Raw genomic sequence first — 68,305 nt, 5'->3', positions numbered from 1 at the left:
GGAGAAGGTGACTAGATGAGAGAGCTGGCTAGCCCAGGCCAACAAGAAGGAAGCATCACTGCTTCTGGGGCACCAGCTCAGGAAGGTTGGAATAGCTGTGGAGCCAATCACCTGCTGCCTCAAATGATTGCCTCACCTTGGCTAATGGTATGTGTTAAGTTGTGGGTGAACATATCAGACGCCACAGCGATTCTTCAAGCAGCTCTTGTTTATTCAGAGGCCAGAACAGAACTGAGCTGAAGGGCTCAGTCAGCCTGCTTATATAGAGCTCCAGTACAATGTTACTGTAGCAACTTTCTAAAACTATCCAATCACTGAACGTCACTTTCGATCCATCATTTGCATAACTATCTACAGTATCCCCCTGCTGGCCCAGGGTGAGAACTTTAGTACATAACAGGATAACGTATCATTCAATGTGCATAAGATAACCTGGAACTTCATGTTGAAGACAACACATGGTACCAGGAATGAAATGTATTGTGGGAAAGTAATATGGAATAGTGGAGGGCTCTGCATGCTTTATCTCTCTCCCGTAGCATCTGAGAAATGGAAGAGGGAGAAGTTTAAAACTGCCATTTCCCCCCTTTCAGGCTTTTTTCTAGATAAGATAAGACTGGGTTAAATGTTTTGGCTGGCATTTTGATGCTGACAGTGCTGTACAGACCCTTCAAAAAAAATAAAGTGCATGCTCAAGGAGAGAGGATGGGGAAACAAGCCAGATGAGCAGGGTGTAATAATAATAATAATAATAATAATAATAATAATAATAGCAGCACCAATCCCACATTAAAGACCCATGTAGAAGCACTCTGTGAGGGACACGGGTGGCGCTGTGGGTTAAACCACAGAGCCTAGGACTTGCCAATCAGAAGGCCAGAAGTTCGAATCCCCACGATGGGGTGAGCTCCCGTTGCTCGGTCCCTGCTCCTGCCAACCTAGCAGTTCGAAAGCACGTCAAAGTGCAAGTAGATAAATAGGTACTGCTCCGACAGGAAGGTAAACGGCATTTCCATGTGCTGCTCTGATTCGCCAGAAGCGGCTTAGTCATGCTGGCCACATGACCCGGAAGCTGTACGCCGGCTCCCTCGGCCAATAAAGCGAGATGAGCGCCGCAACCCCAGAGTCAGTCACGACTGGACCTACTGGTCAGGGGTCCCTTTACCTTTACTGGAAGCACTCTGTATGTACCTTTAATACCAGCATAATTAGTTTCTGTTGTTTCGTAAAACTTCTGCTCTAAGAGAACTCCCCACTTCTTAAGTATAGCAGGGTCCTTAGGTGGGTTATTCATAAACACAGCCAGTTTTACTAACTACAGTGGTTCCCAAATCGCCCTTAGTAAATTCTGTCTGTGCGGCCTTTGATTGCTTTCCCATGTTTTAGTAAATAAATCTCTAGCTACATGCAAGACTTGCCCTTGTCTCTCATATGGAACACATTCCTTTATACAGTCTAGTAAACATCTCACTGGATCCAACAATATGTTAATCTGGACCACGTCTGTGATTACAGCTGTTACCTCCAGATTTAGTTGATTCTTGCTTTTCCTTCTGATACTTCCACCACGTGCCAAAAAATAAATAACCTTTCGTTTGACTACATATCCAACAATCCCCTTCCCCCTTTTAATGTATTTTAAATGTTTTCTACATTGCTATATGCCACCGAGTGGCCATTTGAACCATGTTTTTCTTACTGCCACCTTCCCCAACCATATATTTTGGACCACAGCTCGCATCAACCCCAGATACTACATGCATACCCCTCAACTGTCCCGGAACATTCCATTTTTTCTTGTGAGAGCACGGTGGACATTTTGGGTGCTGTGATCTCGCATGATTTCAAGCCGTGACCCCCCACTCCAAAAAAAATCACTTTTTCTGGGGCCATGGTTTTTTCAGGGGGAAATCAGAGTGTGAAATCACTCGAGATCACACCACCAAAAATAGCCACCATGCTCTCACAAGACAAAACAGGCAGATGGCATCCCAGAAGATGGTGTCCCAGTTTTTCTCTTTGATCTGTTGAAGGGTATACACATGCTGCCTTTAACTCATGGGAGTTGTAGTCAAAACCACCTGGAGGGCGTTAGGTTGGGGAAGACAGATTTACTGCCGTCACAAATTTAGACTTCTTAACAAATATATATTCCACATTTCCCGAGAGAGGTTTCACATTACAAAGTCTTTCACCACATCTTGATGTTACTTTCCTATCTTGTTTTGGCTGCCTAATCACGATTTAATTGTGCATCCTGAATTTGCCAGTGTGTGATTAAATCCCACCCAAACATAGTGACTTTCTGGGAGGGCCCCTGGAGACTGCAGTCTTCACTTTTAACTCCCCTGCTGCTGGTGGAGATGTTGCAACAGCTTTGCATGCGGCCCGGTTTCTTGCTTATGCTCATCTGCTCCTTTGCCTGTTTGAAGTGCCTGTAGTTGTAATTTGTTGGCAGCTTCCCAGAGTGGCTAGGGCAACCCACTCAGATGGGTGGCATAATAATAATAATAATTATTATTATTATTATTATTATTATTATTATTATTATTATTATTATTAATACATTTCTCAGAATAGGATCTCTGTGGTTGTAGGTGATGTCGTGCTTTTGCTGGTACAACCAACCCCTTCTTTATATATTTTTGACAACAAAGAGGAATATTGTTCCATCTTTGGTTGCAGGCGAGGTTACAACAACATGGGTCATGTTTAACAGCTTGACTAAGAAGCAGCTGTTTTTGGAATTTGAATGGAGAGAGGGAGCAGCGAGAGCTTCTAAGCAGCTGAAATAAGGGGGCATCAATTCATGCCACCTGTCTGACACCCATTCAGATCTGGAGGCCTCTTGCATTTTGACCAAGGAACAGAGTATGGGGTACTTGCTGTGACTGTTCCTTCCTAGTGGGGGAAGGTGCAGGAGGCTTCCAGGTCCCACTCAGTTCAGGTGGTAACTTTGCAAGATGCATACCTTGTTTCATGCCTTTTTGGAGGGAGTGTTTTCTTTTCCTTGCCCTCCGCCCTGCCCATTCTGATTCCATTCTGTAATTTTGCCACTTCATTGGTTTGGCTATTGTTGGAACTAAGGTTGGAGCTGACCATGTGTGACTCTAGCTAGCTCATGTGTCCTGGGGAACAGAAGGGATTAACTCATTGCTGTCCTGGATGTCTCCTGCATGAAGGGAAATTCATGGTAAGCAACCAGTCCTGATCTGCTGTCAGTGCTTAGGAGTCTTTCCGCATCACCAGCCCTAAGCTTGTAATTTTATAAATAAACCAAGTGTCAATAGACACCACAAGACTCTGGTGTTCTTTCTCATCCAAAGGAAACTAAACCCTGCAGCACCACCCCTGGAACTTATCATCGCTCAGAGATATGAGGCGTGTGCAACGTACAATATAAGCAAGACATAGAAAGGAGGTGCTTTGATCGAAACCAGATGAGGAAATAGCTTGAGGAGCAGATGTTCCTGAGCAGATGTTCTATGGGTTTAGAAATCAAGGAAGGGCAAGTGTCATTTCAGCGCTCCTTTCCCCTAATCTTGTTAACACGGCAAAACATTCCTTGTTAAAATGAATTGCTTGGCTGCTGAGTCTTATGCTGCACAAGGGAGACAAGTTTAAGCAGTGTTCAAAGGTGATGGTGGAAGGAATGGGACGATTTCCTTTCAAATTTGTCCAGACTCCATTTAGCCCGTGGGCCGCTGACTGTTTTTATATCCCTCTGAACTGCTTGTTAAGAAAGTTGAATTAGTACCTTCATATTTTGAAATTAGCCAGTTACAGTGGTACCTCGCAAGACGAATGCCTCGCAAGACAAAAAACTCGCAAGACGAAAGGGTTTTTTGTTTTTTGAGTTGCTTCGCAAGACGAATTTCCCTATGGGCTTGCTTCGCAAGACAGAAACGTCTTGCAAGTTTGTTTCCTTTTTCTTAACACCGTTAATACAGTTGCGACTTGACTTCGAGGAGCAACTCATAGAACGCGGTGTGGTAGCCTTTTTTGAGGTTTTTAAAGACTTTGGTGATTTTTGAAGCTTTTCCAAAACTTTTCCAACACCATGCTTTGCAAGACAAAAAAAATCGCAAGACGACAAAACTCGCGGAACAAATTAATTTCGTCTTGCGAGGCACCACTGTATTCTTACCATGAAAAGAACAGCACTACTGTAGGGGGCCTATTTCCACCTTCTAGCCCTGACCAGGTAATGGCAGTTGTGCAGCAAGCAGGCAAGCGCTTGGCTGGACAGCCACTTCCTTCCTTCCTTCCTTCCTTCCTTCCTTCCTTCCTTCCTTCCTTCCTTCCTTCCTTCCTTCCTTCCTCAACACAAACTCTATTGGGCTTGGGTTTTCAACTGATGAAGGTAACAAACAGCCATCCTTGCAAGTGCTTGCCCCTCTCAACAAGAGGCCCTGACCTGGATTGACTGACTTAAAAAACAAACCCAAAAAAACCAACACTGCATAACTCTGCTCTGTACAACATCCTGGGATTTTTTTGACGTCCATTGGCAAGTGGAATGGCTCAAGAACCATCTAAAAAAGAGCGAGATTGCATCCCATCTTGCCATACAACCCGCTTTGAGCCATGAGCACAAGCCATTCTTCCTTTTAGCAGGTGACATAAGAAGTGGATCTCCCATCCTCTGTAACTTGTAGTGCTGTAGAAGGAATGGGATGGAAAAGAGAAGCTAAAACAAGTGTTTGCTGTTAATCGTAGTGCTGTACTGAAAACATCTTACACTTTCTCACCAATCGAGCAAAGAAAACGCTTTTTAAAATGATCATACAGGAGAGGAAATTTTTGATGAAATTCTCAAGGTATTTCGAAACAAAAAGTGGAACACCTTCTGTTGCACTAACATTACATACAGTATACAGTAGTACCTTAGGTTAAGAACTTAATTCATTCTGGAGGTCCGTTCTTAACCTGAAACTGTTCTTAACCTGAGGTACCACTTTAGCCAATGGGGCCTCTTGCTGCTGCCACCACACCGCCAGAGCACGATTTCTGTTCTCATCCTGAAGCAAAGTTCTTAACCTGAGGTACTATTTCTGGGTTAGCGGAGTCTGTAACCTGAAGCGTCTGTAACCTGAAGCTTCTGTAACGTGAGGTACCACTGTAAATCAGCATGTACAATAGTTGTGCAAATCTCTCTCTTTTTGTAATGCAATAAAATGTTGCAGTATATCCTCCTTCCATCCTTACAGGAGTACTCCTGTTCCAGCCAGGGCATTTTACCCCCTCTGTTTTATGTTTGTTTTCAACAGGCTCACAACATTCTAGTCCTCACTGAGAAGGGTTTTGGGGGGATATTTTTTCTTGCCACCTTAGTTCTTTTTTAATTTAATAAAAAAATGGCTTGGGGTTTTGTTTTTGTTTTGGTACTTCTGCAAACCTTGGGGTTCTTCTGAGCATTCTGATACATTCTTCTTCATTCTCAGGGGGCCTGTTTTGTTTACCTTCCTGCGTTCATTATTACAAGGAGTTAGCCCACGTTTGAGATGATGCTTCCAGGTCTACAGCAGGTGAGCTTGCAATTTCAGCTGAAACTGAAGACCAGTCCTGTTCACTTCCATGCAGCTTCTAGGTGTGACAGTGAAAACCTAATTACTTATTTTGTAAAAATGTACTGCTCGTACTCCTGCTCCTTTAGGCTCAGTTGACTGACTTGCTGGCAGGTTTTGTGGCTTGGCTCAACCCCAGGTACACTCCACAATAAAATAAATTACTGTTGTTTAATCACTGAAGTAAATTACCCACAGAAAATTATTGTGTCACCATAATAGATTCTCTCCTTGAAGAATAGCACCTTAGAAGAATGCTTTCAATAATTCCCCCCACAAGTTATGGTGTGTCATAATTTAGCCATTATGGTTACAGAAGCGATAACAACAGCTTTAATATTTCACGGTGTTTTTACAGTGTCTTGAAGGATCCATTTAAAAACCTATTATGAATATTTTGTAAGCAGTTGTGGTATTTACTTTCCTCTGTCCCTAGCCCAGCAGGTACTTGTCTCAAATATGAGCCACGGAAACATCCAAAGCCATGCATCTTACAGGTCTGAAAACTGAGCACCACACATTTTCAGAAGGCCATATGGTTGAGGGAAGGTCCAGATGTGTACTTTTGGGTAACTAGGAAGGCTGATTAGGGAAAGTGGAAACAAGATTGACAAAAGGATATAGGCAGGAAGACCAGCTGCACAAATATAGGATGGGTGAATCGCTAGTTTGCCAGTAGTACATGTGGAAAGGATCTAGGGGTTGTAGTAGACCACAAGCTTAGCATGCCAACAGTGTGATGCAGCAGCAAAAAAAAGCTAATGCTATTCTAGGCTGTGTCAACAGAAGTATAGTGTCCAGATCAAGAGATGTAATAGTACCACTCTATTCTGCTTTGATCAGACCACACTTGGAGGACTGTGTCCATTTCTGGCTGCCACAAGTTAGGAAAGATGTTGAAAAGCTGGAACGTGTGCAGAGGAGGGCAACCAAGGTGATCAAGAGTCAGGAGACTAAGCCTTATGAGGAATGATTGAAGGAGCTGGGTATGTTTGGCCTAGAAAAGAGGGGATAGCCATCTTCAAGTATTTAAAGGTCTATCACATGGAAGATGGAGCAAGCTTGTTTTCTCCTGCTTTGGAGGGTAGGACTCAAACCAATTGCTTCAACTTTACAAGAGAAGAGATGTTGAAAAAACATCAGAAGAACTTTCTGGTGGTAAGAGCTGTTTGACAGTGGAACAGACTCCCATGAGAGACAGTAAGCTCTTTTAAGCAGAGGCTGGATGGCCACCTGTCATGGATGCTTTAGTTGAGATTCCTGCCTTGCAGGGGGTTGGACTAGATGACTCTTGGTGTCCCTTCCAACTCAAGAATTCTATGATTTTGGAAAGAGTACTATTTACCTTGCTCACACTAGGCAGGGCAGTTGCTGATCTTGTTGTTTCTGTTATCTATTGCTCAGTTCAGCTTGTGGTTGTCTCACTGACGACATTTGGGGGCAGGCTTGCTTTTTACAATTCTCACTAACTCTCAGTCTTGCAGGTGGTTTCTCAAGATGAAGATGGGCAGAATACTCTCACAGGAGTTGCGAAGGCTGCTGTGTGTGTCTCGGTTGAGCTATTTTGGACTGCATATCTGTCCCACACAAGGTAGGCATGGCTGTGCAGATAACACTGTCTGTATTACCTGCAGCAATCAAAATGTTCCTTTGGCCACATGTACTTTTCCACCAGCTGTTCTGTACTTCTCCCTATTCCACATCTCTGTTGAAGTCACCATATAAACACATCACTGGCCCACATCTGTGTCGAATAAACACAAAAGTTAATACTGCATTCACTCGACCCATATCTTAGTATCAAAAAGTGGTCAAGGTGTGACAGAGCTTCCAGTTTTGCAAAATGAAATGCTGGAGCATATGATTATTTTGATAGTCATTGTTCGAGCCTCTAGCATATATTTTATTACATCAACGAATGAAAGACTCATTTGCAAATCTGAAGTGGCTGTTTGTGTGAGATACTTCTAATTTGCACAGGGTTTCACTGCTGTCCCTCTGAATATTTCTAAGTGACAGTTTGTGTTGCCTATGATGTTGAGCCAGTTCAATTACAGTATATCTTTGGTTGTGGGTCTGTAATGAGGACATTAATTCAACTTTTGGTTTCCCTGGCTTACATGATGCTTTGCTGAATGAAGGACACAAAACTGCAAAATGCAGGTGTTCACAAGTGCTTTATTATTCAGTACCAACATATACAAAATAGGTGCATATCTTAGTCTAAATAAAGCGACAGATGCTTTGCAAGCATTTATACATTTCAACAATGTTCACTATTAACCTGCTACAATATATTTATCACAGCTGCTATGTTAACCAGAGGTAGGGTGAACTCTATTACGGAAGCTGTCTGGCCTTGTTTAGGATTATTAGTTATGTTCAAGCAACACCCTTTTCCAGCTGACATCGCTTTATAAATTGCTACTTCTACAGCATAAGCAAGGAAAGACATCTATGAGCCCTTTCGGATTTCTGCTGGAACCTTAGGAGAAGGCGATGCCCCAAAGGATGAGCGGGTGGTTGATGATGGTCTTGTTCCTTTGCAAATTAAAAATAAAACATTTTAGAAAACGTTGTGGGAGAAAAATCGTATTTTACTTCCTCTCTCTCTCTCTCCCCATAAAGCAAAACTCACATTCAAAAGTCGGATAATTAAAAACACAGTTGCATGCTGTAGAACATGGTGCGCAAGCCTAATCTGCAGCTCTTCCTTTGAAATCCTTATCAAAGATTTCTCCTGCCAGGAAATTAAACCTGCTCAGAGTTTTGCAGAAGCATTGCCAAAGTGTTCAATTAAAACCTGGACTCAGCTGAACTTCCAGGTCTCACGAGAAACCAAAATGAACATAAGCTCCAGTATTATTTATATCGTTTGACATATGAAGCCACAATCTGATCCTGGTTTATACACCTATGGGAGGCTGCAAAGGATTATGCTCACGTTGCATAATGTTATACATTGTGCCAATATAAGTAGCCTAAGACTGAGGCAAGATGTTTCAGCCAATGAGTGTAATCCAAGCACACAGTGATCGTCCCCGTGAAACAGTGCAAACACCAAGACCCAGTAAATGAAAATTGGCTCACTGTCTTGATTCATTTGGGGGGGGATTTTGTACAATAGGTCTAGTTATTGTTTTGTCTATTTGGCACATTGGAATCTGAGGAATTTATGTATAATATATACTGGTATTTAATGTGTGTATGCTGCACTGTGAGAAAATTAGACAAATTAACAGAGAACAGGTCTATCAACAGGCATTAGCCAAGATAGATAAAGAGAACATCCTGTATACAGGTATGGTGGAACACTGAATCTCAAGGCTCTTTAGCAAACAGCCCACCACATGGACCACACTCAGTGATCCTGAAAACCATTACTTCAACCTGCAGGTGTAGGGTTTCAAGTCAAGGAAGAAGATGGGCAAGAATACTTATTAGTAAGCTTTCTATGTGCAGGGAGTTTTTAAATAAAAGAATGCAGTAATGCAGTCCCCACTTGCAGCCAGAAATAACACAGTCCAGGAACAATTCTACCACATGATGTTCAACAGATGTTGGGCTGTAGCTCAGTGGTGGAGCTTTGCATGAGAAGGCCCCAAATTCAGTTTACCTGTCTCCAGGTAGGAATGGGAGAAACCTCTGTCAGAAACCTTAGAGAGCTACTGTCTGACTGACAGCTAGATGAACCAATGGTATGATTTAATGTAACACAGCTTCCTATATTGGTCTGATATGCTGGATGGAGTTCAGAACTTAGTGCAGGAACACAATGAATCAAGATTGGAAGCAAATGGACCTCAGCAGCAACCCAAAGGATGCTTCTTTCTTGTTTAAACAAGGGTTGTTAACTCAGGATAATGACCCTGAACAGACATCTATGATCTCTGAAGTCAATGCAACCAACCTCACATAGCTGACACAAAAATAGCAATCGAGAGAAGGGGTATAAATATTTCAACCATGAAACAAGCCTTGACCTTGAAGACAAGATCAAAATCCAGACCTAGGCATTACAAATGTGCATGCTAATCCAAGTACTTGAAAATTTAATTTGCTGCTTTAGAAACCTGGATGCAAACCCAGCCAGGGGTCATGGAGAGCAGAAAGTACAAGGACCTAATTCTGAAACAATGATGACAAAGACAGTATAAAAGGGCCCAAGATAATTTAGGTTTATCATACGATTAAATGAAACTCACTCCAGGCCCTTCTATGTTTATTCTCACTGTTCCACCATATTCTGAATGATCAGATGCCAAACTTGACTCTTTACAAGAAGCCAGAATCAGGTTCTTAAAAGGATTTAAGCAAAGTTATAGGGACCTCTGACCATTAAGTCCAGTCGTGACCGACTCTGGGGTTGCAGTGCTCATCTCGCTTTATTGGCCGAGGGAGCCGGCGTACAGCTTCCGGGTCATGTGGCCAGCATGACTAAGCCGCTTCTGGTGAACCAGAGCCACGCACGGAAACGCTGTTTACCTTCCCGCCGGAGCGGTACCTATTTATCTACTTGCACTTTGACATGCTTTTGAACTGCTAGGTTGGCAGGAGCAGGGACCGAGCAACGGGAGCTCACCCCGTCGCGGGGATTCGAACCGCTGACCTTCTGATCGGCAAGTCCTAGGCTCTGTGGTTTAACCCACAGTGACACCCGCATCCCTCAACAATGGTAAATCCCTAAAAGGATTTACCAAGGTATTAAAGGAAAAAAGGTGTGTTACATACACAGCAGTTTACCTATCGGGTCATCGGAGTGTCTTTCCTGCCCCTGCATCCTGCTCCAGATGGATACCAAGCAGAAGAACGGAACTGCTCTAGACCTCTTCCCTCTTCCCTCCTGAGAGAGAGCTGGGCTCTTCCACCGCCATAATTGGAGAGCAACATATGGTATTATGTTCCACTTGGCTGCAGCGAGGAAAAGGCTTGCTGACTAAGTGGCAGGCCCACCGTGTAGGAAGGGAGAGGGAATTAGCAGCTCGTTCCTTTTTACCTTTCTCACCCCTTTATGCCAGTTGCCAGGCACAGAGCAAAGGCTGGCTTCTGGCCAAGCTGAGGCAAGTGAAACCAAGAGCCTTTTTCTTGCTACACACCCCAAAAGTTTCCCTGAAGCAAGAGGCTGAACTTTCACGGAAGCAGCTAGGGACAGATTAAAACACTGAGTGGTTTATAGGCTGTGTACATACAATACCTCAAAGCACATTTTGTCCTGGGAACTGTGGTTCACACCCTCACGGAGCTACGACTCCCAGCACCCTTAACAAAAACGTTCCCAGGATTCTTTAGGAGTAAAGGTAAAGGGACCCCTGACCATTAGGTCCAGTTGCGGATGGCTTTGGGCCTGCTACACTCATCTTGCTTTACTGGCTGAGGGAGCCGGCGTACAGCTTCCGGGTCATGTGGCCAGCATGACTAAGCCACTTCTGGTGAACCAGAGCAGCGCACGGAAACGCCATTTACCTTCCTGCCAGAGTGGTGCCTATTTATCTACTTGCACTTTGATGTGCTTTTGAACTGCTAGGTTGGCAGGAGCAGGGACCGAGCAACGGGAGCTCACCCCGTCGCGGGGATTCGAACCACCGACCTTCTGATCAGCAAGCCCTAGGCTCTGTGGTTTAACCCACAGCGCCACCCGCGTCCCTTTCTTTAGGGGTAGTCGTGCACTTTAAATGTATAGTAGTATCTTTCAAGAAAAGTCCTATATAGTCTGTTTGGCTGGGGAGTTGATGATGCAAAGATAAATGGGGGTTTATTTCAATCTGTGCAAGCCAATCTTTCCATCTGGCGTGGGTATGCGATGGCCCGGTCACCTGAATCATACCACAAGCACAAATTGCTGGCAGGTCTCTCTGACGGTCGTTCTGAGAAAATCCCAAATGACTCGTTGCAGGAAGATTGTGGATTTAATTTGGTGTTGTGTTTTCTCTTTGCCCTGACCCAGCTCTAGTTTGCACAACAGCGAGTTGCCTCAGCTGGGAATTGCACGTCATCATCAAGAGTTACATGCAGCTGGTTCAATGGAAGACAGAACATCATTGCATGGCAGGTCTTCACACAACCTCCTTGCTCTCTCTCAAGGAATATATGAGAGGTGAATAGCACGGCGACGGAACATATATGCCCGTGCTGCCCAGGTGTGATGGCCTGGGATTCGGACTCAGAGGCTGAACCTGAGGAATCCCAGCCTACACAGGAGTCCCCGCCTCCAGAACCAGCTGAGCCAGGACTGGGGCTTGAGCCTGAAGGGTCCTCACCTGTGCTGGATCCTCAGGTGCAGGGACCAGCTGAGTCTGCTCTGGCTCCTGAGGTGATGGAGGACCCATTGGCTGCAGGTGCTCCACTCTCAGCCCCATTAGGGGAAGCTGAGGTTGCCTCTGGGTCCGGTAACCCTCCAGCCTCTCTGGAGCTGCAGAGGCTCAGGGCAGAGAGGCGGAGGGAACTAAGTTCCCTCAGGAGAAGTGCGCGCCTCCAGGCCAACGCCGTTTACCTTCCTGCCGGAGTGGTGCCTATTTATCTACTTGCACTTTGATGTACTTTCGAACTGCTAGGTTGGCAGGAGCAGGGACCGAGCAACGGGAGCTCACCCCATCGCGGGGATTCGAACCCCCGACCTTTTGATCGGCAAGTCCTAGGCTCTGTGGTTTAAGAGTTGTTAGGAGACCCCAATTCCCTTCCCAAAGATACAATTGCCAGAGTTCTCTGTGAAGAGGAATTGACTCTGAGAATTGTAGCTCTTCACTGCGAGTGCAGGACAACTGGTTAATGGGATAGGAGTTTACCTCTGGGTCCAAAGCGCTGAAGGTAGCAGTGGGTGCAGTAAGGTTTGTCGTCATGCTGTGAAAGTAGAACAGAAGAAAGATTAGTTCTCCCAGATTTGCTAAGGGCACTTACATGTCGCTAATGCCATGCAGGCTATTGTACAAGACACAGCCTGATGCGGAGGTTGCTGCCCCTCCCCCTTGATGGGAACTTGCTGGAAGGTGGTAGGATTCTGGTTCCCGGTTGTTGATGGCCACTGGCTGCTCAAACCCACCTGGGCTGGAAGAATGCTTTTAGTATTTGATTGCCAGCAACAGAGGGTCAAAGCAGCTCAAGACTGGGAACTGTTCCAGCAATATTGCTAAGCCGCAGGAAATTGTGGGATACTGGGGAGGTAGACTGATATGGTTGGGACTAATTATACCAGGGCACACGCGTGATTTGCGTCACCTTGGCCTGTACATTTGTGAATAAATAGCTAGTTATAAAAGGCACCATAACTCCTCACTAGACTGCAACAGGCTGCCCTTGCAACTTCCTATCGCATGGGTGGGAACCATTATGCAAAGTTGCCTAGGAATGGGCATACCAGCCTATTTCGAGCTTATGTCATTTTCCTATGTGTTGATTCATAAGTCTGTTCCATCCCGTTTCTGCATTAATCTGCACTTTTTAAAATAAAAAAAATCCACACTTAAATCCATATTTCATCTCAGTGTATGCATTTCTAAATGCATTTTATAGTAAAATATGCATTTTAATACCTTTTTTAAAAAAACTGCAAACAGCGTCACAAGATCTGGAGGGGTGCACAATCTGAAGGATAATTACATTCTGATCTGCACACTAGTCCAGGAGGTGCGGATCAGGTTAGTTCACACTGGAATTCACAGAAATTTAATTCCTCAGGCATCCCTAGATGTATCAGATGTGAAGGCAGGAGCGAAATTAACACAGAACAGGTGAATCCCTGGTGATTTAAGAAAGGCTTTATGAAAGATGTTGATTTAGAGCCGAGATTTAAAGCAGAGAGAGAAAAGATGTCAAGCTGAATGTTATCCGAAGTTCAGCAGTTTTCTGCATGGGAGCTTCTGACAGTGACAGTGATAATATAAAATGGAACTGTGTGTGTGCTTCTGCTGTCTTGAAGGATATCTTCAGGAGAAGGGAAAGGTAAGGAGGAAACCCTACTCAGATGGTGTCCCTAAGACGGTTGGATGGTGCTGTGTACACCTCCTTCCTGCAACTCCTGCAGCCAAGCTGGTGCCAATGTATTGCTCTGCTTTCCTTTGGACAACATCAGCGAAGCGGAGAGGGAAGTCTTACTGTCTTTGCAGCCCAGGACCTCCACACACATTGCCCAGGCTTGCACACCATGGAAGGTCACTTTGGAGCTGCTAACACAGTGGTTTGACTTCACCCCCGGAGGTGCACTCCATTGTCTCTCGAGATGGACAACATGCCTTTTACACCTGTCTCTAATTGGCAGATCCTTTCTGGTTTTGGTTTCTGTTTTACTAGAACCCTGGGATCTGACAAGCCTAAAGTCTGCTATAGACAAAATGGGCTGTGGCTCTGGTTCTGTTTTAGGCAACTCCCTACGTTCTTATAAATCAATTTAATTGAAAATGTTACATATAAGATACACATTGCATATGGAATTATTTCTCTCCCTTTCAATAACTCAATACCCGCTGAAAATTGCTTTGCAAGTTTGGATAGCCTGTTGCTACCCCAGAAATGTTTAAATCCAGCCAGGTCATTTTCTCCTTGAAGCCTAACTATTAACCTTAAGCCAGGTGCTAATAGAAAATTATTTATAGCGTCTGCACGAGGTATATGCAGTAGGACCCTTCTAACAGTCAATGAGTAGAAGAGACAGCCCCCTACCCTTTCATATTATTAATGCCCCCCCCCCGCCCCAATCATTCAAAACATACCTTGACTCTAAAGCTATTACAATGCATGTCATTATGCCTCCCCCAAATGTTCCTGTTAATGGGATTTAAACTCTGGCAAAGATGTGGGTGTGATCATGCAGAGTAAAACACATGGCTGTTACACAGGAGGGCAGGATGAGGGCTTAATGGCAGAATGGAGTGTGGGAAGCTCTCACAGCCTTCACTGAGAGATCATAGTTAATAACTTGCCATTATTCCATACTTCGCTTTGCTTTTTATTCAAAGAAGGGCTTGTTCTGCACCAGGGACAGGGAAGAAATGTGATACAGGTCACATTTAAAGGTTAACCTACAGACCCTCCAAGTCTTCCTATTTTCTCTAATTTAGAGAAGCCATCCCAGTTTCTGATTTGATCCTGGAATGTCCCGCTTTTCCTTAGGATGTCCCTATTTTCATTGGAGAAAAGTTGGAGGGTGTGGAGTTATCCAACCCCCGAGCCATCTGAAGCCAATCCTGTATAGGAAAGGTTTTTTTTAAATGTCTAATGTTTTATTGTGTTTTTATATTTGTTGGAAGCTGCCCAGAGTGGCTGGGGCAGCCCAGTAAAATGTGTGGGGTATAAATATCATTATGGAATGGGACGTCCCTAATTTCATCGGATAAATGTTGGAGGGCATGAACCTATTAAGTTTGCACTTGATAGGCATCCTTTGAAATTTGCACTTATCCAGATTTTGTGGTGCTGTTCTCCAGCCAGTGAAGGTTGCATATATTAGGGGGATGTGCACATGAAAATGAATATATCAGGGAAAGTTGCATTATGTTGCATTATATTAGGAGGAGTTGCTTGCAAAATTGCATTTATCAAAACTGCATACCAAAATGTTTTTTAGGAGAATATTGAAATGAAAATGCTGGTGAACTTCCATGATTTTTTTCTTAAATTGCAAATTGCTATGGAATTATGGCAAACTACAGTTGAGGGACGCGGGTGGCGCTGTGGGTAAAAGCCTCAGCGCCTAGGGCTTGCCGATCGAAAGGTCGGCGGTTCGAATCCCCGCGGTGGGGTGCGCTCCCGTCGTTCGGTCCCAGCGCCTGCCAACCTAGCAGTTTGAAAGCACCCCCGGGTGCAAGTAGATAAATAGGGACCGCTTACTGACGGGAAGGTAAACGGCGTTTCCGTGTGCTGCGCTGGCTCGCCAGATGCAGCTTTGTCACGCTGGCCACGTGACCCGGAAGTGTCTCCGGACAGCGCTGGCCCCTGGCCTCTTGAGTGAGATGGGCACACAACCCCAGAGTCTGTCAAGACTGGCCCGTACGGGCAGGGGTACCTTTACCTTTTACCTACAGTTGAGGTATGAAAAAATGAGAAACCGAGAGAACCAAGATTGACAGGTCCTTTCATCCCTAGTCTGCACTTAGCATGGCCAATGATGACATCAGAAATGCTCTTTGGGTGCCTGCAGAGCAACCCCACCCAGAGGTCAGCCTGTTCTCCAAAGCTGGAATGCCTTGGGGCAGCCTGACTTGGATGCTCATTGACATGTCACACTCTGTTCACTAGAATGCTACCTCCACCGGCAGCATGTAGAGGTTAATTTATAAATGGGGAATAGCCAGGACTGAAGCCCGACTTGAAGTAATAAGATCTGAGCAGCCTGCAAGCTTTGCCTCTTCATCCCAGATTATGTCTCAGATTTCCCACAATGGTGAGGAAGAGGCACTCTTCACATGCTCAACGGCACTATATAATTATGCAATATTCTACAAGGCTGAGTCAATTAAGACAGTCTCAAAGCCAGGTAAGGGAGGTGCTGGGTTTTGGGAAGGAGGTGTGAGGGCTTTAGGATCATGCAAGAGCATTGTGCCTCCTTCCCAAAAACCGGAGCCTCACTTAACAAGCTTTGGAAAGTCAACATGAGGATGGTGTGTGTGTGTGTGTGTGTGTGTGTGTGTGAGAGAGAGAGAGAGAGAGAGAGAGAGAGAGAAATTTTGGCCTTACTCTCCCCACCCTGTGAGACAAGGCATACGAGGATACGTTACATCAGACTGATGCAGACTCTTGTTATCTACTGTGACTGGCTCTCCAGGGCCTCAAACAAGGCTCTTTCCCTGCACTGACCTAAACCAGCCATGGTGTTAACCTTTGCAGTTTCCAGAACAATATGAGAACTGAAACACAGCTATGTATCTTTTAACATTTGCACTCATCCAAATTTTGCACTGCCATTCTGAAAGAACATGTCAGCTGCAGAACAGCCATCCTTTGAAATTTGCGCTCATCCAGATTTTGGGGTGCGATTCCCCAACCAGCGAAGGTTCACAAAAATGCATATACTGAGGGAAAAGGTGCATAAAAGTGAACATATTGGTGAAAAATAGCATACAAAAATGTGTTATATTGGGGGGAATTGCTTGCAAAAAAATGTGCACTTCCATCATAACAGCATATAAAATATATTTGTTAGGACAAATTCATGCAGATGGATTTTCATGAGGATTTTACAAATGAAAAATTCGCAAATTGCTGCAAAATGTGGAGAACAGAATTTAAGATAGGGAAAATGAGAAACTGAGAGAACCAAAATGATAGAACCTTCCATCCCTAATTGACACAAATGGTTTTTTGGGGGTGCGTGCTGATCATTAGTGGGATGTCGGCTGGAGGGCAGGGAAGTTCAACCCTCCCCTCCCCCTCCCCTTCTCTGAAAGTGTTTTTTGTTTTGGGAAGAAATCTTCCACTGGGTGCCCATAAGGGATTTCTTCTGGATACAAATAGCAGGTTGAAAGGAATAATTTCTCCCAAACAATTCACAAAGGTCAGCAACCAAGACAACACAAGAGGCTTCTGCAGTGGAAGCAAAATTAGTAAAATCCTGCAAACTTATTAACCTTCTTTGGGAATGGGCACGGACCTCTTTGAATCCTGGTCATTCCTTAAAGGTAAAGGTAAAGGACCCCTGAGTCCAGTCGCAGACTCCTCTGGGGTTGTGACGCTCATCTTGCTTTACTGGCTGAGGGAGCCGACATTTGTCTGCAGAATTTTTTTCCGGTCATGTGGCCAGCATGACTAAGCCACTTCTGGCGAAACCAGAACAGCGCATGGAAATGCTGTTTACCTTCCCACCACAGTGATACCTATTTATCTACTTGCACTTTTTGGGCGTGCTTTTGAACTGGTAGGTTGGCAGGAGCTGGGACAGAGCAACGGGAGCTCACCCCATCATGAGGATTCAAACCGCCAGCCTTCTGATCGGCAAGCCCAAGAGGCTCAGTGGTTTAGACCACAGCGCCACCTGCGTCCCTCTTGGACATTCCTTACCAAACCCCATACTGCCAACACCAGCATATTAAAAAGACTAATGTAAGAAACAATTGTAGTGAGGAGAACCATTTTGTGCACTTTGTGCATCCTCGGACCTCTCTAAACAAACTGATGCTTGTTAGATCATGTATAGTAGGCCTGTATTTTTTAAATCTAGAGTTCAATGCTGCAGGGGAAAAAACCGGGGGGGGGGGAGGGTATACAATCTCGGGAAATGATCCTGCAAATGTAAGTTTTTATGCTGCATGACTTGATTCCCCCAAGGATTTCAAATGTGGCTGAAAAGATGCTCAGTATTTCCCCCCTCATCCTATGGCACATGCTGTGCAAATATTAGTGCTGTTCCATATACAATGAATTTTTCATACATCCCCATGAAGATAACTTGATTTAATGCAACAAAACTGGATCAGACATTCTTCGGGAAACCACTCTGTAGCGATGGTAAGCTGAAATCTCTTGCTTTGGGCTTGCCCTGGAAGAACCGTATTAGAATCGATTCTCTTTTCCATTACCGAGCACAGGAAAGCCATTGCTTCGCAGGTCCCTTTCCCGAATCGGAATGAGAATGTTTCTTGGTCGTTATCTACCCTCCTGACTTCTAGTGATTTAGAGATAATACTTTACTGCTCGACTAAAATTTCTGCACAGATGTCTCCAAGTCAGCTGCGTCTGAACTACATAATGTTATCACTGACCCGTGTCTGCTCCAATGACTGCAGGAAGAGGTCCCAGGTTCAATCCGTAACATCCCCTGGTTGAGGTGGGTAAGTGTGCTGGTCCCGGGGGGGGGGGGGGTTACCGTGCGGCGTGGTCTAAGTCCGGTCCTAGGTCGAGGGTAAGGAGGCTGTCTGTCAGGGGCGAAGCGAGGTCCAAAGCGAGGAGTCGGGCGTGGTCAGGAACTCAGGAGAGCAGGTCAGGGTGCTGGCAGGAACAGGTTACCAGTGATGTTGCTACCGCAACCTGGGACTGGGCTGACTGGCCTTTATCTCCTCTGAGGCCTAGGGCGGTCCCAGCCCACAGGTGACTCGCCCCTCCTGGCCTTAAGGCAAGCACTCCTCCTAAGAGAACTTAGTTCCCTCCGCCTCTCTGCCCCAAGCCTCTGCAGCTCAGAAGAGGCTGGAGGGTTACTGGACCCAGAGGCAACCTCACCTTCCCCTGACAGGGCTGGGAGAGGAGCACCTGCAGGCAATGGGTCCTCCATCACCTCAGGAGCCAGAGCAGATTCAGCTGGTGTCTGCTCCTGAGGATCCGGCACCAGTGAGGGCCCTTCAGGTTCAAGCTCCTGCCCTGGCTCAGCCGGGGTAGGAGGCGGGGACTCCTGTGCAGACTGGGATTCCTACGATTCAGCCTCTGAATCAGATTCCCAGGCCATCACAGTAAGACTCCCTGTCTGAAACCCTGGAGAGCCACTGCCAGTCAGAGCTGACAATATTGAGCTAAATGGACCCATGACCAACTTGATGTAAGGTGGCTTCCCATGTTCCTCTGTCTATGCCTCCAACCCAACCGGGTAATTTAGAAAGAAGATACTAAGAGCAGCCATGGCCAACCTGGTGCCCTCTATATATTTTGCACTACACTTCCAATCACCCCGGACCATTGGCCATGCTGACCAGGACTGTCAAGTGTTGTAGACCAAAATATCTAGCACACATCAGGTTGAGGAACACTGGTTTAGGGCACAGCTGTCAATCGTCCCTTATTTGGTGGGAAAGTCCCTTATCCCAGCGCTGTGTCCCGCTGCTGTCCCTTATTGATGATGTCCCTTAAATTTCCCGGGTTTCAAAGGAAGCAGCTCCTCTCCCTCCCTCCCTGCTGGCCAGGGAGGAGGGAGGCTCCAACTGTGTTGCTTGGCTGCATTGCTCACCCAATAAGGAGTCTAAGAACAACGGGGGGGTGGAGATTGCATGCCTTGTGCCAATCAAATCGGCTGCGTTGCCAGGGGACTCGCCTTTGCTCAGCGCCTCCCAGCGGAGAGGTGACAGTGGTTTTCCTTGCTGCATCCCCTTTGCCGGGTTGCTGCGCTGTGGGAACCACCACTTGAGGCTTCGTTTGGCTGCTGGCTGGGCTTTCTGCCTTTGGCTCGGAGGGGCTCAGAAGCTGAACACACCTGTGCTTGGAAAATCCCTTATTTTGGCTGCTGATCCCTTATTTTCAAGGCTGCTGGTCCCTTATCTTCAAATCTGTAAGTTGACAGCTATGGTTTAGGGTTGTCTTGCAGGCAGCTTGTACTCATTGGAACTCAGTCTGTGCACCCTTTCTCTTTTCATTGATGCCATGGCCAATATGACATTTTTTCGAATTGTCATGGTGCTTGGAGATTCATCTTGGAATTGCTGAGGCCAAGGGTAGTTCCCTGTACCATACGCCACCCGTCAGACTTGGCAAGTCTTTTAGCTAGTCTCTGTGCAAGAAAGGGGCTTCCTGACTGAAATGATAAGATGGGGCTAAGCAGATGGGGGCAACCTCCAAACTCAACAGCTTCTTTTGTCTATGAGACAAAAGAAATAGGACACAATCTGGTGCATACTTAAGAGGGAACAACACTTTGGTCCCCCTCGCAGTACTGATGTCAGGATCCCACCCAACCAGAATAAACCCTAGGGAGACCTCTTCTGAACGTGTCATAGATCCCAGTGAAAACCTCAGTACTACTGCTATAGTCCTGAGGCACCTCATCTCATGAACTTCTCAAATGGCCCTCTTTCCCAATAACTTCTCTGACGACATCCCAAGTCCTGCCTCAGATCTCAAGTTCTCCTCTTTCACTCTCTGGACCTCAAGAATAAAGCCCTCAGTGGTCCAGGTAGAAAGTCCAGAGTTGGTACAGAAGTTCTTGTTTGGCTGCCAAAAAGCTTCCTTACCAGGGGTTCCCTTGAGGGAAGGAAGGGCAGGAAGGGAAGAAGTCAGAGAGCAATGATGAACAGGAAGCAGAGGGGCTGGCAGTGAAGGTATAAGCATCTTAATCTCTGTTTGCCTCTTGCTGGGATTACAGATCCCTGTTTGAGCTCCATGCCCATTTCCCTTTGAAACTTCCTTGCTTCCAATACTAGGCACCAGTCATGGCCAACTAGTGATGGGGGGGTCAAAGGGCAGACTTAGGTTTCACCCTGATGGGATCCCAGAGTCATCCTTTTCCTTTCTCCTATAAACTACAGTGGGAGGCAAAACCCACCTGCCATAATTGTATGGCCTGGGCCAAACCTGAAACTCTGTGGCTGCCTACATCATGACTTTGTGCAGAAGGTCCCAGAATCATCTACCAGGCAGGGGTGAGAGAGACCCCAATCTGAGATGGACTACAAGTCAGGCTCATTATGAGGCAGCTTCTTGTGCCCCTATGTACAGAGGTAAGGATGGGGGGAGAAGTTCCGTTTGGTCCACATTTTAATGCAAACCTACCTAATTAACAGTACCAAAAACAAAGTGCAAAATGAAGCGCAGCTGTCCTTCAAAATTCTCACCGATCCGAATTTTGCGATGGAGTTCGTCAAACAGGCATTTCCCTAGTTTCCAAGTAACCATAGCCTGTGCATCCTCCTTCCTGTCTCCCCAGCCATCACATTAAAGCACTTCTAAGCAGCCTTTGGTGGCAGCAACTAAATCCCAGGCAGGCCTTTGGAAGCGGAGCCCTCCGCCGGGAGAGACATATTGCTGTCAGGGTGTAGCAAGTCACTGAAGCAGACAGATGGGGTGATGGTTTGTTTCCTACCTCAGCGTGCTGGCCAGGGCTGAGCTGCCGTTTGCAATGGTAGCACTTCAGACAAAGGGGATGGTAGTCTTTGCCTAGAGAACGCTTCCGCTCAGCTGTTAAGAGAGGGAAAAGGTATGAGTAATTATACTCCAAGCACCTCATTAATGGAGGAGCATATGTGGAATGCAGCTTTGATCCACAGAATTACTTGCCAAAGTAATTTCAGAATGAAAGGAGTTGTAGAATCTTTTCATGCAGGAACAATTTGCCATTTCCCCCTCCTGTTTTAACACCTTAGTTTTTGCAACATGAATCTTTTTTGAAGTTTGCTCAAACTTTACATATTGGATATTTCATACCTTGCCAGGACAATAAAGGAGCTTTCATCTTCACTTCAATCGCGTGTTGTTTTCCTTTCATATTTTGCCATCTTTTGCACACACAAAAATAATAATATAGTTTACCCCAGGTCACAAACTGTTTAGTTTATATGATTTGTGTTTTCCAATTAGAGGGCGCATAAAGCCTTAGAGATGTTCAAGGAAATTCTTCTGAGTGCTCAAGCAAGGGCACCATTTTCTTTGTAGGCCCCAAACTTTGGTCTTTTTGGTATGGGAGGAAAGCAAAAATGAAAAGAGGATTGGCAGTTTTTTACCGTTTTGGTTTTTTTTTGTAGCGACACAAGTGTGTTTTATTTTTCTAGTTAGTTAAATTATTACATATACAGTGGTACCTCGGGATGCGGACGGGATCTGTTCCAGAGCCCCGTTTGCATCCTGAACGGAACGCAAGATGCGACAGCGCGCATGCACGTGCGCGGGCCGTGTTTTGCCACTCCTGCGCATGCGCGTGATGTCGTTTTGAGCGTCTGCACATGCGCGAGTGGCGAAACCCGGAAATAACGCACACCGTTACTTCCGGGCTGCCACAGAGCACATTCAACTCGAGGTATGACTGTACAGGGTGAGTCCTTTAAAAGAGGCCCCATGGCTACAGAGTACACATGTTCCATGGGGCCTCTTTTAAAAGACGCACCCTGCATAACCTACCTTTCCTCCAAAGTAGGCAAGATTATCCCCTTTTTTATTCTCACAACAACCCTGTGAGGTAGGTCGTGCTGAGAGAGAATGACCTGGTTGTGATTCAGCTGAGATATGCACAAACGTTTTGCTCATGCATGGATCCCATTCACTCCTCCACTTTCACATCCCACAGTTAGACCAGGGAGTGTCTAATTAACCATTGTTTCCCATTGTGTTCAGACTAGGATATTATGGCTCTCTGCTTCAGAACAAGCCATGCTCTGAATCCAACTTCATATCATACTTTAAGCTCCTGACTTGTACCAAAGCCGAGTCCAGAACCAAAAGCCAGTGCCATCGCCTTGTCTCCCACTTGGTGTAGCAGGATCCAGACAGGTTGGACACAAAGCACACTACAGTGGTACCTCAGTTTATGAACTGAATCCATTCCAGAAGTCTGTTCTTAAACCAAAACCGTTCTTAAACTGAGGCGCGCTTTCCCTAATGAGGCCTCCCGCTGCCGGTGCCCTTCCACCATTCGGATTCCGTTCTTAGACTGAGGTAAAGTTTGGAAGCCGGGACACTACTTACGGTTTTGCAGAGCTCGTAAACCGAATAGTTCGTAAACAAGGCTGTTCTTAAACCGAGGTACCACTTTATTAAGATCAGAAGCAGAACATGCGCAGGGATGCTGAAGCCATACTTCCACTCTGCATATCCTGATCATGCCACTGCTTATTTCTCCATCAACAATTGAACGCCTTAGGCTAAGGTTGCAATCCTAACCCTACTTACCTGGTTACAGGTAGGTAGCTGTGTTGGTCTGCCGTGGTCAAAACAAAATAAAAAAAATTCCTTCCAGTAGCACCTCAGAGACCAACTAAGTTTGTTATTGGTATGAGCTTTCGTGTGCATGCACACTTCTTCAGATACTTCTTCTCCAGGTCCAGTACAAAGACCATAAGAAGGGAGAGCAGGGACCTTGAAGTTCACAACAGTTGTTAAGCAAGCAAGCAAGTAAGCATACAGGTCACCTTTGTCACAGTCAGGATGCCTATGTCCTGACCAGGCCTGCACCCAATCTTGGTTTTGTATAATCGTGTTTGTCCTCAGTAACCAAAATTATATTATCAACAAACACAAGCAGAAAAGTTGTTTTCCTTCATTTGCAAGGAATCATACAAAACAAAGTGGCACTAATAAAGAAAAGTTCCAGGGTGGCAACAGAAAGCAAACTAAAAATGCTTTTGCAGCTCATCAAAACTATCCAACAATATCAAGTTATAGAAGAACTGGTGCTATTAACAGTAATCCTTCTAGTTGGTTAATTGGTATGGCAACTTCCATGCACATGACGTGTGATGCTAATTATTTCCCCCAAGAGTTAAGTGATAATGAATCAGAGGCAGCTACAGGAGAGCTATGAGATTCAGGTGAGGGTCAGATGCCTTGTCAATCCCAGCAGATATATAAGAGGACGCCCAGGCCTGCGGCCTGCCCAGGCACATCTGTAATCAATAATCCACAATGTTGTGGCCTTACTTGACCCCAAAGTATGTGTCTTGACTGGGGTGTGGTCAGAGATGGTGTAGCAGGGGTTGTGGTGCCTGGCCACGCAATTAGAATTGTGCTGTAAGCCATCCAAGGGTCTTAAAAAGCCAGAGTCACCCCTGATGTTTTGCATTCATCCAGGCACAGGGACCTGTGGTCTTTGAGATGCTGTTAGACTGCAGCTCCCATGAGCCTCAGCCAACATGGCCTATGGTCATGAATGATGGCAGTTGCAATGCAACCAGGGCCTTCTCAGTAGTGGCGCCCGCCCTGTGGAACACCCTCCCATCAGATGTCAAGGAAATAAACAGCTATCTGACTTTCAGAAGACACCTGAATGCAACCCTGTATAGGGAAGTTTTTAATGTTTGATGTCTTACTGTGTTTTTGTTGGAAGCCACCCAGAGTGGCTGGGGCAGCCCAGTCAGATGGGTGGCATATTGATATTATTGTTGTTGTTGTTGTTAGTCACAAGTTCCCCATCACAGCACAAGTCCATAACAAGCAACAAATCTTTACTAATAGAGACGTTCCGTCCTGACCCCTTCTGCTCACATGCTATCACTCTCAAAAAAAAGTGGAAGGAGATTTGTACTAACACGAACTCATCTAATTTCCTCTGACACAATATTTAAAAATTCATGTATGTAGCTGCAGGATGTGATGCTGCCGCGACAGAAATGTAGGTTAGGCATGGGGGTTGCAAAGGTTCACAATGAAACTCCCCACCTCTTTAAGCCAGGCAGGATCAGGTCTGAACTTCTGCTCCTAGAGCAGCACCCGCACCCCAATTCTCCTTTCAACTTTCATAGGTCTGTACCCCAAGGCAGAGGAAACCGGTGCAAGTTCACATTTTGCTTTTTGCTTCCTTGTAGTCATGAGCCAAACTAAGCACCTCTGCTTACATACAAAGGAGCCTCATATCGAAAACAGAAAGATCAGTGCTATTTCAGGTTTAGGAAGGGAATTGAGGGTAGGCAGGTTTAAAAGGAAAACATGATTATTATTCATTTAACCTTGCTATACATTTAAGAGGCAGACATTCAGGCTAAAACCTTAACTTAACTGGGAGTCTGTGTGAAGAGCTGACCAGATCATGGCAGGGAAGGGACTAAAAGACCATTTTGTACTAAAGGCAGTTAAGGAGTAGAGATAGAAATGTAATAAGTAAAGGAATATGGGAAAACTTCTAAATAATCAAATGTTCATCATGGTAGGACCTACACTTTGGAATTCCATTCCCATTGATAAGCTATACAGTGGTACTTCAGGTTACATACGCTTCAGGTTACAGACTCTGCTAACCCAGAAATAGTGCTTCAGGTTAAGAACTTTGCTTCAGGATGAGAACAGAAATTGGGCTCTGGCAGCGCGGCAGGAGCGGGAGGCCCCATTAGCTAAAGTGGTGCTTCAGGTTAAGAACAGTTTCAGGTTAAGTACAGACCTCTGGAACGAATTAAGTACTTAACCTGAGGTACCACTGTATTGTTTTCAGCCCAGCTAAAACGTATTTTGTTTAAGCAAGCCTAGTCATACATGTAAATTTGACGTGTTTTAATATGTAATTTCATTATATAATGCATGTTTTAAAACTGCTGTTTTCATTTTGAATTTTTTAAAAGGTGAGCTTGTTTTTAGCATCTGATTCTCTCAGTAAAGTTAATGTATATTTTATGGTTCATGTAAACCGCTTAAAAATTTTGATGATTACGCCATATGTAGAACCTTTAAAGTAAATAAAATTGCTAAAGATAGCATGGTGCTGATTCTTGAGGTTCACCAGTGTAAGGGGGAGAAGACGGATGCACAATACACTTGTGAGCTTTGTCTGCCTCAGCTATCAACGGGTTCTGCACATACTCTGGACCATAGCCAACATATTAAAATATATATTGGAAACCTGCTGCAAAATATAGGCAAGCTCTTATCCAAAATTACTTTTCATTTAACAGTTGAAAACTGAAAAAAAGAGAGAGAAAGGTAAAAGAAGCTCTATCGGTTCCCAATCCAGATTATTTTTATCTTTCATCTCATTCCTTCCCTTGGTATGTACCTTCTGTGATTAATAATGGAGCCATCTGATCCTGGAAAATAAATCTGTCAGCGGTTTTGTCCCATCACCTTCCAACAGGATGTGCTGGGACTTATTAAATGCACAACACATCAGTCACACTCTAAAAACACCACACTCCCCTTCGTTAAGCTCAATTGCCAGGGATGCTACCGAAGGCCTCCCCACTCAGCACAGTACGTCCTCGCCGCCTTAGGGAAAAGGCTGTTCTGGAACAAACTGACTGTTTCGCTGCCCTTGCTGAGGTGAAGCATTAGTAAGCAGGTGAACACATCCCTCAACAGAAGCCCATTCGCATCCAGAGTCTGTAGAGGGCTCCACTTCCTATCAAATACAAATCCGATGCCGAAAACAGTGCAGTGTCTCTGTTCAGCTGTGCCCACAAACTCCACTGTCTGCCTCGCTTCTCCCAAACCACCCTCAGGTCCAGTTCAAGGACATTTTGCAGCCGGGTGCGGGAAAAAACAAAGGGAATGCACACCCCCACACCCCTCTCCTCGCAAACAAGTCAAGTTGCCATAGTACCCAAGGCCAGCCGAGTTATTTTGGCACCCGAGGCAGAAAAAACCCCAACCGCCTCTCTTTCCAAGAGTACAAATACAAGGAGAATAAACAACATAGGTAACAATTTGCTGCTGTTTTCTGAACACCTAAAATCAGCCACCTGAGAATGCTCTGGCAAATGGTAGGGCCAGCAAAAAAAGCAAGACGTTGACCTGGGATCCTAACTGAATTTTCCAATTTGCTTCTAACCACAGGTTCTTGGTTGCCCCCAAGATGGGGGCAGGACGTCACACGTTGCGTGTGTGTCACATCGCGTGACGTCACACATGTCTTCCAATGTCATGCAGGCTGGACTGGCACGGCCTAGCAGAAAACTCTACCGGCCTGGCCTGCGCGGTGTCAAGAGATGCTGTGCAGGCCAGTGTAACCTCATGGCAGGCCATGCCAGTCCCTCAGCATCTCCCAGCCCCTCGCAGGCCAGGCCAGCTTTCTGTCGATGCCATGCCACACTTTGCTTGGCGGTTTGGCGTCTTCTGCTCCCTCACTAATTCTTAGCAGGGGGCTCAGTCCCCTGAATATTGAGGGGGATGGTGACACCTCTGCCCCCTAGAGTTGGCGCACCTGCTTCCGACCTGTTGAAGAAGAAGAAGAAGTGGTGTAACATTGCAACTGAAGCAATTTTTGAAGCAGAATAGGGATGCGGGTGGCGCTGTGGGTTAAACCACAGAGCCTAGGACTTGCTGATCAGAAGGTCGGCGGTTCAAATCCCTGCAACAGAGTGAGCTCCCATTGCTCGGTCCCTGCTCCGGCCAACCTAGCAGTTCGAAAGCACGTCAGAGTGCAAGTAGATAAATAGGTACCACTCCAGCGGGAAGGTAAACTGTGTTTCTGTGCGCTGCTCTGGTTCGCCAAAAGCGGCTTAGTCATACTGGACACATGACCCGGAATCTGTACGCCGACTCCCTTGGCCAATAAAGCGAGATGAGCGCCGCAACCCCAGAGTTGGCCACGATTGGACCTAATGGTCAGGGGTCCCTTTACCCCTTACCTTTAACAGTGCTTAGGTAACAGAAGAGCCGGGAGCCAATGAGACACAGTCAGTTTGGACAGACAGCACAAATGGATGAGTTTGATTGAACATTTTTGTGGCCTTCAAGCAAGGCAACACTTTTCTCTACTTCAAGGATGAAGAACATGGGACCCTTCAGATACTGTTGGACTTTGACAACTTCCATCAGCCCCAACTGGCATGGCCAATGGCTGGAAATGATGGCAGTTGTAACTCAGCAACACCTGGAGGACTGCAGATTCCACATCCCTGCACCAATAAAAAAATGCATAGCTGGGGCAATGTGTCCTGTTTTGTTGCCTGATGAGAAACAGGAAGTGCCACCCTACTCTGCCCTACTGCCCACCCTGCCTCTGCTGGCATTGCCTCCCTGCCATCCACAGCCACTGGTGGAGAAGCGGCTCAGGCATTGGCCACTGATTTCTAGTGAGATCTCACTAGAGATGGGTGGGAAACCTCGGAGGCTTTTGCTGCCTGAGGCAGCTGCTTCACTCTGTCTCATGGGTAGGTCGGCCCTGTGAATAGCTACTAAACATAGCTCCTTGATGTGTACTAATAGCTTGGAGATGTTTCCTCAATGACTTTTGAGGGCTGGCACGCTCATCTGCTCTAGTGGGGAGCTTGAGCAGGGAGAGTTTAACAAGTGGTGCTCTGTGAACCCCAGAGTCGGCCACGACTGGACCTAATGGTCAGGGGTCCCTTTACCTTTACCTATGTTGGTTGGGGCACAGAATCAGGACTCAGTTTCCCTTTCTGTATCACTGACTGGTGAGATTCCACATTGTTTTGCCCAGCAAATGTGTGCAGTCACAGGGTTCACAGTTAACTGGACTGGGGTTGATACTGCATGACTTAGGAGGCCAGCACATCAAACTGGTACTTCTTCGCATGCTCCTAAAATGATGACATCTGTATTCATTGACTTCTATTCAACACCAGAATTTACAAATCTACTCAGGGCCTAAGAAGTGTGCCTGCTAGCAGCAACTCACGAAGGTAGTAGAGGACCACATTAGATTGTATGGCTGGATCTCTCAACACCTTTTTCTTTTGCCTGAAAAATCTGCGTGGAACTGCTCATTAAAGCAATGCACCATGTTTTCTTGCCCCCAACAACAACTGCAACATGGGATCTGAGAAGTGCACCTCAAAATCCCTTCTGACATTGCAAGGGATCTTGGGGTGCAGTTTGGATCACTTGCTGCTTCATCCTCTTGCTACATTGAAAGCTAACGCCACCGAAAGCTCAGTGTATGGGTTACACAGTCAGGTTGGCCCCATAGCTGATTTTAATGTTAGCAGGTCAGATTTCCTGGGTAAATGTGCATAGGATTGCTCTGTAAGCAATCTTGCCAGTGTTCTCCATGCCTTCCCACTACACTTTGGGTAGAATATAGGGTGACTTACTTCAGGGGTCAGGACGCTGGTGGCGCTGTGAGTTAAACCACAGAGCCTAGGACTTGCCGATCAGAAGGTCAGCGGTTCGAATCCCCACGACGGGGTGAGCTCCCCTTCCTCGGTCCCTGCTCCTGCCAACCTAGCAGTTCGAAAGCACATCAAAGTGCAAGTAGATAAATAGGTGCCGCTCCGGCAGGAAGGTAAACAGCGTTTCCATGCGCTGCTCTGGTTCACCAGAAGCGGCTTAGTCCTGCTGGCCACACGACCCAGAAGCTGTACGCCGGCTCCTTCAGCCAATAAAGTGAGATGAGCGCCACAACACCAGAGTCGGTCACGACTGGACCTAATGGTCAGGGGTCCCTTTACCTTTATCTACTTCAGGGGTCACTACCACGGCACACAGAAGAATAATACCTGCAGGCACTGAGATGGTAAACGCTAAGCAGATTCTGCAGCTGAAATGACAGAGCAGTGCAGAGCAGTTACTGGTGCTAGAAGGGTCCACTCCCTTACACTCTAATTTGGAAGGATGTTTAGGGAATGAGAATTGGCAGGGACGACTGCCCCATTGGCGTCACTCCAGCTTGCTTGTTTGTATCCTGCCAGCCATGTGGTGCTGGTGTCAGGCACTTGCTTCATGCTGTGAAGGGACTTCCCTCACCTGCTATGTCTGGATGGGGCAGAAATGAGCAAAAAGGAGCACCCCATTAATTCAGCTGGTTGTTTGTTGCCTGCCAGCCATGTGGAGCTGAAGGCGAGTCCTTATTTTGCTCATGGAATGGCTTTTCTGAAGGTGAGTCGTGTGTGTGATTGGCAAAGAGGCAGATATATGTGTGGTGGAGGGGGCAGAGGTGTGAATATGTGATCTATGTGTATGTTTGGTCTGTGTGAGAGGGAGAGATGTGTGTTGTGGGGCTGATACTGCATGGGTGTTTGTGTGGTCTGCAAAAGCGAGAAAGAGATGCACTTCTGCAGAGAGGGAGAGATGTGCATGTGGTTTGCATGTGAAAAAGAGAGGGGGGAGGTTTCTGTGGTCTTTGTGGTTTCTGTGTGAGAGAGAGATACACTTGGGTAGAGAGAGGGGGCAGATGAATGTATGGCTGTATATATGCGAAGTGTGTTTGTATGAGTGAGTGTGAAAGAAATGTATGTGTGCCTGATCTGTTTGTGCAAGAGACAGAAGTGGCGTAGCTGCCATGTATTTTCCCCTAGTACTGGGGAAATATCCTTGTCATTCTATGTGGGCAGCAGGGAATCAATATTGTGAGATCTTCACAATTGGGACAGGTGACTTCCCAAGGCAAAGCAACAACAACAGCAGTACAGTGGTACCTCGGGTTAAGTACTTAATTCGTTCCGGAGGTCCGTTCTTAACCTGAAACTGTTCTTAACCTGAAGCACCATTTTAGCTAATGGGGCCTCCTGCTGCCGCCGCACTGCCAGAGAACGATTTCGGTTCTCAGCCTGAAGCAAAGTTCTTAACCCAAGGTACTATTTCTGGGTTGGCGGAGTCTGTAACCTGAAGCGTATGTAACCCGAGGTACCACTGTACTATCTCTAATGTGTTATGCCAGGACTCCATGGCAGCCATTTTGTGACCAGAACTCACACAGTACTTTCTCCAAATTTGAAATGTGCCCTCTGGTCCAAAAAGATTGGTAACTCTTGGTCTACCTTATAACGATTATTGAGAGATAATTTGCACAACATTCTGTGACCACTTGAAATGTGCCACATAAATGTTTGTCATCATTATCAAGAAAATTGACAAAATCACAGAAACACCCAAAACATGGATAATTGTATAAATTTATTCTTTAACAAAAGAAGACAACATGTAAAATAAGTATATAATGTCTCCCCTTTCACCCCACCAAAGTAACATCACAGCCTGTCCTCATAACCATTCAGGCAAAAGATTTGCTCATGTTCTCAATTTTGAATCATGTTAATTTTGAATCAGCTGCTTGTATCTTTAAATTTTAAATCTGGAAGTGGCCTTTGCAGTATATGTTGAGGCATGCTTTGCTAAAATTTTCAATAATGTAATATATTCCATTGCTCTGTTTTTCACTCACTGATCACTTTTTTTAATATTGCCAATTGAGTACCCTGTAAGAAAATAAAGCACCCAAGGACATACATAGAAAAGGCAAAGTAATAGAAGAAACCAATTTGGTTGTTACAAATGGGGTGTGGGAGAGAGAGAGCAGAGTATCCTAAGTGCATATATAGTAAAGGTAAAGGGGCCCCTGACCATTAGGTCCAGTCGTGGCCAACTCTGGGGTTGTGGTGCTCATCTCACTTTACTGGCGAAGGGAGCCGGCGTACAGCTTACGGGTCATGTGGCCAGCATAACTAAACCGCTTCTGGCAAACCAGAGCAGCGCACGGAAATGCCGTTTACCTTCCGGCCCGAATGGTAACTATTTATCTACTTGCACTTGGACGTGCTTTCGAACTGCTAGGTTGGCTGGAGCAGGGACCGAGCAACGGGAGCTCACCCCATCACGGGGATTCGAACCGCCGACCTTCTGATCAGTAAGTCCTAGGCTCTGTGGTTTAACTCACAGCGCCACCCACGTCCTTTAAGTGCATATATACCTGGGTTTAAATTGCTAATATCAATGGTCAGTTTAGTTCCTTTCTTCCTCTTTGTTCCTTTCTTCCTCTTGTCATCCTAAATATTCTCCTGTCACATTCCTCCTTGCAAAGTCAAAATACTGGCAAGCAAACAAGCTTTGTAAGGTCATGTTGTGCCCATAAGCATTCATTAACAGAAGGGATTTCACAGCCAGGACTCAGGCACACAGTCATTTCTGACAGCATTTAGAGTACCATTAGCATGCCACCAGTATTAATTACTCCTGATAGGAGTATTTACTTGACCAAACACCGCAGCAGTGGTAATAACTACTGTGGTAGTAGGGAACCTATGGCGATATGAAAATACTACCAGCGGTAACCATTTCCATAACCATCAAGACTTAATTACACCCATGATTTAGCAGGAGTGTAATTAATATGGGTGAAATTTGCAAATGAGTTAATTCTATCAGATATTATTCACCCCACCTGTAACAGTTTCAGGGTGTTGTTTTACTTTCACAGCTCTGACTTTGGCCTCATGACTCAGGTTGTAATCAAAGATGGAGAACTTTTGGCCCTCCAGCTATTGCTGAACTCTTACTCTCATCAGTTCCAACCAGCGTCGCCAATGCTCAGAGATGATAGGCGTTGTAGTCCAACAGCATATGGAGGCTTACAGGTGTGGTGTATCCACAGTGCTGTTTTTCTAGAAAAAGAGGTCTCCCTTGTATGCCTCCCTTGTTCTCTTGTAATGGTGCCCACCTGAGAGGTGCCGGAATTGAGTTCCGGAGAGTTCCAGCTGAAAAAAAAGCCCCATGTCTCAACCATATGAGGAACTGCTGAGTCTCCTCTCAGGAAGTGTACTGTTTAGTTTCAGTTCGGCATTAAAAGCAGCAAGGTTCCCCATCCCTCTTCTAAAACCATTAATGGAGATTGGGAATAATGGAAACAGGAAGAAGAGTGGATCACAATCTCTGAGGGCTCACCTATATTTCCACTTGCCCCATGCCTAGAAAGCATGGGTCTGAGCGGTGTTTTGCTTGTCCTGTACCTTCTAGAGACAGGTCTGAGCCGTTTTGCCTTTGCCTTTGCTCTCAGAAAACCAGCTCTTTGGCACGAAATTGGAACAAACGGCAAGGCACAGAAACCCTGAATGGTGTTTGTTCTGATTCAGTGCTAAACCACAGTTTTTCCCAGGGGAAAGCAGCGGGGGAAATGGAAGAGCAGATGAGCCCTAAAGTGGCCACCACACTATCCTCCTTTCTATCTATTCAGCTACATTCTGTGTTTACAGCATGTGTGATTCTGAAGGCTGTGTTCAACCACAGAGAGACAGTGTGTGTGATTCTACTAAATCAACCCGACACAGCTGTTACCTGTGAGAAAATTGCACTAATATTTATCTTATCACTTTTGGGGAGAGTTTAGAGAGAGCGGGAAGGAGAGAGAGAGAGAAATAGTAAGTCTTGAGAAGCCAAGAGCTGCCACCAGAAAGCCAATTGGCCAGTTTATTTTTACTGGAAATCTACAACCTGGAAAGTTTCTGAAGTAGAATGAGAGCACACAAAAGCTAGTTACGAAAAGCATCCTGCCAAGTGCCTTGTGACAGTGCCAGCCTTGAGTCAGCCATTTCCCCAGTCTGGCAAAAACAAGAGCATTGAAACAGTGCTCTTAAGTGCTCAAAGCACCACACATACCTTATCTCAATGATTTTTACAAGAACTCTGAAGATTAGCTCTGTGGCCCCCATATGACAAATGCAAATTGGGAAGAAAGGGTGGGGGAGATGTTGGATGAGATTCATGAAGTTTGAACCAGGTGTTAACTCATTCTTACAAACCAAGACTGTGCAAACGTTACAAAGTTTACTTGAGTAATATAATGCCCAAGAAGGTGAACAGGAAGCTTCCTGTTCAAATCTTGGCTCTGCCATGAACTTATTCATTGTCCCTATAGGCTCTTCCCCATCTTCAATATGGAGATTATAATATTGACCTACCTTACAAAGTTTTTGTAAGGACCACTGAGCTACCAATTTGAAAGACTTTGAGCACACTCAAAAGCACCATACGAAGAGATGGTGATGACAGAAGAAGAACTTTGAACACCACAGAAGTTCAGAATAAAACAAATGCCTTTCAGACCAGAGAGGGAGTAAGACATTTGAAAGGATGGAGAATGGGAGGACACATAACCAATCCCATCCTCGTTGTTGTTGTTTAGTCATTTAGTCGTGTCCGACCAGAGCACGCCAGGCACTCCTGTCTTCCACTGCCTCCCGCAACTTGGTCAAACTCATGCTGGTAGCTTTGAGAACACCGTCCAACCATCTCGTCCTCTGTCATCACCTTCTCCTTGTGCCCTCCATCTTTCCCAACATCAGGGAGTCTTCTCTCCTCGTGAGGTGGCCAAAGTATCGGAGCCTCAGCTTCAGGATCTGTCCTTCCAGTGAGCACTCAGGGCTGATTTCCTTCAGAATGGAGAGGTTTGATCTTCTTGCAGTCCATGGGACTCTCAAGAGTCTCCTCCAGCACCATAATTCAAAAGCATCAATTCTTCGGCGATCAGCCTTCTTTATGGTCCAGCTCTCACTTCCATACATCCTCAGGCATCCCTAAATCGATGGTCAGACCTACATAATTCAAGTCACATAACATAAGAAGAGGCTGCTGGATCAGGCCAATGGCCCATCTAGTCCCTCATCCATTTTTCACAGTGGTTGACTAGATACTTATAGGAAACCAGCAAGCAAGACTTGGGCGCAACAACATTCTTCCCACCTGTGATTTCCAGCAACTGGTATTCAGAGGAATGGTGTCTCTGAAAGTGGAGGTTGACTATAGCCATCATGGCTACCAGCAGACAGAAACAGGTGCATGTACTCATCACCCCAGGTTTTCTGGAGCAATGCAACATGTCACCTGTTTATTCAACCATCTTGCATGCCCAAATGGGAAAGAGAAGGGCAAGGAGATGACAACTGGTTTTCTCATATTATTTATTAAGAGTATCAGTGGGAGTCTGATGGTGCGCTGCAGAGGTGGGGAACCTTTTTTTAACCTAAGGCTGGGCAACCATCTGCAGGCCATATGGTGCTAATGGGTTTAGCCAGATCCAAAAACTTGTCAGAGCAACTGGATGTGGCTCATTCTCCCTGGACCATGGGCTGCATCCCAGTCATGCAGGTACCAGATATTCCTACACCTCTGTCTACACACAGCTCCACCCACGTAAGCAAGAAGCAGTATTGCAGTTCAAGGACATATCCCAAGCAGGATATGTCAGCTGGTAGGGAGGAAGTCCAGAAAGGAGCAGCCTGGGGGGCCCGATAGAGAGTCCTGGAGGGCCACATTTGGCTCTGAGGGTCTGCATACCTCCTGTAGTGAAAGGAGCAACCACACACTGGTCAAAAGGTCTTTTGCTGCACAGCTATTGAGCCCCCAGGAACATCCACTGGCAACTCACTTGGTGAACTGGGGGCAGTGACTGCAGGTGTCTCACAGAAAATCGACATCAGATTGCACTCATTTTAGAGCTCTCCTTTTGCTTGCGCTCTGTGGTTTGTAAATGTTTGCCTCTCATTTCAGTGCTGCTGCTTCACATCTTCAGTGCTTCCTGTTTGTGACCTGCTCTTCCTGTTTCTGCTACACTCGCTACCTTCTGACTGCTGTGGCTTCCTGAATGCCCAGCCTTGCATTACTTCCATGCCATCAACACCTTGCCTGGTTTTCCCTCTGAGCAAAACAGGCTAGTCCAGGGGCTCCCAAACTGTGGCCTGTGGACCACCCGTGGCCCACAAGCTTCATGCCGGTGCTTCACGGCATGCTCTCCTTAACAGTCATATAGTTTTTTATTGCTCCTTTTATTTCTGATATTGTATTTAATTGCATTACAATGCTAATTCTGTGGAATTCAAACTGTAGGGCAATAAACTGCAATATAAGAAATGAAAGAAGCAATTAAAAATGCAATTAAAAATCACACATCATCTAGCACATATCACAATTTGCTATGACAGGGAGAAAAATCGTAAAATGGTCCACCAAGAACCTCAGCAATTTTCAAGTGGTCTGTGGTGGTGAGGGGGTACAACTTGGGAATCACTGGGCTAGTTTACAGAGGCCAGGAGTGTGTTTTGAGAAGGAGCTGAGGTGTTCTGAGTTCAAATGTATGTTCATCAGTGAACACAATAGATGGTTTTAGGCAAACAATACAGCTTCCAGCTTCCCTCCTCCATCTTATGACACAGGTGATAATACCAGCCTAGCTTAAGGGTAAGGTAAAGGGACCCCAGACCATTAGGTCCAGTCGTGGCCGACTCTGGGGTTGCGGCGCTCATCTCGCTTTATTGGCCAAGGGAGCCGGCGTACAGCTTCCGGGTCATGTGGCCAGCATGACTAAGCTGCTTCTGGCGAACCAGAGCAGCGCACGGAAATGCCGTTTACCTTCCTGCTGGAGCGGTACCTATTTATCTACTTGCACTTTGATGTGCTTTCGAACTGCTAGGTTGGCAGGAGCAGGGACTGAGCAATGGGAGCTCACCCCGTCGCGGGGATTCGAACCGCCGCCTTCTGATCGGCAAGTCCTAGGTTCTGTGGCCCACCAGCCTAGCTTACACAGTTGTAATAATGATTGATACAGCTGTGGAGATCTTTGGGTAGTTGGGAAGAGTGCAAAACTAATATCAAGTATTATTAAATAGTGGTGGGGGTGGGAGTTGACCATGGGGTACATGTAAAAAAGAAGATTAAAAATTAATAGACTGAAGAACAGAACAAAATAATCTTCTAGGACTGATGGTGTAAGGTGACTGAGGGAGCTTCATCTTTGTCTGGGGATTTGTATCCCAAGCCCAACCCTAGTCCATAACCACTCCAAATTCAGGAGTAGTGCTGAATTCCACTACAACTGGAGGCCAGGCCAGATTCCTGGGATTTAGAAGAGGCAACCCAATTTCTGGGTCAGCCATTTCTGAGAGGCCTTCCCTGAGAAGTCCTCCTAGCATGTTTGGGGGGCTGTGGTACTTTGTGGGTTGTAGGCTAGAAGCAGTTTGTCTCCAGGGTCTGCCAAAGCAAGCACTTTGAAGATTTCCTACCACCCACATCCAATAATTACCGTATTTTTCGCTCTATAAGACGCACCAGACCACAAGACGCACCTAGTTTTTGGAGGAGGAAAACAAGAAAAAAAATATTCTGAATCTCAGAAGCCAGAACAGCAAGAGGGATCGCTGCGCAGTGAAAGCAGCAATCCCTCTTGCTGTTCTGGCTTCTGGGATAGCTGCGCAGCCTGCATTCGCTCCATAAGACGCACACACATTTCCCCTTACTTTTTAGGAGCGAAAAAGTGAGTCTTATAGAGCAAAAAATACGGTAATTCCCAGCAAAAGTTTGGTTTCACCATCTGTGCTGTTGCTGAGAAGAGCCATAAAATGGGAAGAAGCAACATTTCCACGGAGGGCCCCTCCAGACGGGTGTTTTAGTGCAGGTACGTTCTTCAATATGCTGTTGACACAGCAATAGCGCATTAGTTGTGTGTTCATTCTTCTTTAGTTTGTTCCGGGATGCTTCCCCTGCACCACCACATTGTGCTGTCTGGAGGGGCTACAGCATAACCAAAGCAGAGCAAAAACTAAACCGGAACAGCTATGCTCTAAAAAGTTGTGGGGTTTCAGGAGGAAGTTGTAGGATATGCACTGCTTGGAAATGAAGTGTTGTGACCACTCCACAACCTTTGCAGACCCAAAGAGAATTGAAAGTAGGATTGTGTGTGACCACTCTTGAGCACAAATGATCATAACTGTGCAAATAAAATGGATTTCTGTAGCCACCCTGCAAGTGACCCACAGATTTGCTTTTCTGCTTGCTTCATGCCCTCTTCACATCCCATACGGTAGGTCCCTGTTGAAGCAACTACAGAATTTTGCAGAGTAAGAGAATGCGACTCAGCCAATTTTGCTATTTTAGCTATTGGAGGCTTCCTGACTTTGCCTGGACAGAATTACAGAAGGAGCCCACGTTACAAGACCAGTCCTTTATCTTGCTCATGACTTCAAACCATATGCAGCTTATATTTCACGAGAAATGGGCATATTGTGCAACTATTCATTATTTTTTCTGGGCATGGGTGGAATAGTTCTGCATAGCACCCAAATTGTCTTCAGCACGGGAATTGCAGTTTTTACAGATACGAATCGTTCTCAGTGCCTTTGTGAGGTGGAGTTGAAGGAAGACTGATGTTGGCACAACAGAAGCCATACAGAGCACTTCAAATTTAGGATCAGATGTACACTCTTTATGGAAAAACAAAAGTGGAACGATTAGGCAGTTCAGTTGAAAAAGTCCAGAGCTCAGACAATGAGGCAGCCATGTAGGGTTTGTTCTTCTGTTCAGAACCCCCTCCCCCCCGCCCACTTCTTTTGTAGGCTGTGTTAAACTTCAAAGACCGGAAAGAGAATTGGCAAAGAGGTTGTGGCCACATAGCAGACAGAGAGCCCAGAAGCAAAAGGACAAGGTTTTCCTAATGTGAAAGAAGACATCCCAAATTTCTCCATATCCAACTCTTTCATGACAGAGAATTTGCACCGGAGTTATTAAAGGAGTATTGAAAGCTGCCTTATACTAATTAATCCATCTAACTCAGTATTGCCTCAGTGTTTTCCAGACTTGGGTCTCCAGCTGTTTTTGGACTACAATTCCCATCATCCCTGACCACTGGTTCTGCTAGCTAGGGATGATGGGTGTTGTAGTCCAAAAACAGCTGGCGACCTAAGTTTGGGAAACATTGGTCTACAGCAACTGGCAGTGGCTCTCCAGAATGTCAAGCAATCCTCCCTGGAGATTCTGGGAGTTGAACATGGAACATTCTGCATGTAAAACAGATGTTCTGCCACTGAGCTGTAGACCCTTTGTAGAACCTCCTCTTTTTCTTTTCTTTTCTTTTCTTTTCTTGATGGGGTAACCTCCTAGACCATAAAAAAGGCTGATCACTGAAGAATTGATGCTTTTGAATTATGGTGCTGGACGAGACTCTTGAGAGTCCCATGGACTGCAAGAAGATCAAACCTAGCAATTCTTGAGGAAATCAGCCCTGAGTGCTCACTGGAAGGACAGATCCTGAAGCTGAGGCTCCAAAATTCCTCATGAGAAGAGAAGACTCCCTGGAAAAGACCCTGATGTTGGGGAAGATGGAGGGCACAAGGAGAAGGGGACGACAGAGGACGAGATGGTTGGATAGTGTTCTCGAAGCGACCAGCATGAGTTTGACCAAACTGCGGGAGGCAGTGGAAGACAGGAGTGGCTGGCGTGCTGTGGTCCAGGGGGTCACAAAGAGTCAGACATGACTAAACACTAAACAACAACAACAATCTCCTAGAGCAGCAGATCTGGAGGCAAGTTAATATGAAACCTAATCTCTACACTTACCCATACAAAGACACTCCCCCCCCCCCCAGTCATCAGTCTTTTAACCATGAGCATTTCAGACTTACCATCCTCACCAGAGCCTCAAAGTACTGCCCTTAATTTCTAGCCTTATGAACTCATGAGAGAGCTGCAGTTTAAATACAGTGAGGAGAGAGAAATAAACTTACCAAAGTAGACTGGTTTTCCACACACGGGGCAATATGAAATCATCGTTTGTCTTCCTTCAGGCCCCTCTTGACGCTCATCAGCACCGTTTGAATCAACAGGAGTCTGTTCGCTTGGACTGACAGGAAAACCATGGCTGGGCCAGGGCGGTGAGCAATGTGCTCTGCACTTTCAGTCAGGATGTTGTGGTTATAAGTAAATGAGTGAGCACATTGTTGTGTTAGTGACAGGGCTGAGGAGAGGGAACCAACAAGTAACTTCTCATTTAAACAAAGGTATTGCCCTTTCGAGTCTGATTTTGCAACAGTAATCCATGCTTTAAGTCACATCACGTTTAGATTACTGTGATGCGCTCTTCATGGGGCTACCCTTGAAGAACATTCAGAAGATTCAGTTAGTGCACATAAACTAGATTAAGCGTATGTAACCTGAAGCGTATGTAACCCGAGGTACCACTGTATTACAATATTCAAAGATCTGTACTTCCCTTGGAAGAGGCATTGACTGTTAAACCGTTCTGCAAATTGTAGTTCTCTACGGGGAATATGGCCGTCTAATGACGCTTAGCACCATGCAGTTCCCAGCGTTCTTTTGGGGGTGCCATGACTGTTTAAAGTGGTATGATAGTGCTTTAAATGTCTAGCACAGAAGGGGCTTAACTCAGGGGTGGCTAACCTGTGGCCCTTTGGATACTGTTGAACTTCAACTCTAATCAACCTTGACTCTGCTGGCTGGGGCTGATCAAAGTTGGAGTCCAGCATTTGGACAGCCATAGGTTTCCCCACCCCTGTTCATAAATTCCTTCCCATTTTTTCCAAAATTCAAAAAACATTTATTCAAAAGTTACAATACAATACATGTTCAATCAATATAACCCTTCCACAGACACCTCAGTGATGATGATGGCATTAAAATATACTGTTCTTCTTCAATAAAAGAGAAAAAGGAAGACCAGATCGTGTCAAAGGTATCATTTTTTGGAAATTCCTTTGATTAGTCGCCAATAGTATGTGAGACGTTCTGATGCTATTAAACCCAAGCCTCTATTGGTGTTTTAGAAGTTTCCTTTCATTGTTGGGCAATAATTAGTCTAGCTGCTGTGAACAGGAAGGAAATTAATTCTTTAGATTTAAGGGTAGAATGTGGGGTCAAATCTAATGATAATAAGGCAAGTGACAAATTTTGGAGGTCAGGTTAAAAACTTTTCCCCAAAAGGCTTGGACCATGGTAAAAAGGTAAAGGGACCCCTGACCATTAGGTCCAGTCGTGGCCGACTCTGGGGTTGCAGTGCTCATCTCGCTTTATTGGCTGAGGGAGCCGGCGTACAGCTTCCGGGTCATGTGGCCAGCATGACTAAGCCACTTCTGGCGAACCAGAGCAGCACACGGAAACGCCGTTTACCTTCCCACTGGAGCGGTACCTATTTATCTAATTGCACTTTGCGCTTTCGAACTGCTAGGTTGGCAGAAGCTGGGACCTAACAACAGGAGCTCACCCCGTCGCCGGGATTCGAACCGCCAACCTTGTGATCGGCAAGTCCTAGGCTCTGTGGTTTAACCCACAGCGCCACCCACAGGAACCTCGATCTCCACAGCCTTCCCAACATAATGGTGAGCTTAAAGGATTTATATCTGCAAGGGGGTTCAATGCCGCCGAAAGATATTTTTAAGGGAAATTTCCTGGAGGTGAGCCGAAATTGTTTTTAAAGATGGATTTTGCCATATTGATTCCCATGCTTTTTCACTTACTGAAATTCCTATATCTGTTTCCCATCCCAGAGAGGAGGGTTTCATAACACAACAGAATCAACACCCATCTGGTTAACAATAGTATTATCCTCCCCGCTGTGTAACAGGACTTTACAGATAACCAGCTTTGAGTGTTGTTTACGTGTGTGCTCCGCTTGATAGATGGTGGAGTGTATTCACCCTACGTCGGAAGACTGGGCTGAGCAAAGGGTAAAACTGACAAATGGGGAGTTAGTGGGAGGCAGCAGGAGGCCGAGACAATAGTGAAACTGAGTCCATCAGTGTCTATTTGCGATTTGCATATGCTGCAGTGAAAGGAACGTAGCAGCTGGTGACAAAGCTAATGAGCCATAGTTATATAATGAAAATTAGTTTGCTCTCGCAGAGAGTATAGCTGGAGTCAGTCTAAACCTGCAACGTCTTAAAGGTGTGTGTGTTTCCTCCAATACATGGCCATGCAGCTATTCCCCCCTGGTATCAAGGCTGCCTGGAGGGCCAAATGAGATGATGCCTCAGAGTGATCTCTACTGGGTCGCCTTTTTTTCTTTTAAACAGCTGTCATAGGTGCAAGGGAATGGGATTAGGACTATGGCATTGAGGGAGAGGGGAATAATGTTTTCCTTCTGGACTGTGTAAATTTCCTATGTGCAAGCATGCCTGCATACACACGCTTTCCACATTCGGGAAAATATACAGCGCCTGTACGTCTTCCTTAACAGGAAAAATGGCGGCTTGTGAGGGGAATGAGATTATAGCTGTGTGCACACTGGTGGCTTGAAACACAGCAAAGCTAAACCCCCACCCCCACCCCCACCCCCCGCTGTGTTTCAAGTTGCATTTTTGCATTTTTACAATTGTTGTACACACCAGAGAGGGGCTTGCGTACCCTCCAACATTTTTCTGGTGAAGACAGAGGTGTCCTATTCAATACTGCTACTAATGCTACTACTGCTGCTGCTACTACTAATGTTATTATTTATACCCCGCCCATCTGACTGGGTTGCCCCAGCCACCATTAAACATGAAAAAACTTCCCTATACAGGGCTGCTTTCCGATGTCTTCTAAAGGTTGTATAGTTACTTATCTCCTTAGCTTGGGGGTCACATAACTCCACACCCTCCAACATTTCTCCAATGAAAATAGGGACGTCCTAAAGGAAAGTGAGTGGGAAACGGGTGGCACTGTGGGTTAAACCACAGAGCCTAGGACTTGCCGATCAGAAGGTCGGCGGTTCGAATCCCCGCGACGGGGTGAGCTCCCGTCGCTTGGTCCCTGCTCCTTCCAACCTAGCAGTTCAAAAGCACATCAAAGTGCAAGTAGATGAATAGGTAATGCTCTGGCAGGAAGGTAAATGGCGTTTCTGTGTGCTGCTCTGGTTCGCCAGAAGCGTCTTAGTCATGCTGGCCACATGACCCGGAAGCTGTACACCGGCTCCCTCGGCCAATAAAGCGAGATGAGCGCCGCAACCCCAGAGTCGGTCACGACTGGACCTGATGGTCAGGGGTTCCTTTTCCTTTTTAAGGGAAAGTGGGACATTCCAGGATCAAAACAGAAACAGGGGTGGCTTCTGTAAATACAGGACTGTCCCTGGAAAACGGGTACACTTGGAGGGTCTGGGTTTGGGATGTCTTCACCTGATGAGCATTACCTGATCTGTCTGCTATCCCCTTCAGCCCTCCAATCCACAGTTAAGCTGTTAACTGTGAATGTGCTGTCATCTGCACATGTGCAATGACTGTTTCAAAGGTACACACCTCCGCTTAGCTGTGGCTTACATTTTTGCACTGGAGGAAAGATGGTTTGAGGGGGGGAAGAGCCAGTCTGCTGATGAGGCAAGGTGAAGCACCCACCTCAGGTAGTGGAAGTGAAAGAGGTGGTGCCCCCAACTGCTTCCACCACTGCCGGAATGCCCCCCCCCTTGCTGGTGAGAGGAAGGGGGTCCTGTGCATAGCGCTGCATAAAAATGAATATGGTAATGAAAACATTAATATTACTACAAAATGCATTCTGTTAGGGAAAATGGCTTGCAAAAAAAGTGTACACCACTCAAACTGCATGCAGAATGTGTTTATTAGGTGAAATTGACCCTAAAATTCAGATTCATTTTGATGAGGGTTTTTAGAAATTGCTGCAAAAATCTGGAAAACTGAATTTAAGATAGGGAAAATGAGAAACTGAGAGAACTGACATTGACAGATCCTTCCAGCCCTAGTTGTAATATATATTTGTGGTATTTTACAAAGTTCTGGTGGCTTTTTTGCCAATAGACAGAACATCATGACCCAGATCTCCTCCACCCCCAGCTCTTAAACTAACCAGGAAAATTAATTGGATAGATCTTCCCCCTCCCCCAAAAAATGTCTTATTAATTCTTTCTAGTATATTTTTCTTCACTGTCTTAACAGCATACAGTACACATGCATTTGCCTGGTCTATGTTTTGGTCTCCTTTTGGTCTATGTTTTAAAGAAATGAGTTCTTCCCTCCCCTCCCCCCCCCCCAATCCATTATTTTATAGCTTTATCAAGATCCTTCCAGGTTCCAGCAGCCCTAGTCAGCATGGCCAATGGCCAGGGATGATGAGAGTTGTAGTCCAGTAATATCTAGAGGGCTACCGGATCCCTAGATCTTTTAAGGTCCTCAATGGTACCCTCAGCTCATACCACATGAATCCAATGTGACACTGTTCATTCATCAAAAGGGCCTTTCACACATTAAAAGGTAAAGGTACCCCTGCCCGTACAGGCCAGTCGTGTCCGACTCTAGGGTTGTGCGCCCATCTCACTTAAGAGGCCGGGGCCCAGCGCTGTCCAGAGAGACACTTCCGGGTCATGTGGCCAGCGTGACGAAGCTGCTCTGGCGAGCCAGCACCAGCGCAGCACACGGAAACGCCGTTTACCTTCCCGCTATAAAGCGGTACCTATTTATCTACTTGCACCCAGGGGTGCTTTCGAACTGCTAGGTGGGCAGGAGCTGGGACTGAACGGCGGGAGCTCACCCTGCCGCGGGGATTCGAACCGCCGACCATGCGATCAGCAAGTCCTAGGCACTTACACAAAGGTAAACTTTGATTTCCTCTCAAAGGGAAAGTTAGGCAGGGAGCTGTAGCTATCATGATACCTTGCAAACATGTGTTTGTTTGTTCAGGCTTGCTATAATTTAAGACATATCTCAAGAGCACAACTAAAAAATAATAATTACTTAGTGTCCCTGATACTTCTAAGGACAAGGCTCATCCTCTGCCCTTGCTTTTCTTCTGCTTCAGATATGCCAGGCTACATGAATGGGCAGAACCGGCCCAGTCCAGCCCGTCTCTTGCTCCCCCTACCTCTACCGCACGTCCGGCTTTGAGTACAGAGACACTGACTCAGACCCTCTGAGGGCTACAGATCAAAGGGGAAGGTGACATTTGAGCAGGTAAATATTTTGCCAGAGAGAAACATTGAATATACATGGGCTGCCCCTAGCTCCTACCCTCCTGGGATGCGGGCTTGATTGATGTATGCAGCTGAGCAGAAAAGGCTAATAGCCTATTGCTTCAGAATTTACGGTTGCCTAGAAACCTTCCCTTTGTTGTTTCTCCTTCCTGGCAGTGCTTAGCTCTAGGACTCTTGAGCAGCTTACCTGATACATGGCTCAGGCAAGAGCCTGCCAGCCTCTTAAGTGGCCCTCTTTATTTTCACAGCCCACCATTTCTGTAGCTCTGGTCTCCAGAGCTGGTGCATGGTTACCGTGGGAAGAGAATGCTAAGTAGATCCTTCCTCCTCCAAGCAGCAAACAGCACCAATGTATCTAGAGCTGACCACAATTTGCCCTCCGAAATATGTTTCCTCAGTTTGGGGTGGCTAATATTCTCTTGGATACATGCAGAATATTTTCTATTCCACGAGTCGGGCCCAAGACTGAGCATGAGAGGGATGCCGTTCCCAGGAAGCTCTCTCTGGAGACAGGGATGGAGGATAAATTTGGTTTGCTTTGCATTTTAATGCATTTTACCTCATTTGCACTTCCTGGAACGGCACACCAACCGAAATGCAACTCTGAAATGCGTACTTCTCTGAATATTGTCATGCTGTTCTCCGGTAATAAGAAAAGGCATGTCAATGCATAGGTTAAAAAAGGTAAAGGTACCCCTGCCCGTACGGGCCAGTCTTGACAGACTCTGGGGTTGTGCGCCCATCTCACTCAAGAGGCCGGGGGCCAGCGCTGTCCGGAGACACTTCCGGGTCACGTGGCCAGCGTGACATCGCTGCTCTGGCGAGCCAGAGCCGCACACGGAAACGCCGTTTACCTTCCCGCTAGTAAGCGGTCCCTATTTATCTACTTGCACCCGGGAGTGCTTTCGAACTGCTAGGTTGGCAGGCGCTGGGACCGAACAACGGGAGCGCACCCTGCCGCGGGGATTCGAACCGCCGACCTTTTGATCGGCAAGCCCTAGACGCTGAGGCTTTTACCCACAGCGCCACCCGCGTCCCTAATGCATAGGTTAGGGGCATCAAAATTAATATATTAGGGGAAACAGCTTGCAAAGAAATGTGTATAGAAAGAAACGTGCACCAAAGATCCGATGGATTTTCATGAGGTTCTTTTTCCTCAAAAATTTGCAAAGTTCTACAAAAATGAGGCAAACTGAAGGTAAGACTGGAGCTACAATACAACACACTAGGTGTTATGTACTGAGTTGAATAGGATTCAGAAGGCAGCAGTCTGATTGGTCCTAGAACAATAGGGTCCAGAATGCAGCAGTCTGATTGGTCCACAGGAGCCACCCAATCCAGCTCCAAGTGGAAGTGAATCCGCAACCAGATTGGCCTACAGGTGAATCCCGGAATTAGCCAATCACGTGGGGTCCATTGCATAAATAATGTATATAAAGCAGACATTCTGGGGGAGCTTCCATTCCTCCTCACCACTATGAGCTGAATAAAGAGCATGAAATCCACTCTCGACTCCGAGTATATTTCACTAGGAGAAAGCGAAATTGACAGATTCATCCATTCCCTGGGGTAGGTGATTTTCATCAGTTCCTTCTTCCCCCTGCTGCCCACTGTGTCTCATGAAAAGTTCCTCTGGAGGGCTTGGGACATGCCAAGGAATGTAGGACGTTGGAGCTGAAGGAGTATTGGCAAAAAGTGCCTCTGTTTCTGCCAGAGGAAGCCTCCACTTGGATGAGAGTCCCTTCCATGAACAGAAAGAGCCCTTCCATTTGTTGAAGGGCACATTGACATCTAATTGTATTTGAGAGTTGACAAGCAGTGGTACTTAGTTCTGATTGGATCAGATTGTTGACATGCAATGGTGTTTGGAGTCAGACAATACTTCTCAAAGCCACCAAGACTGGATATCCATTAAAACACTGGATACCACATCTTGGCGTCACAATTTTGCATTCAAAATACAAATTCCAGTTAGGAATTTTCAGAATAAAATCCTGAGTGGTGTAGTTTCAAATTTTGAATAGTTTTGAATATTTGTTTCAGCTTAAATATATCTGATGTTGCCAATACAGTGCATCAATGTAGAAAGAGAGAAATGCCATGCAGATTCTACTGGGCTTGGACTTGTAGCTCTAGCTTGCTCATTTAACAGTGTCCCCAGTAAAGGCATGACCCACTCCCATATTTGCCTATGTCCTTGACTAATATGTAATAAAAATAGACCTCTGCCCATGTCCAGACTGTCTTTCCATTCCTATAGAGCAGCCACAGCCTGCCCAGCCCACAGATTCACATACTTAGAATCAAATGTAAACTAAAGCATTCCATATTAATTTTAGATGAGAGGTTTTCTGCTGTATGTTACGCTCGCTTCCTTTTCTACAATAACTCACTACATTATTCAATTGGGCTCAATGCTGAGGCCTCCCAGGAGACAGCAAAATCTTTATTGACTTTGGGAGGCTTGCCAGTTACTTCAAAGGCAGGGTGTGGATCTTTATTTTGCTATATTCTCAAGGGTCCTCTGGTTTTGCATGCTAACCATACAGAGACAATGTCTGTATATCCATCTTCCCTGGATCCACTCCGTGCAAACTGTCTTGCTCCTTCCTTGCCTTGGTGAATTTCTAATTCACTCCAAAGCTGGGGGTGGGGGACTCCCCAGTCCTGAATGGGGTAACTGCGCCCCTAAAAGACCAGGTGCACAACCTAGGGGTCTTTTTGGACTCACAGCTGTCCATGGATGCACTGGTCAGCTCTGTGTCCAGGCTGGCTGGTGTGCTGGCTGAGACCCTGCCTTCCTGCCCACTGTCTTGCCAGAGTGGTACATTCTCTGATTATCTCTTGCTTGGACTACTGCAATGCGCTCTACAATGTGCTCTAGCTTTGAAGGGGACTCAGAAACTACAATTTATCCAGAATGCAGATGGGTGACTGGGAGCAGCCACCGGGACCATATAACACCAGTCCTGAAAGACCTACATTGGCTCCCAGTACGTTTCCGAGCACAATTCAAAGTGTTGGTGCTGACCTTTAAAGCCCTAAACGGCCTCAGACCAGTATACCTGAAGGAGTGTCTCCACCCCCATCGTTCTGCCCGGACACTGAGGTCCAACGCCGAGGGCCTTCTGGCGGTTCCCTCGCTACGAGAAGCAAAGCTACAGGGAACCAGGCAGAAGACCTTCTCAGCAGTGGCACCTGCCCTGTGGAATGCCCTCCCGTCAGATGTCAAAGAGAAAATGATGATATGACTTTTCGCAGACATCTGAAGGCAGCCCTGTTTCGGGCAGATTTTAATGTTTGATGTTTGAGTGTGTTCCTTTATATTCTGTTGGAAGCTACCCAAATTGGTTGGGGTATCCCCGTCCGATGGGCGAGGTACAAGATTATTATTATTATTATTAAGTTCCCACACCCAATATGAGCACTGTGTCACGCACACATGACTACATTAAGCTTTGCAAATCATTGCTTCAGAATGTTGTGATTAAGACAGTGGGGTCTCCTGGCTGTCAAATGGAATCAGCCATGACTAGGAATGGAGCAGAAATTCAATTCAGTATGAATTTAAGACTGAATCAATCCAAATTGCAGTTTTCAAAACAACACAGCTATTCTCTGAAATTTTGTGATGCACCAACCAATGTTTACCAAAAATGCATATATTAGGGGAAATTGCTTGCAAAAAAAAAGTGTACATTAGTCAAAACTGCATATAAAAATGTGTTTATCTGGATAAATTCACACTAAGATGCTGATGAATTTTCATGAGGATTTTTTTTAAGATTGCAGACTACTGTGAAATGGGCTAAATTTAAGACTGGAAAAGTAGGAAACTGAGAGAACTGAAATTGACAGATCCTTCAGTTTCTAGTCACAAGAGGTACAAATAGTGTCTTCACATTTAGAAGCAATGCCTAAGAATGAGACTTGAGAATGTGCAAAACCTTCATTATCATTTCTGCAGAAATTGGCCCTTCACTATAAATAAATGGCATCACAAGGTTGGGACATTTATCTGCTAAAAGGGGTGTGATTTTTATAGTGCATAATACTACTCTTGAAATGTTTCGTACCCAGACTGCCAAGTGTCCATCTCACATGGTTCTGAACAGGATTTTTGATCAGGGTTCTTTTTAACCTTCCCTGTTTAATACAATAATGGACTTCATTACACTGCTTTCTTCCTGTCTTCCTTCAGAGCCATAATTGTGCAAAAACTTTATTTGTTTGTTTGTTTGTTTGTTTAGGACACTCATCTCTATTAGAAATCATGGATTGTCACTGTATCTACAGTGTATCTTGGATCGGACAGTTGACTTTGGGCTGCCACTATCGTTTACTCCACTTAAATTTCTTTATCTTGCTTTGTAACCATCTCATCTGAGGCTTTTGCCTGGCCATGTTAGAGACAGAATACTGGTCTATATAGACCTGCCATGACAATTCTCATGATTACCCTGGAATCTTCTCTCTGCCTCTTCCATATTATAATTGTGTGGCAATAATAATAATAATAATAATAATAATAATAATAATAATAATAATAATAAAATAAAAAATAAAAATAAAAAAATTCTACCCATCTGGTTGGGTTTCCCCAGCCACTCTGGGCTGTGCCAACCTCATAAGGACTAATGTTCCGCCAAGGTAATACACAAAAATGTCCCAATGTGACTGTGGTACATGATGGTGCTAATGCTCAGTTGTTGCTGTCCAGCGATGGACTTTGGGGAGCACAGAAGACTTGATCTTCTGATTAAAAGGTAAAGGTAAAGGTACCCCTGCCCGTACGGGCCAGTCTTGACAGACTCTAGGGTTGTGCGCCCATCTCACTCAAGAGGCCGGGGGCCAGCGCTGTCCGGAGACACTTCCGGGTCACGTGGCCAGCGTGACATCGCTGCTCTGGCGAGCCAGAGCTGCACACGGAAACGCCGTTTACCTTCCCGCTAGTAAACGGTCCCTATTTATCTACTTGCACTCGGAGGTGCTTTCGAACTGCTAGGTTGGCAGGCGCTGGGACCGAGCAACGGGAGCGCACCCCGCCGTGGGGATTCGAACCGCCGACCTTTCGATCGGCAAGCCCTAGGCGCTGAGGCTTTTACCGACAGCGCCACCCGCGTCCCTCTGATCTTCTGGTTTACCTTCCATTATTCTGGATACTTGTTAGAAAACGTTGAGGACTATTGAAGGTGAAGAATCAGACCAAAGTAGTGTGACTTGACATTAAAACTCAGGTGAGATGTGTCTGTGGAAAACTCTGCCAAAACTGCATTGTTGGGACTCAAGCAATGTACACATTAGCAGCTTGAAGTGCAGAGAGGTCTCCCCCACCCGTTGCATTTCATAAAATTATAGAATTGTAGAGTTGGAAGCAGAGGCGCCATGTTCTGAAGAACATTGAAGGGGCCAGACGCGACATCCTGAAGTTGTACTATTTTGGACCTTAAGCTGCCTCTGTGCAGTGGCTGGAACTGGGAGCAACTTCCACTACGTGGGTATCTCACCTGAGATTCCCAACGATTTACACCAGTTTCATTTAGGATTATACTTATCCTATACTTGCTCTGCAACCATTTGCTGCCCTTTTATGACACCCATAATTGCTTGCCTGAGGCAGCTTCCTCGCTCTGCCGGGTGACAGGGCCGGCCCTTGCCAGAGAACAGATGTCACTAATGAAGATTCATGGCTGGGATTCCACCACCCCCGCTTCCTGAATGTTTGTACGTCTGCAATGTTGTACCTTGCTAAGTTGCCCTGAAGGCTCAGGAAGAAATCTTGCTTGTCTAGCATGCATTAAGCAAACAGCAGCGAGCGTTTGCAAGCAGAGAGGGAGGGGACTGAAGTGTGCCTTTTGTTTATTTTAAGGATGTATAGTTTGCAACTAATGCCACCATAAATAGAAGTAACAGCACAACACAATTTGCCAGGTTCCGTGAAAACGGTTCCCTCGCAGCATGTAGTCAGCAAAATATGCTTGTTAGCAAAGAGAAGGTTGGCTGTGTCAAACCTGTGTACCTTTAGGGAGGTTCTTTGCCTTTTCTGTTTCTTAGGGGTTGAGTATCCATAGGCTCCGTCTCCTACGTTACCAGGAAAAGGGGTGTGTGTTGAATTTTGTGAAGGATGACCTATAAATGAACTCTTTTCTCAAACCATTTAAATTAAGTAACAAGCATTAAAGTACATACCTCTCTTTCCATGATTTATTGAGTTACTCTGAATCTACACTGGCAAGCATTTTCTATATACTGTAATAGGTTGCTTAAAACTCATTGTGTTAATTTTCACAGGTACAACCATCTAGGGCACTGTTTCTCAAACCTGGGTCTCCGGCTGTTATTGGACTACAACTCCCATCATCCCTGACCACTGGTCCTGCAAGCTAGGGATGATGGGAGTTGTAGTCCAGCCACAGCTGGAGACCCAAGTTTGAGAAACACTGGGTTGTTCACTTACCATGTTTCTGTGGCATCAGGGCAGGGGTGGTACTAGACCCTCAATTACCCAGGAAGGAACATAGGAAGCTTCCTGATCCCAAGTCTGACCATTGGTCCATTGGGGATGTCTACACCCCTGGTCTTCAACAAGTGGGTCGGGATCTAGGAGTGGGCCATGGCATGATCCCAGGTGGGTCACAACAGGAACACTGCCACCATGCAAATATATGGTAACATGTTACGAAATGGGTCCCCAAATGCATGTTTGGGTTAAAAGGGGTTCCTGGGTCTGAAAAGGTTGGAGATACCTGGTCTACACCATAGAGAGGGTGTGGCAGGGGAGGGCTGTGTCCTGACGAGGGCCACGATTCAATAATAATAATAATTAATAATAATAAATTTTATTTATACCCATCCCTCCCTGGCCAGAGCTGGGCTCAGGGAACCTAACACCAATAAAATCACAGTAAAAAACATAATAGGGGGAAAGGAAAGGAGAAAAAAAACAATTTAAAATACAGGTTAAAATGCAATTTAAAATGCAGCCTCATTTTAAAAGTAGCCGATAAATCAAGACCTTAAGGAGAGGGAAAGATAAGGGTCAGACTGAGTCCAAACCAAAGGCCAGGCAGAACAGCTCTGTCTTGCAGGCCCTGCGGAAAGATGTCAAGTCCCTCAGGGCCCTGGTCTCTTGTGACAGAGCGTTCCACCAAGTCGGGGCCAATACTGAAAAGGCCCTGGCCCAAGTTGAGACCAGTCTAACCATCTTGTGACTTGGGACCTCCAAAATGTTGTCATTTGTGGACCTTAAGGTCCTCCGTGGAGTATACCAGGAGAGGCGGTCCCGTAGGTACGTGGGTCCTAGGCCTGAAGATCTGCCCCCAGGCCTGAAGTTCCCCATCCCTGCTCTTTAAAACAAGGCGCCTGCCGACTATGTTATTTTGCCCTTGCTTTTTCTTATTCACTTTTTCTGTGTTCATGATGCTATTAACATAACAAGCTGCGAAACAGTGCCTTTAAAAGTTAATATTTGAGGCCGGCCCTACTATTGGACAGAATGGTGCAGCTTGAAATGTTCTGATTTGAAATGCCACACCCTAGCAAGGTCAAATAAACTGCAGTCAGACTGATCAGCTCTTTCTGAGGGAGCGAGCGCATGGAGGGGTGAGATTTAAGCCATGCCCTGCTCCCTCTTCTGCCAAGCAGCTGATGGGCTTGATTTGCAGCTTATTGGACCTGGCCATCCAACTATTATTTAATTGAGTTGAAAGCACCAAGCATAGCAATTGCTTGTCCCTGTTAATTTACTTTACAATCCCAATTATAATTTTCATTGCCAGATAAATCAAAGATGGTTTATCCTGTATCTAAAATTATTTCAGTTCTTATAATGCTCTGTTTTGGAGGACGGCAGTGGGCGTGTAATGAGTTGTTCTCCAGGAACGTGAACTTTACATGCTAGTGGAAAGCGGTGCAATTTCAAGCAGGCTAATCAGCATGGTGAAAGAGAGAATTTAGACACAAAGCAAATATTTATATGATTTGAAGCCTTTATCCAAAGCTTAATAATTATCCTGTATGGTGCCTTGGTCTTCATGCTTATGCACTATAGACAAGATGCCTTTGTCCCCAGTTCCAAGATTTCTTGGGTTGGGGGTTAGGTTCAGACTTAATGGTGTTTAGAACAGACCCATTGAAATCAATGGGACTTAAGTTGACTAGCTGAAGTCCCGTTGGTTTTAACAGGTCTGTTCTAAGCATAGCTGTCAAGTGTCCCTTATTTGGCGGGACAGTCCCTTATCCCAGCACCATGTCCCGCTGCTGTCCCTTATTGATGAGGCTTCGTTTGGCTGCTGGCTGGGCTTTCTACCTTTGGCTCAGAGGGGCTGAGAAGTTGAACATACCTGTGCCCGGAAAATCCCTTATTTTGGCTGCTGATCCCTTATTTTCGAGGCTGCTGGTCCCTTATTTTCAAATCTGTAAGTTGACAGCTATGGTTCTAAGCACTGCTACATCTGGATCCAACTCTTGGAGGAGGGACACAAGAAGAGCAACATTATTTGGACAAGATAAGCAAGAACAGGAGCTTTCCCCCAGACCTTCTTGTCTCAGCTGCCTGACATATCCCCCAAAGCAGGGGAATATTTTGACCAGCTCAAAAGCTGGCATAAGAGGAAGGGTTGTAGCTCAGCAGCGAGACATCTGCTCTGCATGCAGAAGGTTCCAGGTTTATAACCCTGTAGGAGCAAACCATGTAGGCTTGGAAGCATCTCCATGAAGGGCTGGCGACTGAAATACTGGAGACTTGCTATCAGTCTGTGTAAACAGTTCCAGTGGTCCAACTCAGCGCAAGTCAGCTTCCTATGTAAATATCGCCCAGGAACCTCTCCTTCATTCTCACCTATTGATATGGAAACTGTTTTTAAAAAGTGGAGAGAGAAACCTCCACCTCACTTCAACATGCTGTTAGTGAGAACCCGGCAAGGCATGAGATATGTGGTTAATCAGTTGTTGGGTTTCACATGCACCCAGCACTTTGTTCTGTCTGAACCCCAGAACAAGAATAGTGATAATACCCTGAACTACAGTGGTACCTCAGGTTACATACGCTTCAGGTTATATACGCTTCAGGTTACAGACTCCGCTAACCTAGAAATAGTACCTCAGGTTAAGAACTTTGCTTCAGGATAAGAACAGAAATCGTGCTCCGGCAATGCGGCGGCAGCAGGAGGCCCCATTAGCTAAAGTGGTGCTTCAGGTTAAGAATAGTTTCAGGTTAAGAACAGACCTCCTGAAATAATTAAGTACTTAACCCGAGGTACCACTGTATAACTCCCACTCAGTGATGTAGTGTGGGAGGGCCAGGAGGGCTGGGAGGACTGTGGCCCAAGGCACAAATTTCTAAATAAGCCCAACCAGGTGCCCCCATGACAGGCTCACTGCAAGAGGCATGGGGAGGCAAGCTGCGGCCAGTCTGGGCTTTGGGGCTGGGGCAGCAGCGTCTCCTCCTCCTCCTCATGGCCTGCGGAGGGATGCCCACATACACCTCGCCCCTGGGCTGGCCAAGAGGGAGGGAGGGGAAGGGGGCCACAGCTACCACCCCCTGAGGAGAGAAGAAGGAAGAGGGAGGTGGGAAAGCACTGCTAGAGCCACATGCGTTGCACAAAGCACCTTGCTGCAAGGAGAGGGGAACGGGGTGACTCAACGGTGCTCCTGGCTTTGTGTTTATCTGCCTTATCCCTGCTCCCAGGTTGGGGCTAGTTTGCAAGTTGAGACTCCTTTGATTAGATGCTGCTCAGTGAAGACACTGACCACTGTGCGGTCCACCAAGGAGGACACAACACTTGCCCTGCCCTGGGCACCAGCAACCCATGCTATGCCCTTGCTCCCATCCTCTCTGCTCACTGGCCACACCAGCTGAGGCTAATGGGAATTAGAGTGAGTCCAGCAACGGGGGGGGGGGGGGGGGGAGAGAGAGCACGGGTTCTGCATCCCCTTCCCTGCCATAGTCATTATCTTCCCAGAGCAATTTGCCCTACTCAAAGGTATATTATGAGTATATTCCGGCTGAAGTGAGCCCTGAATGAAATGAGCCCTTATTGCTGTGCCCTGAATGACTTTCTCACAAAGCTTCACAAGACATCTCCTACTGCTGACCCTGTGACTCTCTGACTTCACTCTGCAGACACAAAACGCTTTGCATGTGCAGGATTGAGCAGCCCAGAGGGGTAGAAATGCAGCCCGGCTTCATTCTCAAATACTGCAGGTGAGGCAACCCTGTCAGGTTGAGTTGGAACACGTAGCAAATACGCTTAAAACAAACTGGCGCCCCACACTCATGAATAAAATGTGCCTTATCCATGCAAATAGTCATTTCAGTATTTATTCACATGGCTGAGCCTAACATTGACATTCACAGCTGTTGAGAATTTTGGAATCTGAATTAACAGGAGCATGGATTGAATGTGAAATGGACTGATTCAGTGTCCAGTGATTCCTTTACAGCAGTGGGGACAAAACCTGCCCTCCAGGGCTGGCTTACCCATAGGCGCTAGGGGTGTGGGGCACCCAGGTGCCGGTGTGATGGCCTGGGATTCGGACTCAGAGGCTGAACCTGAGGAATCCCAGCCTGCACAGGAGTCCCCGTCTCCAGAACCAGCTGAGCCAGGGCTGGGGCTTGAGCCTGAAGGGTCCTCACCTGTGCTGGATCCTCAGGTGCAGGCACCAGCTGAGTCTGCTCTGGCTCCTGAGGTGATGGAGGACCCATTGCCTGCAGGTGCTCCACTCTCAGCCCCGTCAGGGGAAGCTGAGGTTGCCTCTGGGTCCGGTAACCCTCCAGCCTCTCCTGAGCTGCAGAGGCTCAGGGCAGAGAGGCGGAGGGAACTAAGTTCCCTCAGGAGGAGTGCTCACCTCCAGGCCAGGAGAGGCGAGTCACCTGTGGACCGGGGCCGCCCTATGTCTCGGGGCAGATAAAAGCCGGCCAGCCCCAGTCCCAGGTTGCCGGAGCAACATTGTTGGTAACCTGTTCCTTCCTGCACCCTGTCCTGCTCTTCTGCCAGAGTTCCTGACCTCACCCGACTCCCTGCCTTGGACCCCGCTTCAGCTTTGACGGGCAGCCTCCATAGCACACCCTCGACCTCGGACTGGACTTGGACCTCGCTGCACAGTTAACCCTCGGGACCAGCACAGCTGGGCTCTCAGGGGCGCCAGGCTGAGAGTCCAGGGCCGAGATTTAGAGTTCAGGGATTGAAGAGCCAGAGCAGCCAACAGCCGCTGCTGAGCAGAGCGGAGCCTATCGGAGTGCCGCTGGCTTTCCTGCTGCGGGTGCTGAGGCAACTGGCGGCTCTGCCCTCCTGTACGCCCGGGATTGGCTGTCGAGATGCCCGCCCAGCACAGCACACGCACGCTTCCCTCCCAAGCCTCTGCAGGGATTGCTCAACAACTTTGGCCTGTTCCCCCATTGGGGGCGCTGGGCAGTTTTTTGCACCCCGGTGCCGCATATGCTAAAGGCGGCCCTGCTGCCCTCCCACCTCGTTTGGATCCCTTGAGATAAGGGGGGGGGTCAGTCAGTCAATCAGTGCCTCAAAAACAAGTAGCTCTGACTGTGAGGCAAGGCTAGAGGCAGCCAGGGGTGGGCTTGAGCAATATAGCGCCCTGCGCAAAGACAAGATTTGGCTCTCCCCCCCCCCCGCCACCAGCAATGGTGCTGCAAACCCGTAAGGAGCAGATTTGCTACTTTAAGGCTGAGAAAGAGCAAGCTCGGCTGAGGAAGACAAGAGCCAAGCCATCTCTCTCCCCCCAAACCATCCTATCCTAAAGGTAAAGGGACCCCTGACCATTAGGTCCAGTCGCGGATGACTCTGGGGTTGCGGTGCTCATCTCGCTTTATTGGTCGAGGGAGCCGGCGTACAGCTTCCGGGTCATGTGGCCAGCATGACTAAGCCGCTTCTGGCGAACCAGAGCAGCACACGGAAACGCCGTTTACCTTCCCGCCAGAGCGGTACCTATTTATCTACTTGCACTTGACGTGCTTTCGAACTGCTAGGTTGGCAGGAGCAGGGACCGAACAACGGGAGCTCACCCCATCACGGGAATTCGAACTGCTGACCTTCTGATCGGCAAGCCCTAGGCTCTGTGGTTTAACCCACAGCGCCACCCGCGTCCTACTGTCTCCTTTTCCCCAGCCTGGATTTTCTTCCCAGGCAAACAAACAAACAAAACCAAAAAACCGTGAGGTATCTTTCGGGATTCCCTCCCACTACCCTACCAGATGGGGGCTGGAAGCCCTGATTCCTCTCAAGGTGAGACTGGACCCTCTCCAATCAGCCCAGAAGTCGTTGTGCGGGGGGGGGGGCTCACCCTCTCTCCCTCCCTCCTTGCAATCTGCTGTTCAAAGGTTCCAAAGAAAGGGGACATTCCAAGGGAGGGTCCGGTCGGTGCGCTGTGCAGGAGAGCCCAGGGGCAAGCAGGAGGGCTGGCTGCTCACTGCTCCCCTCTCCTCCCCTCAGCGATGCTCCCTGTGATGGCCTGGGATTCCGAGTCTGAGAGCGATCCGGAGGAATCCCAGCCGGCACAGGAGTCCCCGCCTCCAGGGCCGGCTGAACTGGGGCAAGGCCTAGATGCTGAGGAAACTCAAGAGCAGGCACCAGGTGAAATCATTCAGGCCCCAGAGGTGCTGGAAGACTCAGTGGCTACAGGTGAGCCTCCCCCGGGGCCCAGTAACCCTTCGGCCTCTCCTGATCTGCAGAGGCTTAGGGCAGAGAGGCGAAGGGAACTGGTGTCTCCCAGGAGGAGTGCTCGCCTTAAGGCCAAGAGAGGCGGGGCTTCTGGGGGCCGGGACCGCCCCCGGCCTTAGAAGAAGATAAAGGTCAGGCAGCCCGGTCCCAGGTTGCGGGAGCAACGTCGTTGTGAAGTATCTGCTTTACCCAGTCCTTGTTCGGCACTCCCAGTGTGCCTGTTCCTCGCCCGGCTTCCTGTTTCTGACTCTCCGGTGTTCCTGTTCCTCGCCTGGATTCCTGCTTCTGCCTTACCAGTGTTCCTGTTCCTCGCCTGGACTCCTGCTTCTGCCCTACCAGTGTTCCTGTTCCTCGCCTGGCTTCCTGCTTCTGCCCTACCATCGTTCCTGCTACCCCGCCCGGCTCCCTGTTGATCTTGGCCTACGGTAATAGTACCTTATCCCCCCTGGGACCAGCACAGTTTGCTCCCGCCCCACCCGCACTCCCTCTTTGTTGGGGTGCGTTCGGGAAGAGTCAGAGGCCATGGCTGACCAAGCGGCTACATTGTTGGCAATAGCCCAGGAGAACCAGGCCTTGAGGCACACCGTGCAGCAGCTCAGTAACGTGGTTACGGCACTACAGCAGCGTTTGGACGCCCTACCAGCTCCTGGGGCCGACGCCCCGGCTTCTGGCAAGTACCCAGTAGCCTTGCCTGAGAAATTTGATGGGGCTCCGGCCAGCTTTCCCATGTTCCTTGCCCAGGCCAAGCTGTATATTCAGGGGCGCGCCCGGAACTTCCCTGACGACCGCACCAAGGTGCATTTTTTGATTAGTTTGTTAAAGGACCAGGCGGCCAAGTGGGCGTTGCCGCTGCTCAGGCAAGACTCCCCCTTGCTGGCAGACTACGGGGGGTTTTGCAATCTGTTGGAGGCCGCGTTCGGCAACCCTCAGAAGGGGAGTCAAGCCAACCGGGCGATTCGGCAGTTGAGACAGGGCAAGTCCACGGTGGCCGCATACACCACAGAATTCCGGCTGCTGGCACAGGACTTGACCTGGAACGACTCTGCTCTTCGGGACCAGTATCTCGAGGGGCTTTCAGATGAGATACTGGACCAGCTGGCCACAATGGAACGCCCCACCACGCTAGACGCCCTTATTCAGCGGAGTCTACAGATAGACGATCGGCTAGAGGACCGGCGTCAGGCTCGGGGCCGCCGGCACCTCCAGTTCTCGGCCCCAGTGTCTACCAGCAGCCCCACAGGCCCAGCTGAGTCATTGGAGGAACCCATGCAGCTTGGGGCAGTGCGGCCACGCCTCTCCCCCGCAGAGAAGTCGCGGCGTCGGGAGGGGAATCTATGTCTCTATTGTGGCGGAAGCGGACACTATGCACGGTCCTGTCCTGAGAAACCACCAACCCCAGTAGCTGATGGCCCTGGCTACCTGGGGTCCGAAACAGCACAGAATGGGGCCGCACCAATTGAATTACAACACCTTATGGTTCCGGTACATCTATACCCTCCAGGAGGGCCATGGATTCTTACCCATGCTCTGGTGGATTCAGGGGCAACCCGCTCTTATATGGACGCTGCTTTTGCTGCCCAGCATCGGGTGCCACTTCGGAACAAGCCAGAACCGGTACAGGTGGAGGCAATCGACGGACGGCCACTGCGTTCGGGCGCCGTCACTCAAGAGACCCAGCCCCTGGTCCTGTGCCTCCAGCAGCACCGTGAGATGCGAACTCTGGATATTGCCTCCATGCCCCGGTTCCCCCTGGTGCTTGGGATGGACTGGCTAGAGGCTCACAATGTGCAGATTGACTGGGTCAAACGGACTGTACACTTCCCAGACCCCAGTTCTCCTGCTGAGACTGAGATGCTAGCAGCTGCGCCCACTGAGGAGGCTGCTGCAACGCTCCCCGCTGAGTACCGGGACTATCACGACGTGTTCGAGGAACGGGGGGCAGACCAGCTGCCGCCGCATCGGTCCTTTGACTGCGGCATAGACCTCCAGCCCGGAGCGCCTCTACCGGTGAGTCGCTTATACTCGTTAACAGAGCCAGAGCGCGAGGCTTTGCAGGACTTCTTGCGCAAGAACCTGGAGCGTGGGTTCATTAGACCTTCTACCTCGCCCACTGCTGCGCCAGTGCTCTTTGTTAAAAAGAAATGTGGGGAGCTCCGCCTTTGCCATGATTACCGGGCCCTGAACAAAATTACCATCCCGGACCGGTACCCCTTGCCCCTTATTTCGGAGTTACTGGAGCGGGTGCAAGGGGCGCAGGTGTTCACCAAGCTAGACCTCCGGGGAGCCTACAATTTGATTCGGATCCGCGCCGGGGATGAGTGGAAGACAGCATTCGGGACCCGGTACGGACAGTTCGAATACCTGGTTATGCCCTTTGGTTTGTGCAACGCGCCTGCTGTGTTCCAACTGTACATCAACCACGTGTTCCAGGACTTGCTAGACAAGTACGTGGTGGTGTACTTGGATGACATTCTGGTTTACTCCCGTGACCCGGCGTGCCACGAGGGCCATGTCCGGACCGTGCTGCAGCGCTTGCGCGAGCATCGTCTGTATGCAAAGCTCAGCAAGTGCGAGTTCCATCAGCAGTCAGTGGACTTCCTGGGTCATCGACTCTCACCAGGTGGGGTGCAGATGGATCCTGGGAAGGTGGCAGCGGTTCGAGAATGGGCGGCACCTCGGAACCGCAAGGACCTACAGCGTTTCCTGGGGTTCGCCAACTATTACCGGACCTTCATTGCGGATTATGCTCACCGCACCACCCCGTTGACCCGGCTTCTGCGCCCCAAGACGCCATTTTCCTGGGACAAGGAGGCGGAGGAGGCATTTCAAGGGTTGAAGGCCTGTTTCCAGAGAGCGCCAATCTTGCAACATCCGGATCCTTCTCGACCCTTTGTGGTAGAGACTGACGCCTCCAGTACGGCTCTCGGTGCCGTCTTGTCTCAGCAGCACGAACCGGAAGCGCCACTCTTACCCTGCGCCTTCTATTCCCGCCAGCTCCTTCCAGCGGAGCGTAACTATACCGTGTGGGAGCGGGAACTACTGGCCATCAAGGTGGCCTTTGAGGTTTGGCGCCACCATCTTGAAGGAGCAAGACACCCGGTGGAGGTGAGAACCGACCACCGGAACCTGGAATACCTCCAGACCACCCGCAAGCTGAACCAAAGGCAGATCCGGTGGGCGTTGTTCTTTTCCCGGTTCCAGTTCCGGATCCGCTACATCCCTAGCTCCCAAAACCAGAAGGCGGATGCCCTGTCCCGGAAACCTGAAGACAACGCAGACACGGTTCAGCAAGCAGCACCCACCACGATCCTTCCACCAGGTGCATTCCTGGCCACCCAGGAGGTTGAGCCACTGCAGGCTCGGGTGCGGGAACAGCAGCGGGTCGACGCTTGGGCCCAGGAACGACTCCGGGAACTGGCCGAAGGATCATGCCCTCAGTATCCAGGGCTGGTCTCGCATCAGGGTCTTCTGCTGCACCACGGGCGCCTGTACATCCCACCAGGGCCGCTGCGGGCTGAGGTTCTCCGGATGACCCATGGCGCTCCAGCGGCGGGGCACTTTGGGCGGTATCGGACCACCCATCTGGTAAGCCGTGAGTTTTGGTGGCCCCGTTTGAAGGCTGACGTGGCTCGCTACGTCGCTGGTTGTGACGTCTGCAGGCGGGCCAAGGGGCCTACCGGGCGACCCCCCGGCCTTCTTCAGCCGTTGCCGGTTCCACCACGTCCTTGGCACACAGTTTCTCTAGACTTTGTAGTGGAGTTACCCCCGTCTCGTGGCTGCACCTGCCTTCTAGTTTTCTCCGACCACTTCACGAAGATGGTGCACTGTGCCCCCTGCCCATCCATACCCTCAGCTAAGGAAACCGCGCAGCTGTACCTTCAGCATGTCTTCCGCCTGCATGGCCTACCTGAGCGTGTAGTGTCCGACCGCGGCGTTCAGTTCACGTCCCGGTTTTGGCGTGCTTTGCACCAGGCCCTCGGAACAGAGGTCTGTCTCTCATCTGCTTACCACCCACAGACTGATGGCCAGACGGAACGGGCGAACGCGGTGCTGGAACAGTACCTCCGGTGTTACTGCAGCTACCAGCAGGACGACTGGGTCGACCACCTAGCATTGGCGGAGTTCGCTTATAACAACGCGGTGAATGCGTCCACCCAGCAGACCCCGTTCCAAGCCAGTTATGGCCTTCATCCACGGTTGTTTCCGGATGTGCTGCTGGCATCTGCGGTCCCTGCGGTGACAGAGTGGCTTCAGGAGCTCCAGTCCCAGCAACAGCTGTTGATGGAGCAGCTGCGCCAGGCCAAGGAGGCGTACAAGGTCCAGGCCGACCGCCACCGCCAGGTGGGGCCGGAACTTCACGTCGGTGACTTGGTATGGCTTTCCACTCGCCACCTCCACCCTTCTCGACCTTCGCGGAAGCTGGACGCCCGGTTCACCGGCCCGTTCCCTATCGTGGACCAGGTCTCGCCTGTGGCATTCCGTCTCCGGTTGCCAGCAAACCTGAAGGTTCACCCGGTATTCCACAGGTCCCTTCTGAGTCCGGTGGCCCCACCTGACGAGTTCCACCCGGACCGTCCCCGACCGCAGCCAGTTTTGGTGCAGGGAGAGCCTGAGTACGAGGTGGAACGCATTCTGGACTCCCGATACCGCAGGGGAAGGCTGCAGTATCTCATTGACTGGAAGGGGTATGGGCCAGAGGACCGTTCCTGGGAACCAGCGGTCAACGTCCACGCACCTGCCTGCATCCGGGAGTTTCATGCAGCGTACCCCAGCAAGCCGGGTCCGGACCCTCAAGTGAGGGGGGGGCCTGGGAGGGGGGATGGTGTGATGGCCTGGGATTCCGAGTCTGAGAGCGATCCGGAGGAATCCCAGCCGGCACAGGAGTCCCCGCCTCCAGGGCCGGCTGAACTGGGGCAAGGCCTAGATGCTGAGGAAACTCAAGAGCAGGCACCAGGTGAAATCATTCAGGCCCCAGAGGTGCTGGAAGACTCAGTGGCTACAGGTGAGCCTCCCCCGGGGCCCAGTAACCCTTCGGCCTCTCCTGATCTGCAGAGGCTTAGGGCAGAGAGGCGAAGGGAACTGGTGTCTCCCAGGAGGAGTGCTCGCCTTAAGGCCAAGAGAGGCGGGGCTTCTGGGGGCCGGGACCGCCCCCGGCCTTAGAAGAAGATAAAGGTCAGGCAGCCCGGTCCCAGGTTGCGGGAGCAACGTCGTTGTGAAGTATCTGCTTTACCCAGTCCTTGTTCGGCACTCCCAGTGTGCCTGTTCCTCGCCCGGCTTCCTGTTTCTGACTCTCCGGTGTTCCTGTTCCTCGCCTGGATTCCTGCTTCTGCCTTACCAGTGTTCCTGTTCCTCGCCTGGACTCCTGCTTCTGCCCTACCAGTGTTCCTGTTCCTCGCCTGGCTTCCTGCTTCTGCCCTACCATCGTTCCTGCTACCCCGCCCGGCTCCCTGTTGATCTTGGCCTACGGTAATAGTACCTTATCCCCCCTGGGACCAGCACACTCCCTTTGGCTTGGCACCCTGTGTGGCTGAACTGGTCACAGTGTCCTGGATCTGCTCCTGAGGTGGCAGGTGTACACAGCCAGGTGGAACCCAGTGCCGCCTTGGTTCTACTGAACTGATCGCGGTGAGAGCAAACCAGCAACACCCTCCGTTAGCAGAATCCATGTTAGGAATATAGGAAACTGCCTTAGGACTACCGTATTTTTCGCTCTATAACACACACCCGACCATAACACGCATGTAGTTTTTAGAGGAGGAAAATCTGTAGGCATGCCACCCGTAGGCATTCCCTCCATAACACGCACGGACATTTCCCCTTACTTTTTAGGAGGAAAAAAGTGAGTGTTATGGTGCAAAAAATACGGTATTTGTCCTTGCCTGTTCTGACCAGGGTCTCAGACAATGCCTTTCACAATGCCTTCTTCTTGACCTTTGTAACCAGAGAAGCCTGAGGTTAAACCCTGGGACTTTTTTGCGTGCAAGGCATGTACCCTGCTGCTGGTCTATTGCTACCAAGCTAGGGCCCCTGATTCAATACCCCGGCACCTTGCAGGTCCCTCACTCCCAAGATATTAATGACGAGGTTTTTTAGCTAGTACAAAACCATGCTGCGCTCTGCACAGATAACTGTGCCACAGATGCAGCAAAATAGGTGGAAAGTTACAGAGGGCTATTTGCACATCGTAATGTGTTGTGGCATCCTCTCCCCACACCCCATTAGCTGTGGCATTGTTCTGTGCTGGTAATAAATCCCCTAGTAATTGGTGTCATATTTTTTCGTACGGGTATTTCTTCTTACGTTCATTAAATATGGATGTGCTGCAACTGAGCCAGCCCAGTTTCGTTCGTGTCAACAGCACAAACTCCATCCAATCTTTAAAAACCAATCAGGATCTTTTGGAACACGACAGCATCCCGGGCTTGCTGGTGGACAACTGGGCGGCTCAATAGTTGTTCCTTTCAAATCACAGGTAGCTCACTGGATAAAATGTCAGACAAAGTTGCAAATTCATTGCTGCCGCCCCTCCAATCTTTTGCTTGGCAAATATTAAATGCCAATATTGATTTTGCATATGTGCAAAAGCCCACAAGGAATCATAGAATTATAGATTTGGATCTTGTGGATCACCTTGTTCAATCCCCTACTCGCTTGGTGAGGCATTTTTTGCTGGGCAGATCAAGTCCCACCTAGTTATTTTCTGTTCTCTGCTCAGTAGATACCTCTGATGAGCAAAATAGTGGTGATGATTACCCCACTTCTTCTCCGTGGTTCTCCCCCTCCACATTTTATCCTTACAACAACCCTGTGAGGTAGGGGTTTTTTTAAAGGAGGGGGGTATCTTAAAAAGTAGAGACATCACCTTGCCAACAAAGGTCTGTATAGTAAAAGCCATGGTTTTCCCAGTAGTGATGTATGGAAGTGAGAGCTGGACCATAAAGAAGGCTGATCGCCGAAGAATTGATGCTTTTGAATTCTGGTGCTGGAGGAGACTCTTGAGAGTCCCCTGGACTGCAAGAAGATCAAACCTCTCCATTCTGAAGGAAATCAGCCCTGAGTGCTCATTGGAAGGACAGATCCTGAAGCTGAGACTCTAATACTTTGGCCACCTCATGAGAAGAGAAGACTCCCTGGAAAAGACCCTGATGTTGGGAAAGATGGAGGGCACAAGGAGAAGGGGACGGCAGAGGGCGAGATGGTTGGATAGTGTTCTCGAATTTACCAACATGAGTTTGACCAAACTGCAGGAGGCAGTGGAAGACAGGAGTGCCTGGCGTGCTCTGGTCTAGGGAGTCACGAAGAGTCGGACACGACTAAACAACTAAACAATAACAACAAGTATTGTCTAGTGATTGCATGAAGAGTCACTATTACTGTTTTTTTGTTGTTGTTTTTTAATAGATTTGGACCCCCCATCCCCAAACTCTAGAAATTAGTAAACGGTAGGATTTTGATTTGGAGTATTGAAGGGAAGATTGCAGACCAGTGGGAAAATACAGGCTAAACTTCCTTTCCAAGCCAGGGCCTCACCTGGGATAGTGGCATTTACATGACAAAAGGTGTTGAGAGGAATTCTTGGGCCTGGGCAGACAGAGGTTGCCATGGTGATAGGGTGTGTCAGGTGTCGGGAATAGAGAGTCTTTAGAGCAAGGTATGCTGGGAAGAAAAGAGAAAACAGGGAGGGATCCATCTTGGGCAGGCTGGCTGAAGGCAGGCTGGGAGACGCCTTTGACTCAGGGCTGCACTGCTATGGGGAACAAGCCCCTCTTGAAAGGACCGTGCTGTAAGATCTGGACTCCCTCCATGCAGACTGAAGGTGTAAAGAGGTGAATAAACCACCTTTCTCTAAGCTACAACAGTCTCCACCACATCTTCAAAGGAGCACAAACCCTGGGTGAGTGCCTGGAACCCCCTGGCATCTTCCTATCGCTCGGCAGAGAGTGCCCAACTTCTGTAACACCATCCCCAAATGTACGTGATGGCAGGCTGCTTTCATTTTGGACCAGAGAATTCTAATGTCACCGCCTCCCCTCACCCCGCTCTCTGTGCCAGCAAGCACTGAAGGCTTCTGTCTGTGGTCATTTTTCACACAGAGAAGCACAATACACTGAATTCAGGGAGTCCGCTCCCGACGGGTCTATCCCATTCCGTTCCTCTCTCAAAATATAACCTGTGTTTGCTAACAGTTTAGCCAGTCAGTCCATTTCTTAAACAAGGAACAGAATGGAAACCATTGTGACGAAGGCTAGCAGGCACACAAAGGAGTTCTGCTCAAATGTCTTGGGCTTGTCAGAAATCCAGTGGAAGCGTTGCCGTTTTTTTGTTCCTTTGCTTCTGGGGAAGTAGTTTGAGGGGGAGGGACACACCAGCAGCTCACTATCGTGAATTGAGAAAATATACTTGATACCATATTGTATTAAGAAACCAAATCACCTTCTGCTGAAATGAAACTTAAGTGCTTAGAAACCTCAACCAGCTCAAAGAGCTGCAGCCAGATTGTTGGCTGGGGCTGGTTATAGGGCGAATGTGTCTCTTTTGCTACAACAGCTCCAGTGGCTCCCAACCTCTTTTGTGCGATGGGCTTTAATAGGTAGTGGAGGATATATTAATTGCAATTTATCTCTCCAGGCACCCAAATGGGTGGGCTGAACATACAAAGAGATCAGCTTACTGCTTCGTTGAAAATGCGGGGCTGAGTTTAGATTCACAGCCTAACTCCTGTGCTTCCAATCAGACAACAGACTGAGAAGTAAGTTTAAAATATAATTTACTTACTCCTAGTCTTGCATCAGTTCTCAGCAGCAACAACAGTAAAATAAATGCAGGCAAAATTTCAAAGGATGGCTATGTTTCATGCATGCATACATACATAATTTTATTTTTATTGTGTCTTTCCATGATTAAAGCCATGCTTATAACATGCAAAAAATGCTTAACTGCAAACATAACCAAAGTAGTCATCAACAATAAAGAAAACATCAGAAAGTAAACAACCAAATGAAACAATTTCCACAAAAAACATAATAAAATAAAGATACAAAAATAATAATATCAAAAAAAGCAGCAAACCCCCCTAAGACGTCTCCCAACTCAAGAGTCTGGTTCACATATTGTTCCAAAAAGTGTGAATCTGCTAGGTTCAAATGCAAACTGAGTTGAATTTTTCCTCCATGCCTAGCTGGACTGCCCTTCAAATAGAGGACACTGTAAAGTAGGACACATGGCCACCCTGCTCTCAAGCACTCTGTTTCCCTCCTAATAGCAACATTAAAAGAAGCAGCAGCAAAGTCAAGATAAGGACAATAGCAGCATTAAGAGCAGAGTGACTGCAAGACTTAGGAGGGTTAACTATAGTACAATACAGGGATGAGGTCACGCCAGGGGACTCACACATTCATTTGAACTTTGTGAACAGGAAGAGAAGCACACTTAGCTCCAGACCTGCTTTGCAGGTTCCCTGAGGCTTCAGGGCCCATTTCCCAGTGCAGGCGCATGATCACGCTGGATGGTCTGCATTTGTTCTGACTCGAGCTGCAACACAACTGATCTCGGCAAAGCTTTGCTGAATCAGGCCTGTGGACGTGAGTCTGGGAAGCCAGCTGGGAGAGCTTGGCTGGAAGACCATCTGTGACAGCAGAAAGCAGTGCAGGGAGATGTGCAAGATAATATATTTGCATCTGGAGGGAAGCTAAGTGGCAGGCCCAGTCATCGTGGCTCAGGACTGAGATGAAAAAAGATAAGAGCAGGAATGAATGATGGTGGCAAGCCGTCATGAACCTGCAGGGCAAGATGATTAAAGCAAATTGGGCAATGGCAATGCAGATAAATGAGGACTCCATAAAAGGTTAGAGAATGCTTCTCCTTAGGGGTTCGTCTCCTCTGACTCAGATGAAATGGGAAGATCAAGGAGCATGAATTGCTAGGTGGAAAACAAGGATACTTCCAGAAGGGTTGACTTCAGCAATTCAGTAAATGAATGGGGGCGGGGAGGAGAGGGAGAACTGAATATTTTTATTTGGTATGATAAATAGCTAAGTGCATGGCATGTTTCGTCATTTGCCCATTGAGCTGCACAGACAAAGATGAATTGGATTGGATGACCTCATATACTGGAGCAAGAGAGATGGAATGGAAATCAGTAATCCCATGTGTAATGTCATGCACTTAGGGATTAAGCAAGTAGTAATTTTATTTGGAGATCCGTCAGTAGGAAACCCCCTGAAAAGGACACAGATCACAGACTTTTGTTGATCACAAGGTGACTAAGGATGGACACTGCAAAGAATAAAAATGTCATTTATGGGTTGTTAGGCAAGGAGCTGGAACACACTGAGTATCCACAGGTAGAGCTTTATATGCAAAGGCTCTGTCACTACAGACATTCACACTATTGGTGTGAAGGCCAGGGAATAAGGCTACTTGATACACTGCTGTTTCAAGCTTCTGTTTTCAACTTGGGGGCTGCATTGCCTTCCAAAGGGAGGAGGAGGAAACATGTCAATAGTGGATGGAGCCAGAGGCAAACGTGGGCAGAGGATGGGGTGTTTACAGTTGGATACATTGAAGCTGTGCAAAGTCTGATGTTTCTACACAAACATCTCTTCCAGGCAGGAGGAATAACTTGAGGGTGCCATTGAGATGGTGAGGGATGTACTGCCAGATGGAGATGGAGTTGGTAAGGGATAGAGTTGGTGAGTTGCCAGGGCTGGCGAGGGATGTATCCTGGTGAAGATGGCGTAGCATGGAGACAGTCTCAAGGGCCAGATAGAGACATGCAGACCCATATTTGAAGATCTGAAGTTCCTCACTTTGGTGTAGAGCACACCCATCACACAATGATCCTGCCTGGAGAGGGCTCTGGAGTCCCTGACAAGTAACTTGCATGGAAAGTGAGCTGAGCAAATGCTTTGTTGTTGTTGTTGTTTAGTCGTTTAGTCAAGTCCGACTCTTCATGACCCCATGGACCAGAGCATGCCAGGCACTCCTGTCTTCCACTGCCTCCCGCAGTTTGGTCAAACTCATGCTGGTAGCTTCAAGAACACTATCCAACCACCTCGTCCTCTGTCGTCCCCTTCTCCTTGTGCCCTCCATCTTTCCCAGCATCAGGGTCTTTTCCAGGGAGTCTTCTCTTCTCATGAGGTGGCCAAAGTATTGGAGTCTCAGCTTCAGGATCTGTCCTTCCAGTGAGCACTCTGGGCTGATTTCCTTAAGAGTGGATAGGTTTGATCTTCTTGCAGTCCATGGGACCAGCACCAGAATTCAAAAGCATCAATTCTTCGGCAATCAGCCTTCTTTATGGTCCAGCACTCACTTCCATACATCACTACTGGGAAAACCATAGCTTTAACTGTACGGAAAAAGCTTTACGGAGCAAATGCTAGCTACACTTTATTTTTTTTTTT

At 47.6% G+C, this 68,305-nt stretch overlaps 1 protein-coding gene across 1 annotated transcript; it reads right to left on the bottom strand.

Moving 5' to 3' along the window:
* Positions 1-7,725: 7,725 nt before the first annotated feature.
* Positions 7,726-39,206, bottom strand: LOC114588151 (cysteine-rich protein 1-like). The gene is made up of 4 exons (XM_028713110.2): positions 39,047-39,206; positions 21,271-21,365; positions 12,350-12,404; positions 7,726-8,108 (listed from the first exon to the last, which is right to left on the bottom strand). Exons 1-4 carry the CDS (start codon positions 39,087-39,089, stop codon positions 8,023-8,025), a joined length of 279 nt encoding a protein of 92 aa, XP_028568943.1. The 5' UTR covers positions 39,090-39,206; the 3' UTR covers positions 7,726-8,022.
* Positions 39,207-68,305: the final 29,099 nt, after the last annotated feature.

This window comes from Podarcis muralis, chromosome 17 (assembly GCF_964188315.1).
Source record: "Podarcis muralis chromosome 17, rPodMur119.hap1.1, whole genome shotgun sequence".
Taxonomy (NCBI): Eukaryota; Metazoa; Chordata; class Lepidosauria; order Squamata; family Lacertidae; genus Podarcis; species Podarcis muralis.
The sequence above is the reverse complement of the archived record's forward strand: the minus strand, read 5'-3'. Positions and strand labels throughout refer to the sequence as shown.

Coding starts and splice junctions, on each gene's coding strand:
- LOC114588151 (XM_028713110.2), bottom strand. CDS start 39,089: ATGATTTCATATTGCCCCGTGTGTGGAAAACCAGTCTACTTTG. Junction 12,405..21,270: donor GCCCTGGCCAGCACGCTGAG/GTAGGAAACAAA, acceptor CTACTTTCACAG/CATGACGACAAACCTTACTG. Junction 8,109..12,349: donor TCAGCGCTTTGGACCCAGAG/GTAAACTCCTAT, acceptor TAATTTGCAAAG/GAACAAGACCATCATCAACC.